The sequence below is a fragment of the Erythranthe guttata genome, chromosome 10, assembly GCF_056151865.1.
Source record: "Erythranthe guttata isolate IM_541 chromosome 10, IM_541, whole genome shotgun sequence".
NCBI lineage: Eukaryota > Viridiplantae > Streptophyta > Magnoliopsida > Lamiales > Phrymaceae > Erythranthe > Erythranthe guttata.
Window position 1 is genome coordinate 2,545,128 of NC_142542.1, and position 72,089 is coordinate 2,617,216.

General features: G+C 35.6%; 6 protein-coding genes across 6 annotated transcripts in view; 1 reads left to right on the forward strand and 5 right to left on the reverse strand.

The window, feature by feature from the left end:
• LOC105952855 (UDP-glycosyltransferase 73C4) overlaps positions 1 to 75 on the reverse strand; it is a 2,055-nt gene extending 1,980 nt beyond the window's left edge. The window contains exon 1 of the mRNA XM_012976435.2: positions 1 to 75. This exon is cut by the window's left edge and continues 1,980 nt beyond it. The gene's annotated coding sequence lies outside the window, so the exon portion shown is untranslated.
• Positions 76 to 10,444: 10,369 nt separating this feature from the next.
• LOC105952854 (UDP-glycosyltransferase 73C25) lies at positions 10,445 to 12,342 on the forward strand. Its single transcript, XM_012976434.2, has one exon. The coding sequence runs from the start codon at positions 10,619 to 10,621 to the stop codon at positions 12,083 to 12,085; it is 1,467 nt and encodes a 488-aa protein (XP_012831888.1). The 5' UTR covers positions 10,445 to 10,618; the 3' UTR covers positions 12,086 to 12,342.
• A 248-nt stretch (positions 12,343 to 12,590) lies between these two features.
• LOC105952853 (UDP-glycosyltransferase 73D1) lies at positions 12,591 to 14,332 on the reverse strand. The gene has a single exon (XM_012976433.2). The coding sequence runs from the start codon at positions 14,148 to 14,150 to the stop codon at positions 12,672 to 12,674; it is 1,479 nt and encodes a 492-aa protein (XP_012831887.1). The 5' UTR covers positions 14,151 to 14,332; the 3' UTR covers positions 12,591 to 12,671.
• Positions 14,333 to 26,901: 12,569 nt separating this feature from the next.
• On the reverse strand, positions 26,902 to 36,508 carry LOC105952852 (Acyl-CoA N-acyltransferase with RING/FYVE/PHD-type zinc finger domain-containing protein). Its single transcript, XM_012976432.2, has 21 exons — positions 35,353 to 36,508; positions 34,315 to 34,386; positions 33,983 to 34,187; positions 33,732 to 33,831; positions 32,915 to 33,010; positions 32,722 to 32,814; positions 32,447 to 32,590; positions 32,267 to 32,359; positions 32,081 to 32,162; positions 31,940 to 31,999; positions 31,810 to 31,862; positions 31,550 to 31,716; positions 30,665 to 30,878; positions 30,477 to 30,534; positions 30,348 to 30,404; positions 30,015 to 30,257; positions 29,106 to 29,170; positions 28,925 to 28,981; positions 28,750 to 28,843; positions 27,497 to 27,637; positions 26,902 to 27,416 (listed from the first exon to the last, which is right to left on the reverse strand). Exons 1-21 carry the CDS (start codon positions 36,043 to 36,045, stop codon positions 27,243 to 27,245), a joined length of 2,961 nt encoding a protein of 986 aa, XP_012831886.2. The 5' UTR covers positions 36,046 to 36,508; the 3' UTR covers positions 26,902 to 27,242.
• A 21,368-nt stretch (positions 36,509 to 57,876) lies between these two features.
• On the reverse strand, positions 57,877 to 63,142 carry LOC105952851 (uncharacterized). Its single transcript, XM_012976431.2, has 8 exons — positions 62,600 to 63,142; positions 62,016 to 62,213; positions 61,810 to 61,932; positions 61,684 to 61,721; positions 61,454 to 61,595; positions 58,567 to 61,350; positions 58,360 to 58,490; positions 57,877 to 58,249 (listed from the first exon to the last, which is right to left on the reverse strand). Exons 1-8 carry the CDS (start codon positions 62,687 to 62,689, stop codon positions 58,093 to 58,095), a joined length of 3,663 nt encoding a protein of 1,220 aa, XP_012831885.2. The 5' UTR covers positions 62,690 to 63,142; the 3' UTR covers positions 57,877 to 58,092.
• Positions 63,143 to 68,566: 5,424 nt separating this feature from the next.
• The window catches only part of LUT1 (Cytochrome P450 superfamily protein), a 4,523-nt gene continuing 1,000 nt past the window's right edge, over positions 68,567 to 72,089 (reverse strand). The window contains exons 2-9 of the mRNA XM_012976429.2: positions 70,932 to 71,228; positions 70,651 to 70,848; positions 70,434 to 70,535; positions 69,984 to 70,124; positions 69,779 to 69,886; positions 69,155 to 69,237; positions 68,910 to 69,072; positions 68,567 to 68,812 (exon numbers count right to left, since the gene is read on the reverse strand). Coding sequence (XP_012831883.2) covers positions 68,750 to 68,812; positions 68,910 to 69,072; positions 69,155 to 69,237; positions 69,779 to 69,886; positions 69,984 to 70,124; positions 70,434 to 70,535; positions 70,651 to 70,848; positions 70,932 to 71,228 — 1,155 coding nt within the window. The 3' untranslated portion in view covers positions 68,567 to 68,749. The remainder of the gene's footprint in view (positions 68,813 to 68,909; positions 69,073 to 69,154; positions 69,238 to 69,778; positions 69,887 to 69,983; positions 70,125 to 70,433; positions 70,536 to 70,650; positions 70,849 to 70,931; positions 71,229 to 72,089) is intronic.

Consider the following 72,089-nt stretch of genomic DNA (forward strand, 5'->3'; position numbering starts at 1 on the left):
CTGGAAGCCTAATTGTTGGCGTGGGAATCTTTTATGGAGAAATGACAATGATATATGATGTTGGGTAACATCTAGAACCCAGTGCCTATATGATATTTGGTTTATATATTTTTTTTAAAAGGTTTTTGTGAAGTTAATAGCACAGTTTGTAATTGGCATAAAAGCCATCATAATAAAATAATTAGCAAAGACTCCTTACATTTGGTTTTATATAGCACACCGTCACTTTTATCAGATTTAATTGTTAACATAAATGAAATGACAAGATTAACCTTAATTTAAAAACGCATTATAATGAAAACCCAATTAAAAAATGGGATTATTTTGTAGATCCCCTCATTTTCAAATTATATAGAACTAACTACCAAGTATATTACACTCTATGGAAAACCCCCCTCATTTCGAAAATATTTTGACATACCCCCCTGGGCTACCCTGAAGTTCCTATAATACCCTTCTAAAATAAGTTTTAAACCCTATCCACTCACGGTCTCTCTCTTCTTCTCCCAGATTCAAAATACCGCCTCCACAAACCTCCCACCGGCGAAATTGCTTCCCGGAGCCATAACTCTCTCTCCGGTGGTCGGAATTCGATGGTTTAACTACCGTTGGATTCCTCTCGTCGAGCTTCTTCTTTTGGTGGTGATTTCATTCAGTTTCGAGAGCTGATCTGTTTCAGCAATTTTTTTTCATTCGAGGACGGTGGTCTTGCCGGAGCTTTATTTTGTGTTCCACCCTCGAAATTTGACGGGTCACCCACTGTTGGTTTCCTCTTGTCGGGATCTATATTTTGATGGTAATTTCGTTTATTTTTATATTTTCAGATTTATTTCTATATTTTTTTGCATTTGTGGGCGCGCGGAACCGTGGGTGGTTATTAGCGGCATCTAGGGTTTTGGTAGGAGGCGAGGGGGTGAGGAGTCACTGTCTGTTTGATTTAAAATTTGTAGCATTTCCCAGCAATAACCTCTCTCTCTATCTCTCGATCTCTTAATGTTTGTTGATTTTTTAGTGTTTTGATGTTTTTCTTCAAATTTTGTTGATTTGCACTAAAGTAATTTCTTTTTGTTTTGATTTTGCAATTGCAGCTTAATGAAGGCCATTGATCCTTTCCTTGAAGGTGTCAAATATTTTTTTTGATGTTACATCTGATATGTTCAACAGACTGTATACAAAACTGTACATTACTATACATTACCATAGTAACATGTAGTTACATTTGCGTATATTTGTGTATTTTCGATTTGTATTTTATTGGTTCTGATGTGATTTATAATAAAAATATTGAAATTTGTAAATTTTTGTTGGGGTTTTATGAATTTATTTTGTATAAGTCAGTATTCGTGTGTGTATACAATTGATCGACTAAAAACATGGGGAAAAAAACGAACATAACTATGAATTACTATAGGTACTATAGTTACATGTAGTTATTTCCAATACTGTAAACATATTGTTTCGAAAATTAAAAAAAAATTAAAAAAAAATTATTTTTTTAATTTAAAAAAAAATTAAAAAATTAAAAAATTAAAAAATATATATATATATATATATATATATATATATTTAACAAACAGGTTTATATAAATAAAAAATAATAATAATAATAATAAATAATCAGCGAAAATGATAAATGCAGGACCATATATGCTGATGCAGTTTGGCCGAAAATTGTATATAAGGGTAGTATAGTATTTTCGCTTCTCCAGGGGTATGTCAAAGGATGATTTGGGTTTGGGTTTATCCCTAGTTTATTTGGTGGCTAGGGGAGTATGTAAATTAACCCCTTAAAAAATTCATGAAAAAAAAACAAGAAGAATAGAGAAGAGTCTTCTTGTCTTCCCCGTTGACCCACCTCCATCCCAAAATAATTCTTCTTCAACAATCAGTAAATTAGCCATTTTCACTGTTGCCCTTCTTCCTTCAATCTTCCATCACCATACCCAACTGCCATTACCTCCACTCGTCGCTGCCCCCGCCCCATACTCTGTCAATGTTAGCCGTCTACCACGTCACAATCCAAATATGTCGTCCCACGAAGTTCTGTCATAGTCGCATCTCAAATTGGCCTTATTCGTCGCCAGAAATCTATGCAACATGCTCGTGCCCCTTCTTCGTCGACGGATTGTGATGTAGTGGTGGTAATTGATTTGGTGGAACTATGGAATATGTAGCCGGTTGAAGTGGTGGGAGTTTCTCCGGAGAGATGGAACAGAGGAAAGGAGATGCTTAGGGGATGTTTGGTTATGTTTTTAATGGGATATTCTAGTTTTCAAAATTTCTGATGGAAAAAGTAGATGTATTGGTTTTTGTGTAGAAAATGGGAATATGTTTGGATGAAGTGGTATTTCTAGTTTTATGTAGGTGTAGAAATGAGAATATGTTTGCTTGTTGTGAATTTTCTCTATACGTGCAAAAGTAAAATATAATAATAATAATTTAGTATTATTATTATTATTATTATTATTATTATTATTATTATTATTATTATTATTATTATTATTATTATTATTATTATTATTATTATTATTATTATTATTATTATTATTATTATTATTATTATTATTATTATTATTATTATTATTATTATTATTATTATTATTATTATTATTATTATTATTATTATTATTATTATTATTATTATTATTATTATTATTATTATTATTATTATTATTATTATTATTATTATTATTATTATTATTATTATTATTATTATTATTATTATTATTATTATTATTATTATTATTATTATTATTATTATTATTATTATTATTATTATTATTATTATTATTATTATTATTATTATTATTATTATTATTATTATTATTATTATTATTATTATTATTATTATTATTATTATTATTATTATTATTATTATTATTATTATTATTATTATTATTATTATTATTATTATTATTATTATTATTATTATTATTATTATTATTATTATTATTATTATTATTATTATTATTATTATTATTATTATTATTATTATTATTATTATTATTATTATTATTATTATTATTATTATTATTATTATTATTATTATTATTATTATTATTATTATTATTATTATTATTGTTGTTATTATTATTATTATTATTATTATTGTTGTTGTTGTTATTATTATTCTTATTATTATTATCATTATTATTATTATTATTATTATTATTATTATTATTATTATTATTATTATTATTATTATTATTATTATTATTATTATTATTATTATTATTATTATTATTATTATCATCATTATTATTATTATTATTATTATTATTATTATTATTATTATTATTATTATTTTTATTATTATTATTATTTTTATTATTATTATTATTATTATTATTATTATTATTATTATTATTATTATTATTATTATTATTATTATTATTATTATTATTATTATTATTATTATTATTCTTGTTATTGTTATTACTAGCATTTTTTCCCCGAGCTATGCACGGGATATTATTTAAATAGTGACCAAAAAAAATAATCAGTTCAGTACATAATAAGAAAATATAGTACACTAATACTGTAAAATTTAATAATGTAGTATTATTCATATTTTATATAATATTAGTTTTTTTAAATGTTACTTATGAAGATTTATAATCCAAATAAATAGACTAAGATTTAACAAATCGAATTTCTAGCTTTATCTCTTAAGATTTGAGATATATTGATGAAAAATGGGAGATTAATAATTGTTGAAAATTATAGTTAAAAAATTAGTAGAGAAAAAATATTAAAAATAAATAATTGCATAAGTATCAATAAGAGCAACTCCAACCCATTGTTATCAAATGGGGTAATCAAATACTCATTTGATAACCAAGATTATACTTTGATATCTCTATACAACTAGTGAATTCCAACCACAAGCATCAAAAAACAATTATCAAACAAATTTATGATTATTTATATATTATTTAGTCTTTTAATCCATTTTAAATAACCATACAAACTGATTTTTCTGGTAAACTATCCCCAAAATCAATATTAATTAAGTTTTTATCTTTTCAAAACCGAAAAAAAAATTATTATATATACATAGTGATTTTTTTTTTTTTCCGAGGAACTTTTTTTGAAGCTCTAGAGAAGGAAAAAAAATCTGTTGAGATTTTTTTGAGATTTTTTTTCCAGTGGAAAGTTGTTGAAGACGTAGAGAATTTAATTTTATTCTGTTGAGATTTTTACGTAAAGAAAAGAAAACTCAATTCTGTTGGGGGTAATTTTGGTATATATGTAAAAAGGTTTTTCTTATTTGCAAATAAGTATGAATGAGCTGGAATAATTTTTTAACAAAAAATTTGAATGTCCATTTTTTAGTTAAGTGCCTCTGTCGTGACTTTTTTGCCATTTACCCTATAAATAATGTTGGTATAGTAAACTAGCTAAAAGATTTACTTTCATTCTAAATTTATTTCTTATATCATTTTATTTTACTATATGATTACTTGTGTTATTATGTAGGCAACCACGTCTATTTATAGACATTCAAGTGTGTTACTCGGATGGGGGTATTTTGTTTGTAGTTGATTTTGATAATTTATAGTTGATTTTAATACCGTGGTAGTTCTTTTCAGTTTTTTGTAGTTGATTTCGACAATTTTATAGTTGATTTTAATTTTTTTTATAATTGATTTCGTTAATTTGTTATTGATTTTTTTTTTTTTTTGATGGGATAAACGTGCTATTGAAAGCAACTATTTTTTTTAGTTGTTTTTATTAGTTTTTTTTTTCAAAAAGTAGCCATGTGAAATCTTGAACTGTAGAAAAACTTCTTGTATTAAAAAATATGACTCGAACCCTCTATGAATTTTAGTCAAAGGCACTTTCTCCAATAGGTCGAGTTCGTGTGTTTCACTCGCAGTTGGTGCTTTGAAAGGAAAATACATAAATACCGTTCAATCCATTTCATTAATAATTCAACTTTTAAATATAAATAGTTTAAACTTTAGGGACCCAATTGTAATATTTATAATTTCTTAAAAAACCCAAACCAAAACCCATGGCTGACAAACACTACTCACGTCGTCTTACAGCCATCTTCTTCGGCGGCTTCTTTCTCCGGCGCCATCACCACCACCTCCTCAGTTTCAATTTAGAAGTTCCAATTCAAAGTTAATTATATTCAAATTCTCAATCCTGAACCTAGGCTTTTAATTCACGATTGCTCAAAAGCCACCGTTGGAGATTGAAGTTGACCTTTGACGGCCATGGTTTCTTCGGTGAAGATGCTTGCACAAAACCACTGCGGGTGATTTCGGGGTCATGAGGTTGTGAGAAGGGTGGTTTGTGGACGAAGATGAAGAATGAAGAAGAGAAAATAAGTTTTAACAAAAATACGTCAGAAAATAGGGTGGTGGTCGGAGTTGTTGGGACCTTGGGATGTTTTGGTCGAGGTTGGAGGAAATCGAGAAGGACCAGTGCTCCGACAGTCGAGAAAGGGGCGGGCCGGTGGTAGTCCCGAGGAAGATGGTTTGGGTCCAGAAAAGAACCAAAGCCAGTGGCTTTGGCGGCAGATGTTGGGCCTATCTGGGAAGAAGATGAAGATCTTGAAGATGTTTTAGGGTTGGTGGTGGGGGTTGTCGACGAGGAAGATGATGAAGATCATGATGCTTCATTCTTTTTCTTAGTAACAAAAAACCCCGGGCTATTTCTGTCTTTTACCGCGTGTTTAAAGGGTAATTTGCAAATGAGTCGGCCATGTTATTTAAAAGTGCACATTACAAATAAGCTCATCATGGGATATTTATTTATTAAGGGATCTGGACAAAAAACTCTTTTACAAACAAATTCAGACATTACTTAGAGTTGTGTAAAAGACTAAAATACCCCTTCATATGTTTATATGCCCTAATTTTATCTTTAAATTCAATTTAACCTCAATTTGACCCCCAAATTTCACAAATTATTCGATTTTGACCCAAAAGTCAATTTTGAGTAGAATTTCGCACGTCACCGTCGTTAACTTTTGTTTCATCTTCAACAATTTTTTTACCCCATTTAAACAGTAATTGTTGTGATTGACTGTCATATTAACTATATTACAGTTTAACACAGTAATATGAATTATACTACAGTTTAACATAGTAATATTAATTATACTACAGTTTAACACAGTAATATTGCAATATTACTCTCTAGCATAATGATATTAACACAACAAAAATCACTATTATTGTGTAATAAAGTAATATTAATATGTTGGCCGTTCAACAAAGGAAAATATAATAAAAACCAAAAGAATTAATACTGATGTGATTGACAATAATATTAAAGTCATCCATAGTAATATTACTGTAACGACAGTAATATTACCGTCAACCACAATACTAGTATTGTGTTTATAGTAATATTACAAAGTAGACAATAATATTATTACGTTAATTGGTCAATAAATCAAACAAACCAAAATGGCCAAAAAGAAAATAATATTGATGTGGTTGATAGTAATATTGTTGTGTTTACAGTAATTTTACCATCAACGACAGTAATATAATTACGTTGTCTTGTCAACAAATCAAACAAAGCCAAAAAATAAATAATTACGAAAATGTACTGTCAATGACTGTACAATTACGTAAATGTAGTGTCAATGACAGTACAATTAATGTCAACGCCAATATAATTATTGTTAGTGACAGTACAATTACGGTCAACGTTCAGCGGCGGGCCTTAAAAAAAATCAACGCCGGAGACCGGCAACTGAAAAAACAGACAAAAAAAAAAGTTCAGAATAAGAAAAAGTCAAAACTGGATTTTTATGGTCTAAATTGATTAAGTTGAAAAAAGAAATTCTTAATTTTTTTTATTTTAATTAAATAAATACGAAAATATTAAATTATATAAAAAAAATGAAAATTGCATTAAAAGAATGATAGTGAATAGTGGGAGGGTAAATTTGGAAGAAATAAAAAATTAGATCTACCACAAATAAATGAAAATGGGTTGGACTCATTCTTATTAAAAAAAATAAGCTTGAGAGGGTTCTCACTTCTACCTTTTTTTTTTATGAAGAAAACGTAGAGCTTTTATTTAGGCACAAGCCAGACTATGCGGAAGGGAAAAACCTTCTCTACGTACAAACCGAACCAAGTTTAGTGGCAATGTCATGTGCCAATTGGTTCCCACTTCGCTTGATAAAATAAAAATTACAACGAACAAATCTCTTAGCAATCGATAAAACTTCTTCTAGGAAAGCACCAAACGACGACAAAAGAGGATCGCCGGAGTTTAACGCTTGAATAACCTGTGGCCTCCAATATGATCGAGGTCCACCCTTGAGTTTTGGCAATGTTGATGGCTTCAAGGGCTGCATGCGCCTCACAATCAACCGCTCTAGGATGTCCTGGATATCGACGGACCGCCCACCAACGACACTCCCCTTCTCTATCGCGCGCAACCATTGAAACTGAGTAAAAGCTCTCTCCTTGAGGAACCGCTGCATCAAAGTTGATCTTTATAAAACCGTCCGGAGGAGGATTCTATTGAGTCTGAAAATTTCCGCCTAGGGATGATAGCGGAGCGGGTACCCTCGAAAAAGTGCAATACAAAAACCATTACCATATAATATGGCTCAAACCATGACCACACCAAACTCATTTAAAAAGTTGATGGAAATACCAGAATCATTACCACAACTTTAGTGGTAGATGATTTATAAATTTGTAAAAAATATAGGTAAAAGAAGAGGAAAATAGTAGATTAAGAAATATATTTAATATGATGGTAAAATAAGATATTCTGAAGGTGGAAATAACACCTCTCTCAATTAATAAATGGGATGGAAATGATAAATTAATGATTACATTGACCATGGGCCGGGTCGGATCACCTCCGATCCATTTAATGGACAAGTCAGAATTTGGCTCTAAATAAATCATATCGAAATAAAGAGTATTTTTATGTGGTTCAAAATTGTGATAAGAGTGCAAGAGTCAAGACAGTAATCAGTGACAAGAAGCAAGAAGCAAGTTGCTTTAAGAGTAGTTACCATGGTCGGAACACCATTCACATTTCTTACAGTCGACACAGAATAGCTGCACAAACCCTTCGATTGTACTATAAAAAAAATTGGTGTAAAATACTATAAAAAAAATCGATGGTACAAAGTACAAAAGTGCTAGATTTATTTCGCCTTTGATCCATATAATGCTACAATGGACAAATCATAATTTTTCAGAAAAAAATTGGAAATTTTCGGAATTAAATCGGATCGGAAATCGGAAATTCCAAATTTATTTTATATAATTCCATTTCCAATCCAAAAAATTCGGAAAAATTCGGAAATCGGATTTTCGGAAGTCGGAATGAAAAAAGTTGTTCCCAAATCGGAACTTTTCGAATCGGAATCGGCGGAAATTGGAAAATCCGTTCCAACTTGCACCCCTAAATCATACTGAAAGAGCCTATTTAGTTTGAGTGTCTTGATATATAAGGTGGAATGGGATATATAATATTGTGATTAAAAGCATGATGACTTATATCAGTCATATTATTTAGTTTGTGATATTATGTCATGACTAATAAGCTTCTGATGAATACTACGCCGTTTTGTTTGGATGATATGAAATTATTAGTTGGGATTTGTAACAAGTTGTCGTAAATGCCCTTATATAAGGTTTGAGTGTCTTGATATATAAGGTGTGATAACATAATATTGTGATTAAAAGCATGATGACTTATATTAGTCATATTATTTGGTTTGTGATATTATGTCATGACTAATAATCTTTTGATGAATACTACGCCATTTTGTTTGGATGATATGAAGTTATTAGCGGGGATTTGTAACAAGTTGTCGTAAATGCCCTTAACTGACATTATTAAAGTATCCACTTCTTCTTTACATCTAAGCTTTCAAACCCCCCTTTCGAACCAAATCCCGTCGTAATCCTAAGTTGGTATTTTTTGAAATCGAATTTGCCGACTATTGAATTGAAGTGTTCAATTCTTTGGAGAATGAATAGTAGCAGCAGTAGTAGCTCAAGAAAGAGTACGAGAAACTATAAATACGGCGCATTCGACATACACGATCAACCATTTTTTTGCGATTGCGGCGTAAAGCTACTTCTCCAAACTTCATGGACGCGAAAATAGTTTCAAAACAAACACTGAAAAATGTCTTCAGCTGCAAATCTCATACGAGAGAATACACAACAGTTAGAAAAACCGATCCAAATTTCGTCGAACACATTTCAGCACAAATTTTACACATCAAGGTAAACTAACATTAAATCTGAAACAAAAAAATATAAAATATACAGATTGTACATACTCAATAATCCAAAATTGAGTACATAAGTGACTTCTAGAATTAATTCGAAATATATGGTGTTCTGCAAGAGGGTTTTAGTATGCAATTTCACCGGATTAGAAGGGATTAGGAAAGAGTATAATTAATTTAAACACGAAACATGAGAAAGAGGAAATTAATAACAGTTAATAAAATCGATTATACCAATTGTGAAAAATAACCTCTTCTTCCTCACAGACGATCTTTAATTACTTGGTAATGGTGTTGTTTTCCTAACAAAAGTAAATGATTAAGATTAAATGCGCATTTGTAAGATTGAGTTATAGATTTGTCGAATCTGAAAAGGGCGGAGAAGGACAGGACCTTACGTTCCAAAAACTTAGGGTTCATCGATGTTAAGGGTGGGGTGTTTTTCAGATGGAGAAAATTATTTATATGTAAGGATTATGTAATTAATTAAGTAGTTTGAGGTCAACAACGACATTGCAGAGACTTAGATGATGAAATTATTTGATGACAAATTATCAAGCCGAATTTGGCTTCACTGTCAATAATTCAAATGGGGAATGAAAACAGTGGGCCCACTTATCAACATTTGACCAAACTACCAAACAAAACAGCTTATTCGGAGTTATTGATTGTCCCATCAAGCTTAATAATGGAAACCAAATGGGATGTTTGGTTATGTCTCTATTGGTATTTTCTAGTTTTCAAAATTTCTGATAGAAAAAATAGATGTATTGGTTTTTGTGTGGAAAATGGAATATGTTTGGTTGTGGTGAGTTTTTTTACGAAAGTAAGTGAAAAATAGAATATAATGATTGATGATGGTGGTGGTGGTTATTATTATTTGCACCATTATTATTATTATAAGAGAGAGAAATGGGAGGAGAGAGAGTGTATATATTAATGAGAATAGATAAATGAGAGGAGAGAGAGTGTGAATATTAATAAAGAGATATGAATAAAAGGAAAGGAAAATGAGTTGGTAGAATAAAATACATAGGTTAGTAGTTTGTTTTAGTATGTTTGAAAATTGAAAAAAAATATAAATATTGTATTTTCAGTAGAAATTTGATAAAAAAAAATGGAATTTTCGGGATAAAATTACCAAACAAATATGATCTCGATTTTAAGGAATATAATGTTTGGAAATAAAAACAAACATCCCAAGAAAGCCCTCCCTATTTTTGTGTGGTTCATAATTGTGATAAAGAGTCAAGACAGTGAACAACGACAAGAAGCAAGTACAAGTTGCTTCAGTACCATGGTCGGAACACCATTCACATTTCTTACATTCGACCGTCTCTACACACAAACCCTTTGATCTCAAATCCATTTTTTTCGGCCATGGAATCCCAATCCCACCACCTTCACTTCGTCTTGTTCCCTCTCATGGCTCCAGGTCACATGATCCCCATGATCGACATCGCCAAACTCCTCGCACTCCGCGGCGTCATCGTTTCCATAATCACAACACCCCAGAACGCGATCCGGTTCGGCTCCACAATTGCCCGCGCTGTGAAATCCGGGCTGCTAATCCGAATCGTCGAAATCCGTTTCCCGGCGGTGGAAGCTGGGTTGCCGGAAGGATGCGAGAATCTCGACGCTCTCCCTTCACTGGGCATGGTCATCAACTTCTTTGCCGCGCTCAATTTGTTGCAGAAAGACGTAGGCAAGGTGTTCGACGAAATGACTCCTCGGCCGAGCTGCATAATCTCCGACATGGGCTTGCCTTGGACGACCCAAATCGCCGAAAAGTTTGGAATCCCGAGGATCGTGTTCCATGGAACCTGCTGCTTCTCCCTTCTCTGCTCGCACAACGTTCGGTCCTCGCAGATTCTTGATTCCGTTGAATCGGACACGGACTACTTTGAGGTTCCGAACCTGCCCGATCGGATCATGTTAAGGAAATCGTGGGTTGGTAATTCAATGGCCAAGAAATCGGCCGCCTTGAAAGAAACCACCGATCAGATATTAGCAGCGGAGAAGACGTCTTACGGTGTGGTGGTGAATAGCTTCGAGGATCTCGAACCGGAGTACGTGAAGGGGTACAGCAAGGCCAAAGGCGAAAAAGTATGGTGCATCGGCCCCGTTTCGCTCTGCAATAAAGATAGCCTCGATTTATCCGAAAGGGGCAACACTTCATCCATTAACGATCAAGATTGCTTGAAATGGCTCGACTCGCACGAGCCCAAATCCGTAATTTACGCGAGCCTCGGCTCGTTAGCTCGTCTCACAACAGAACAAAAAGCAGAGCTAGCGCTCGGTTTAGAGGCGTCGAACAGGCCTTTCGTATGGGCATTGGGTGGAGGCAAACTAGAAGCATTCGAGGAATGGATATCGGAAAACGGGTTCGAAGAAAGGACTAAAGACAGAGGGTTACTCGTCCACGGGTGGGCCCCGCAGGTGCTGATTCTCGCGCACCGGGCGGTGGGCGGATTCTTGACGCACTGCGGGTGGAATTCGACGCTCGAAGGGATATCGGCGGGTGTGCCGATGGTGACGTGGCCATTTTTCGCGGATCAGTTTTGCAACGAGAAATTGGTGGTTCAGTTGCTGAGAACTGGAGTGAGCATCGGAGTGGAAGTGCCGGTTAAGTGGGGAGAGGAGGAGAAGAGTGGCGTGGTGGTGACGAAGGATGATGTCACTAAAGCTTTGGATTTGGTGATGGATGACGGAGACGAAGGTGAAGAGAGGAGGAGAAGGGCGTGTGAGATTGGAGAAACGGCGAAGAAGGCAGTTGAAGAAGGTGGTTCTTCTTATTTGAACATAACGTTGTTGATTGAAGAAATCAAGGCAAAAATAATCAAGTGATGGAGAATGCAGTTTGTTGGTTGTAATGCTTTTTTTGTCTGGATATTTTTACTATGTTTTTATGTGGTGTGAAAATGTGTTTGTTTTTGTTAAGGGTGGAAATTGGAATGTAATTTCCGATTCCCGCCGATTCTGATCCGAAATTTTCTGATTTTGGAACAATATGTTACATTCCGAATTCCGACTTCCAATTTTTCCGAAATTATTTGGATCGGAATTGGAATATATATTAGATTATGATTTCCGATTCGATTAAAGCTCCGAAAATAATTGCAAATATTACAATTAAAATACCAATATTATTATGCATTTTATAGTTAAGGTGAGCAAAAATTAGAAAATTCCAAATTTTGCCGCTTCCGATCCGAAATTTTCCTATTTTGGAACAACCTTTTTCGTTCCAATTTCCGCTAGTGTTTCACTTGAGAAAAAAAATTGGAATTCTTCTGAAATGGCTAAATTCGGATTCAATCTACACCCCTAGTTTATATGCTTCATTATATCCGCCGTGCAAATTATTCTCATTTGTCAATTTCATAAACAAGAAATTTGCGTTAAACAACTACCATTTCAATACGCTAACATGTTACAATTGATCTCTACGCAACAAAGTTAGCTCCATAATATCCCGAATTAAAGCCGATATATTCAATCTCGCCGAACCACCATCCTCCATTTTACTCACCGCAACCGCCTTCAACCGCCTCGCGTCGATTCTCCTCCGCTCACCTTCCTCCCCGCCGCCCATCAACGCCGCCACAGCACTCGCAACCTGCCCCTTCACCACCGCCACCCCGACCCTCTCTTCCTCACCCCACCTCACCGGCAACTCCACCCCAACTCTCACCCCAATCCCCAGCACCTCCACAACAAGCTTCTCGTTCAAGAACTGCTCCGCAAACATCGGCCACGTCATCATCGGAATCCCCGAACAAACACCTTCTATCGTCGAATTCCAACCGCAGTGCGTCAGAAACCCACCTATCGCACCGTGCGACAGAATCAAAACCTGTGGGGCCCACCCTTTGATCAAGAGCCCCCTCCCTCTAACCCTATCCTCAAATCCCTCATCCAAAAGCCATTTCTCCATCTCATCGAATCTCTCCCCTCGTTTAATAACCCATACGAACGGACGCCCCGATTCTTCGAGCCCGAGCCCGATCTCGATCAACTGCGCCGGAATCAACCGGCACTGACTACCTAAACACGCGTAGACAACCGATTCCGGCTCCATCGAATCGAGCCATTCCAAACACGCCTTCTCGTCGATCGAGGCGCGGTTGCCTCTCTCGAACTTATCGGCCGATTCGCCGTTGCACAGCGACACGGGCCCGATGCACCACACTTTCTTGTCGACGGCGCGTACGTACTCTTCGACGCAGCCGCCTTCGAGCTCGGAGAAAGTGTTCATCACGACGCCGTAGGCGTTCGACTCCGCCACGTGCATTTGCTCCCTAACGTCGTCGAGATCGGGAAGCGCGAGAAACGAGCCCGGGAGGTGGGCTTTCGCTATCCTCACGGTGACCGGCATCCCCGGGATGACAAACGGCTCGTGATCTGACGTCACCGACACGTGCGGTTTGTGGAGATTCAGATTGTGGGAGCTCAGCAGGGAAAAACAGGACATCCCGTGGAAGACTAGCCTCGGGATGTTGAAATCGGCGGCGAGTTTGGATGTCCAGGAGAGGCACTTGTCGGAGATGATGCAGCTCGGCGGCGGGTTCTGCTCCAGGAGGTGTTGCTCGAGGGGGCGGTGGAGCTTGTCCAGGGCGGCGTAGAATTTTCTGAGGAGGTTTCTGGAAGGGACGCTGTCGAGATTCTCGCAGCCGGGGGGGAGGCCGACTTCGTGGCAGGGGAATGGGATCTCGATGAGGCGGATGTGGAGGCCGGCGGCGTGGGCGCGGTGGATGGTGGCGGAGAATCTGGCGGCGTTATGGGGGGTGGTGACTAGGGTGGTGACGACGCCGCCGCCGCCGTGTTGGGCGAGTAGCTTGGCCATGTCGATCATTGGTATCATGTGGCCTTGTGCTGGTAGTGGGATTAGCACGAAGTGTACTTTTTCCATTTTTATTTTTTTAATTTTTTTTATTTGGGATGATATTTGTTAAATGATTATTGAAATGGGATTTTTACAAAGTAGAAAATTTTGGGTTTGGTTTTGAAATGTTTAGAATATTGGGATGGGTCTTCTAAAGTGAGCTTGACTAGGTCTGAGTTGAATCGGAGTCAATTGAATTGATTTTGATGGAGTTTACTCACCGGCCCCGTCTTTCACGTTTATATTTTTTTCTTATTTTCTTAAATTTTTCTTTCCTTATCATTTCACATTTAGTATCCGTTTGGATCTAGCCTTATCAGATTCTACACGTGAAATACACCACTATCCACTAAGCACACAAATATACGGGTGAGTGTTATTATATGTCGATAAACGATGTAAAACTACATAATGCATTTCATCATGTGTAGGTTCTAAAAAACTTTGGATTTTGGATTTCAAAATCAATAAATGGAAAGTGTAATGGAAAATCTAAGGGGTCGGAATGCTTTTGTAGAATCTAAACTTGGTGAAATATACTTTGTATTTTTACATCTTTGATCTACACATAATAACACACACACCTCCATGTGTATGTGTTAGTTGACAGTTATTTTTGTAAATCTACAGTTAAAGCCACATAGTGTATTTCATCGGGTGTAGGATCTCATAAGCAGTCGGGAGCTGAAATAGGAAAAAAGATCAAAATCACAAAATATGTTTGGATTTTAAGAAAAATACTCATGATTTTTTTATTTACTTGCCGGTTACCACTTTCCAGTAAATCATGAACTAATATATATAATAAGGTAAATTACGGCAATCCTTTGAGGTAAATTCAATTTATAAAAAAAATCATGTTTGGGTAATTACAACCACCCCTCAACTATTATTTTTTTATATGTCCATCCTTGCGGTGTGAAATTTTGTAGAATCTTTTAGATTATGTGAAATATTCTCCAATTTGTAACCGTCTTACCTCATTCGAACTCCGCACTTTGAAATAAGATGATCATAAGATGTGTCTCTTGACTTGTAAATATTAAAATATGGTGCATCAGAAACTGTATTTTTGCACAAAACGAGTACAATTAGAGAACATTTCACGGAATCTAGAAAATTATGTTGAATTTGACACCAAAGAAGTGGACGTGTGAGAAGATTCATAGTTGAGAAGAGTGGTTGTAATTACTCATACAATAAGGGTTTTTTTTCATAATTTTGCCTTACCTCAGGGGTGGCCATAATTTGCCTTATAAATACAAATCAGTTATTGTTCGTATATTTTCTCAAATTGCAAATCGTAAGTTCGAAACGACCATTAAACCGCGAGTCTAAAGAAATAAATATGAACATATTGTGTAACGGAGAATTCACACAAATAATTAAAAAAATAAAATAAAAGGATAATCCCTTCTATTATATCAATTAATAATTATATAGCACAATTTGTCTCAATTATTCATTTTTCTGTCTTTTCATAACAACAATTTAATTCCTAAAAATTTGCTTCTAAATTCATAAAAATATGCTACCAAATCAAAAAAAAAATATTGAATTTTTTATTTTTTATTATTTTGGATTTATTTCGCATTTTTTTAATAAAAATATTTTTTTTAAACAAAAAATTGAAATTGTTTTCTCGACTTGTTTACTACGCCGAATATGACTATAGTTGAATATGACTATATGTGACTATATCAACTGTAGTCATATTTTTTTCTTTATATTGCAATTTTTTACATTTTCAATTTAAAAATTCCAATGATATAGTGTGGTACAGTCATGTTTACCAAATTATATAAAACAACGAAGATTGCCTATTGTTTACGAAAATAACTCAATCAACATCCACACAAAAAATCACAATTTGAATGTTGTTATTACTAGTCAACTTGAAACGAAAACATAGAACATATTTGAATATAACTACAGTCATATTCAACAATAGTCATAGTGAATATGACTACAATCATATTCAAACAATAGTCATATTCGAATATGGCTACAGTCATATTCAAACAATAGTCATATTCGAGTATGACTATAGTCATGTTACTGCTGCTAGTTCTGATCTGGAGAAAAAAAAATTAGTTCTGATCTGGAGAAAAAAAAATTCGAATATGACTATAGTCATGTTACAGCTGCTAGTTTAGATCTAAAGAAAAAAAAATCGAAAAATATACAAATAGAGATAGAAATATAACGAAAGAGAGGGAAGGGGACGAGTTGACGACAACGACATTGGCGGCGGTGAACGAACGAGAGAGTAAGAGAGGCGGCGCCGGTGGTGGTGGTGGATAGATCTGGAAAAAAACCTGAATATCGAACTTAATTTGCAATGTGATCGGATAAAATAAAGTTTTATTCTTATGTATGATAAAACGAGAAGCTTAGCTACCTCTTCTTTGGTTGTACAATGGAGTCCCTCACATTCCTTGTGAAAAAAACTTGTATTATTTTTGAATCGCATCTTCCTTCTTCGAATTCGTCAGAAGTGATTGGAACCACTCTTCCTCATCAACATATACTATGTTATTTGTGATTCGCGTAACAACAAGAAATTAATAAATCACTAATCGAGTGAATAATCAATAGTCATATTTGAACCAGACTATAATCACGTTACTGCTACTGCTTCAGATATGGGGAGAAAAAAAAATCAAAAATAAAGAAATGGAGGGAGGGGGAGGCGACGACAACGACGGTGAATGAAAGCGAGAGTGAGGGAGGTAGCTACGGTGGTGGTGGTGGACAGATCTGGAGGAAAAAAAACTGAGAAATCGAGAGAGATAATGAAACAGGGGAATCCTCATGTAGAAATCACGCATTCGACAAAGGGCGGCGACGAGGTGGGGAGGCACCGCCGCCACCACTTTTACCAAACGTCGATGTGGTGTTGGACGAGAGGGGAGACGATCTTGAGGGCTTCTTGCATTGGGTTTCGGTCGACCGGAGAGAGAGAGAATTGTATCACGTTAAAAACCTAACCACATAAGGGCACTTTAGTCGTATCATGTCTGGTCAGGAGGGTCTCACTAATTTAGATTGGAATTTGAATTTTGAAAAAAAGTCTTTTAAATTTAATTGGGTTTAATTCTTAATATTTTCTAAATGAGGGGTATTGCATATTACCCCTCAATTTAAATTTAGTTACTCTTTTTGTACCATAATATTTATTTTTCTGGAAAACTTTATTTCTTTCAAATCACTTATCACTTTAACGGTGAAACAATTCACGAGAAAATGATACTTTTAGGTTGTGTAAGATATAATTAAGCATTGAACACTAAATGATGAATACATGACTGAATCGTTAAGAGTGGTGTTTGGATACTGAATGCTGAATGTTTAAACTTGTTTGATAACTGAAACAGTTATTGTATCTGAATAATGTAATTTTACTGTATTAACCCTCATAATTATTGAACATAGTGTAATTTCAATAATATTCAAGTGAAAAAAATAACTATCTGCCTTTTAATTATTTATTATATTTATTTGTACGAGACTAAAAATTGTAAATCTAAATCGTATTATTTTAACAAATATATAAAACAAAAAAAGTCGAATATAATTTAAAACTTTTAGCAAAAAAGTCATAAAAGAAAAGGAAGGGTACAAAAATTATATTCCACAATACCAATTGTGGAAGAATATTTCATTATAGATTAATTTAATCAAACCAAATTTTACATTAATTATTTTGTGGACCCTTTGAAACATCTAGCAAGTCTCACACAGTTTCATTTATCTCTCTCATCTCATAGGTATTTCTTGTATTTTTAATTCCAAATAATATATTGTGAAGAAAAGACAAAAAAGGGATACATTTGTCTAAAATGTATTCAGATGTACCTCTGATCGAATAAGTCATAAATTTTGGATTGAATCAATAAGCTAGAGATAAATGTCTTTGTTTAGAAATTCACACCAAACAAACTTAATGGAGTAATGCTGATCGAATCAGTGATAAATGCCCATTAAGATATGATCAAACACTCCCTTGGTCAATTAATGAAAAGTCCATCTCATATTTCAATTTATTATATTCTATTATTTTTTACAAAATTGAAAATCAAAGGGCCGATCATTTGAACATTGACGAACAAGCGCTCGAAATGAAAGTGATTAGCTCTTCAAAGAATTTAAGATAAGTTTCATAACTACGTCGTGGACTTTTAGTCCTATAGACTGATTAAAATTTGTGGCCAATGAAATAGTGACATGTGTCAATTATATATTGATTAACAATCGTATATTATAAAATGGGTCTTTACAAATAAGTCCATCAATGGGTACTTATTCATAAAGAGATCCAGACAATAAACTCATTTACAAATAAGTCCACATATAGTCCATTTTTTGTAAAAGACTCATTTCTTTCTTTCTGTAACATCTTTTTTTTTTCTCGTTTAAACAGCAATATTGACAGTAATATTAACTATATTACTGTTAAACACAATAAAATTAACTATACTACAGATTAACACATTAATATTGCTATATTAATCTCTAGCACGGTAATATTAACACAACAAAACTCATTATTATTGTGTAATAGAGTAATATTACTACGTTGACCGTTCAACAAATGTAAACATAATAAAAAGCCAAAGGAATTAATATTACTGTGAGTGACAGTAATATTACTATAACAACAGTAATATTACCGTCAACCATAGTAATATTACAATAATATACCATATTATTATTACGTTACTCCTTGAATAACTCAAACAAACAAAAGAATCCAAACAAAATAATAATATTATTGATGTGGTTGACAACAATATTACTATAACAACAGTGATATTACCGTCAACCACAGTAATATTATTGTGTTTACAGTAATATTACAATAATAGACAGTAATACTTTTACGTTACTCCGTAAATAACTCAAACAAAACAAAAAACTCAAAAAAATAATAATATTGATGTTGTTGATAGTAATACTATTGTGTTTACATTTATTTTACTGTCAACGGCAGTAATATAATTATTTTGATTTGTCAACAAATCAAACAAAATAAAAAAAATAACAAAAAATAAAAAATAATAATATTACGTTAATTTACTGTCAACGGCAGAACAATTACATAAATGTATTGTCAACGGTAGTACAATTACGTTAATGTACTGTCATTGATAGTATAATTACGTTAATATACTGTCAGTGATAGCACAATTACGGTCAACGTTTAGCGGCGGACGTGAAAAAAAAAAAAAAAAAAAAAAAAAAAAAAAAAAAAAAGTCAACGCCGGAATTCGGCGGCAAAAAAATTATTTTTGAAAAAAAAAATCAAAATTGGATTTTTGTGGACAAAATTGATTAAATTTGGGTTACAATTAAGAATTTGGTATAAGGGATTGGGGGTAATTTTGCCATATACATGAATGTCTCCTTTATTTATAATATTAAAAGAATGGGCTTATTGGTGAAAAAGATGTAGCACATAAACCTAGAATAATAAAAATACTTGCTTGGTTAAGAACATATGCACAAAAACACCATTATAAAATTATGTCTTGGAAATTTATAATCGAAAGTGACATCATATCTTAACGCCACACTATCCATCTTAAAGGAATTATTTGAAGTGGACTGGATAGTTATACACTTGTTAATTAATTCACAAAATCAAATAATGTTTGTACAAAGTGGCCTAAATGGATATTCGAATTTAACCATACAAATGTTAATTGGTTATGTTTGGGGACTCTTCATTCTTGTTTGATAGATACTTGTACTTGTTTGATAGATACTTGTTCCTTTTAGTGTGATTTTCTTTACATGGTCAACAATTAATTAAGGGTGAATTTAATTTTCAACTCATTATTTAATTTTCATTTCAAATAAACTCACAAAAATATGAATTCTCAAAATAACTCTACATATTTATAGTTGAGATAAGCTCAATCCACCCCACCCCATCCCATTCCAACCGCCCAGGCCGGTCCGATCCGACCCGGTCATATATATATATATATATATATATATATATATATATATTAGAAGAAAAAAATAAAAAAAAAATCGGTGGTTCGTCGGAGCTCCAGTTAGTTAGCTGACTCAACATTAGTTGACATTTGACATTCCATTTTTTTTTCTTTTTTCTTTTAATTTTTTTCCAGTGGTGAGTCGTCGGAACTTCGGTTAGCTGACTCAACATTAGTTAACTTCAACATTGGTAGACATCTTTTTTTTTTTCTTCAGTGGCGGGACGTCGGATCTCAGGTTAATTAGCTCACTCAGTTAGTTAATTTCAATATAATTAACTTAAACATAAGTTAACTTCAACATTAGTGGATATTCAACTTTTTTTTTCTTCCTCCGATGGTACAAGCTAATCAGAAACCAATGTTATCAGAACCGGACCGGACATTAAACCGGCGAGGCATTCGGGTCATGGTTGGACCGGTTCAACCGGGGTCAACCCGGGTTTTTTACTTTTTTATTTATTCTATTTATTTTTTAATTTTATATACACATAATTACATCCAAATAAAAATTTAAAACATTAAACAACATATACAAAACTTCACTTCAATCCAAAAAACTACCCATAATAATAATGTATCTCATCAAAATCATCCTCATCACATAATTAAAATTTAAAATATAAAACTAAAACATATAAACTAGTCAATTTACTTAAAAACAAAATTTGATATATACGATATTAAATGGTGAAAAAACTACAAGTGTAAATAGAAATTTTAAATTCACATCTAAGCAAAATTTGTTTGAAGAATTGAAATCTAAACAAAATTATTATCACATGATTAAACAAAAGAATTTAAAAATTGCACGATTCATCTACACGAAAGAGGGTACCGGCAGGTTGTGGGGGCAGCGGTGGCTGGCGGCGGCCGGCGATGGCTGGTGGTTTGCGGCGGTGGCTGACGGCTGGAGGATTGGGCGGCGGCTGGGTGCGGGAAAGGCAGAATAGGTACAGACTTGTCAAACAAGTCTGTTCATGTTTAACGTATTGTTTAATTCAATTTTTTTTTTTATTTTTTTAAACCTACTAATTAAAACGACGTCGTTTTGATAAAATATTAAAAAAAAAATATATATAAAACGCAGCGTTTAGGAATCGAACCCGGGTCGGCGGCCGATTTGCAGGGTCCCGGGTTCCACCCGGTCAGACTGGGTTTCTGGTAGTTGACCCCGGTTTTGAATTTATGTGGGTTTGGGGGTTAGACCGGACCGGTTTTCCGGCGGGTCGCGGTCGAACCGGTCGGACCGGCCGGTCCGGTCCGGTTCTAATAACATTGTCAGAAACTTCGATGCCGTTGCCGGAAAGAATAAATAAAAAAATAAAAACAGAAGGACGTCAGCGAATGTCAGTGTTGAAGTCAGCTAATACATAATCAACTAGTCAGAGTTCCGACAACCCGCCATCAGAAAAAAAAAAAATGATATGTCAACATATTAGTTGGAGTTAACTAATGTTGAGTCAGATAACCGCAGCTCCGATGAAGAGCCGGTGGGAAAAAAAAAAAAGATGTCAACTAATATTAAAGTTAACTAATGCTGACACGGTTAACCATAGCTCCAACAACCAGCCGCTGGAAAAAAAATTAAAAAATAAAAAATAAAAACTAAAAGAAAAAAAATGGAATGTCAATTAATGTAGAAGTTAACTAATGTTGAGTCAACTGACCAGAGCTCCAATGACCCACCGCCGGAAAAAAAAAAAGGGTTCATTAAAAAAAGATAAAAGAAAAAAAAATGGAACTTCAACTAATGTTGAGTCAGCTAATTGGGCTCATGCCACCGCCGTAAAAAAGATGAAAAATTAAAAAAATTCAAAGCTTATTTTTTAAAAAAAATAAATATTTAAAAAGATAAAACAAACACTAATTAGGTTTGAAAGAGTAAGAGTATAAGCTAATTATTTGATTTATATCAAATGAAACGTACAACTGTTGGATAGGGATGGTCATGGGGCGGGATTTGGAAAACTTGCACCCGCCCCCGCTAGCAAAATTCCTACCCGCTCTGTACCTGATCCGGGTTTGATTTTGTTAAACCCGCCCCTGCCCTGTATAAAACTCACCTCGTACCCGCCCCGCCCCATATATATATATATATATATATATATATATATATATATATATATATATATATATATATATATATATATATATATATATATATATATATATATATATATATATATGTGTGTGTGTGTGTGTGTGTGTGTGTGTGTAATATTTATAATTTATTTAATTATAATATATTAAAATTAACAAAAAAATATATAAACGGATTGGATATGTTCAAAACCCGTACCCACTACGGGTGAAATTTTTAAAATTCGTTTCCGCCCCATTAGCAAACGGGGCGGGAATTACCCGGCAAATCCCAGGCGGGGCGGATACCTGGTGGGCAGGATTAAATTACCATTATTTAATATTATTACTAGTATTGAACGAAATTTCAACATACAAAAGAAATAAAGAAAAAAAAAAAAAAAAAAAAACCTTCGTATTTCTTTTATGGTTAAGTAATCTCCCTTATCAGTTTATGAGATGCTATGAGATGCTATACCAGGTGTAATACACCGAATAAAATAATGGGGCGAGTAAGGGTGCATATGTCTAAAACTCGTATCCACTATAGGTGAAATTTTTAAAACTCGTATCTGCCCCATTAGCAACTGGGGCGGGGATTATCCGATAAATCCTGCGCGGGGCGGATACCTGGTGGGGAGGATTAAATTACCATTATTTAATCTTAGTATTGAACGAAATTTCAACATAAAAAAGAAAATAGAAAATAAAAGGCTTTCGTATTTCTTTTAGGGTTAAGTAAACTATCTCCCTCAACGGTTTATGAGATGATAGACTAGGTGTAATCAAGGTTGTAAGAAGCGGTAATAAGCTTGGAGGTGGTCAGGCACCGACTTAAGATTAATTGGTGCGGCGGTTATTAATCGGTGATAAATCGGAAATAAATCGATTTTTTAAAATTAAAATAATATATTTCTAGATATTATTTATAAGGGGTTATTTTACATACCCCTAGCCACCAAATAAACTAGGGATAAACCCAAGCCCAAATCATCCTTTGACATACCTCCCTGGAGAAGCGAAAGTACTATACTACTCTTATGTGCAATTTTCGGCCAAACTGCATTCAGCATTTATGGTCCTGCATTTATCATTTTCGCTGATTTATTTATTATTATTTTCCTTTTTTTTTTTTATAAATCTGCTTGTTAAATATATATATATATATTTATTTTTTAAATTAAAAAAAAAATTATTTTATTTTTTTATTTTTTTTTAATTTTCAAAACAATATGTTTACAGTACTGAAAATAACTACATGTAACTATAGTACCTATAGTAATTCATAGTTATGTTCGTTTTTTCCCCATATTTTTAGTCGATCAATTGTATACACACACAAATACTGACTTATACAAAATAAATTCATAAAACCCCAACAAAAATTTACAAATTTAAATATTTTTATTATAAATCACATCAGAACCAATTAAATACAAATCGAAAATACATAAATATACGCATATGTAACTACATGTTACTATGGTAATGTATAGTAATGTATAGTAATGTATACAGTTTGTCAAACACTGCTTCACATGTGACTTCAACCAATTTTTTAACACCTTCAAGGAGAGGATCAATGGCTTTCATAAGCTGCAATTGCAAAATCAAAACAAAAAAAAATTACTTAGTTGCAAATCAACAAAATTTGATGAAACATCAAAACACTCAAAAATCAACAAACACTAAGAGATCGAGAGATAGAGAGAGAGGTTATTGCTGGGAAATGCTACAAATTTTATTTCAAACATATAGTGAATCCTCACCCCCCCTCGCCTCCTACCAAAACCCTAGGCGCCGCTACTAACCACCCACAGTTTCGCGCACCCACAAATGCAGAAAATTATAGAAATAAATTTGTAAATATAAAAATAAACAAAATTACCATCAAAATATAGAGCTCGACGAAAGGAATCCAACGGTGGGTAGCCCGTCGAATTTCGACTGATGGAACACAAAGAACTCCTCCGGCAAGACCACCGTCGTCGAATGAAAAAAAATTGCACAAACAGATCTGTTCTCCAAACTGAATGAAATCACCACCAAAAGAAAGAGCTCGACGAGAGGATTCCAACGGTAGTTAAACTATCGAATTCCGACCACCGGAGAGAGAGTTATGGCTCCGGGAAGCAATTTCACCGGTGGGAGGTTTGTGGAGGCGGGATTTTGAATCTGGGAGAAGAAGAGAGACCGAAATGTGAGTGTCTAGGGTTTAAAACTGATTTTAAAATGGTATTTTAGATACTTCAGAGGGGCCCAGGGGGGTATGTCAAAATATTTTCGAAATTAGGGGGGTTTCCCTTAGAGTGTAATCCACTTGGTAGTTAGTTCTATATAATTTGGGAATGGGGGGGTCTACAAAATAATCCCTATTTATAAATACTCAAAACATATATAAAAGATATTTCCATCATGTATATATCTTAATACTATAATAAAAGTTTAATAATAATAAGATTATCGTACATAAACATCCTATAAAACATAAATAAAAAGGCATTTTTTTTAATTTACATTTATTTTTGAACATTCTTGGCATACATCATTAGTTCTTTAATAATAACAGTTAACATAAACAAAAGCATAAACTCATTTTTTTTTAAATCCCAACTTTTATTTTGAATTAAAAAAAAAACGATTTTTGACCGATTTTTTGTAGATTTTTGCCACCGAGTTTGACCCGCCGTAAAGGTTTGACCGCCTCAAACTGCCTCGAACCGCCTCAAATAGTCTAAACCCGCCTCACATGCAAAAAACCCATTTTTCAAACCTTTAAACTAAAATCGTAATGGTTTGGAACCGCCTCAGCCTCGGAGACCGCGGCCGATTTTTAGAACACTAGGTGTAATACACCGAGTAATTTTAAGCCATAGATTTCTATAAGTAACCATCTACTAAGCACACATGCACATTGATGTTGCTATTATGTGTAGATCAACAGTTCAATATCATCCGGTGTATTTCACATAGTGTAACATCTACAAAACCATCCCTTAACTATTGGGTAGATAGGATTGATCCCCTAAAATATTAATTACAACATGTACTCCCTCGAATTCTTTAAATTTCTAATATGATTAACAATATTATCAAAAAGAATATATCATTACAAAAATTGTGAAAAGCACTACATCATAGATGTATTTTATACACAAGTTTAATGCATCATATACTTCTTTACATATAATTATGATTTTTTTTAATTTTTTTAATATTTTATTTTCTTTAAAATATAACTTATTGTTGTAAATAATATAGAAAAGTGGATCTTTCTTGCCCAACACTTTAAAGGTTGTAATCTTCATATTTCATTATACATTCTCAGCTTCTCACTACCCAATTATCCCCATAATTTGTACTGGTTGTAACTTCCTGGTGGTATTTGTTGTTTTTTTATTCTTTCTTTCTCTCTTTCTCTTGTTGTTTACATTGTAATCTACCATATTATTCCACAATCATCAAACCAAAGAGTTAGACACAGTTTACAACCCTTATTTTATTTTATTTTTATTTTATTTTAATATTGATTCATTATTCTTATATTTAGGATGTAGTGTGATATAGACTAATCGTCCATATAAGCTTTATCCGCACAAGTAAAGTGAATTACACATAAAAAGCGCAAAAAGGGCGGCCCAAAAACTAGAAAGTTCAGTCCAATTAAAAGAATGTACGAAACCCTACCAAGGAGAGAATGTCGTTCAGACCTTACGACATGAGCTAACACGAGGTAAGGTCACAAGATGATACGACAAGACCTCGGGTCGGTGTTTTAAACGAGCTAAGGCATGTATAACCTAAAAGCCATTAAATGTAGCAGACCCAAATCAGCTGAGAATTAAGTTAAAACCCTAATGAAGTTTGCATATCATAACACATAAATATAATAAATAGGGGGTTCACTCAAAAACTTTAACTTCTTGAATGTTTTTCCACAAAAATGCATATTATACATTTAAAATCCTCTTTCTGACTTTGATCGTCCGAGCTTTTACGCCGGGAAACCCCTCCGGGTGTAGCAGGCACAACGACCGACGAGAATTCCGGCAGAAGTAAAAGGCAGATGTAAGCAAGATAAGGCTAACATCATCATCCCGACGAACCGAATCCGACCATAGTGTTTCACGTTTTTTACTAAGGATATATGTATCTTTTTTATATTATAGTTAAAGATACTAGAAATCTTAAGTATTAGAGGGAGGCAAGTGTTATATTGGATAATTAATAGAATAAATATCTCATTCATTTCCAGAATTTTAAGATTTATATTAACACAAATTGTAGGAATAAGGTGGATATATCTTTCCTAGTATACATGGTTACAGGGGCACGCAAGTGCTGTAGGAGAACTTACCGTTTGCTATCTGGTTGTTTTATGAGAGGATGAGTTTCTGGAGTTGGTTCGATGAGTTGAAGACAACTCTTGCAAGAGATTCCTTCCTTCTTGATGCGAGCGTTTGCTGGAACCTTTGGGATAGGAGGAGCCAGCGGCTCGTTCATGCTTGAGGAGTATATTAAACATGAAGAAGTCGTTTGCAATTCCTATCTCACAACCTCTAGTGACGCTCACTTTCGGACCATCACTATTTCAAAACGGGAGCATCGAAAGATCCGTCACAACTGGAACCGTCTTCCGCATGGAGACGGTTGATCAAGGTAAAATAAAATATGGGGAAATCATACAGAGATCATCACATATAACATCGACCATCGTTATATTCACATCCATTATGTCTATACAAGATACAATTATACAACACCAGATGAAGTTAGTTTGCCCACAAATAGATAAAACATAAACGAATGTGTGCTGGAGGAAAGTAGCGCCTTCCGAAAGTTATTTACATGCGGCAGCAAATATCTTAGGGAAGAAAAATGAGACCTTAACTTGAAATCTTCAATAATTAACTACCGATGACAACTTCTCTCACAATTCAACCATTTCTCGGCAGGTGTTTTCCTATTCCAGTTTGCACCTTCTAATTCAGTCTCGAAGCTTCTAGAAATATCGTAAAAGAATAATAAATACGAATCAGTTTGGAAAAGCACCTTCTTCTTCTTCTTCTTCTTCTTCTTCTTCTTCTTCTTCTTCTTCTTCTTCTTCATCATCGTTATTAATAATTCGACATTTTGGAACTGCTTTTTCTAACATAGATGTTCCCTTGAAAGTCATCATTTGCCAACATATTTTTCTGTAATTCAAAAGCTGCAAAAGCACAAAGGAATGATTAGAGTTCTCTCAATGGCATGTCAAAATATGTTCAGTTGAAATTTTCTGGTTAATACCTGCTCCTGTGGTATCTTTTTAAATCCAAACTTCTCTGTCCAAATTGATTTTGCCTCATCAGTCGCTGGTAGAACTAAGCTTTTAATGTTTAGAAATGCAAGCAATTTCTCGATGCACGAGTGGAGTATTTGGAAGTATCCCTACAAAGATATTTCAGTTACATCAGAAAAAAGTGCTACAGCTAAATTCCAACAAAAAATCAAATCACAGCTCACAAAATTCCCTCCCTACTTCGAGCAAGTTTCTAAGGAAATGTCACACGACTATTCCCATATTATATTTAATAGTCTAAGTACTTGCGACATTGAAGTTGAGAAATAATAAAATTGTAAGCTGTTCATGTGCACCTGCTGAACTTTTCACCTCGTTAGCTTTTTAACATAGAATACAAAAAGCAACAAAAATACTGAGTACAGTCCTTGGCCATCTAAATCTAGTTTATGAGGGACCACTCACAAGTTTCACCAGTTCGAAAACTACAAGCTGCAAGGGAAAACAGCTTTTGCTCTCAACATTTAACTGTATATTTGAGATTTGCTGTCACTAACCCAAACCTCTAAGCTGCCATCAGATATGACACAAACACCAAAAGTATAAATATTCATCACTGATGCCTTTCTTCCAACTACGTATTGAGGTAAATATGCTTAAGAATATTTAAGAAGTCGACACATTTACACCCCTAGACCAGAGCTTGAAACACAGGGTAAGATAAATGAAAAAAAAAAAAAAAAAAAAAGGAAAACATGGATACATGGACAATAATCAAACTTTGTCCACGGCCGTTGAAATCAACAACTTAGATTTACATTTTTATGACTTCTCCTATTCTTATTATATAAAAATTGTTGGCAATAAGACAGTTCATGACTTCCTTACAAAAATTAAAATTCAACCTCAAAAATTTGAGGGGAAAGTTGTAAATATTGCGCATAAAGCTGTTCTATAAAAACATGCAAGCAATTCCACACAAAACTGTCGAAATTTTTCTTCCAAATCAACCAGAAAAGAACAATTAATTAACAGAAATCACTTCAAGCATCTTACGAAAAGTTGCATGGTCAAAACTTTAAATTTCATTGTTATTCTTCATATCTTCTCCAATTTTAAGAGGTAGCTGTGCACAGCACAGTTGGTCTTGCAGCAATTGCACGAATTCTTTCATTTACTTCCAACGAACTAAATGTGTTGAAGAATGAAAAGATACTAGGAAACATAACAAACAGTATCCAGGGCGTATGAAATGACTTACTTTGCCTTGATTACCAATTCGTGTTGCAGCCAATGGAAGTTCAGCAATTTCTTGTCCAAAAATCCGAAGGATACCGGCTGATACAACTGTTGAGCTGCAAGATTGACATATGAGCTTGAGCAAGAAGAATATATTATCAGTGTCCAGTAAAGTACGAGGGAGATATGGTTCTTACTTGACCGTCAAAATAGCACAATACATTCCACTAAAGTCTTGGCCCCTTATATTCCTCCTGATGTGATAGAGCAAGACAGATAGAGGGGAAGGAAAGCAAGAAAAATATTAAATGAGACATGATAGAATACCCTAGGCAAAAAACAAAGCCACTATAAAGGCAAAAAAGCAGTGCTGCATACCCATAGACCAAAGAGGGAATGAAGTCACGTCCAGTTTCTGAATCAACAATTGGATCAAAACAATCCTGGAACACAAGTTAATAAACAACTTCAAAGATCAAAACTTAACAGATGAAATAAATTTGCATCAGTAGAAATCCTGCAAATTTCCAAACATAAAACTAGAACATAGGAACAGTCATAAGAAGCGATAATACCAATTTAAATCAGCTAAAAATTGTGAAATAAAAAATTAGAGAAGACTGTATTTCTTTCAAACATGGATGACCATAATTAGTTTCAATACCGTTTGTAATTGTGTTAGAATAGAAAAGTAAAAAAATCTAGGATTCAATCAGACAGAATAGCGGCAAAAAGAAAACAGGGGGCAGGAGTCGGCAGTAAACTCAGATCTAGGAGGTTAAGATTAGGAATAGGATGCTGGGGTCGCCGTAAAAGAAAGGTGGTGGCAGCTGCAACTGAAGGTGGCAGATTAAATTTGGTATTTCGAAAATAGAGCTATCAAGGAAGAAAAATTGAACCGGCTCTCAATACCATGTTAGAATAGAAAAGTAGAAAAGGCTAGGAAAGACTTCTTCGCTAAAACAGACAGAAATCTCCAAAACAGACGAGAACTACCTAATAGAAAGAGAGTCTAATCTAAATATAAATTCCTAATCTAAAGAGAGTTAATTTTCATAAGCCACAATTTTATTAGCTTAGAGTTTTATTTCATGCCCAGATTAAAAATAGCAATCTATTTCATAGTTATGTCAGTAAATAATTTATGCTAAAAGCAATGGGCTACATATAACACTCTGCTTAAATTATTTGCAGGGTTGTGATATGGATCAGAGTCGATCTACATATTGGGGCAACAGGACTTATCAGAAAACAATGAACAACAAACTACATTGCAACAACTCTTACATGAAATATAGCAACAGCCTGTGAAAGCAATACTCTGGTTTCCCGAGATGTATTTTTCCCATTCAAAAGTCTCCACCGGACGTCAAAATTAGTATAAGCTGAATTCTTCTCTATTTCCTTCTTCTTTAAAATGTCCACAGTAGAATCAGGGAGCTCTTCTGCACCAGCATTCAGCAGATTCTGCAGAGTAGAATAAATCCACTTGCAGTCCGCAGAGCAGAACCATTTTCCCTTCGGAAGTTCCTGTGCATAGATGCATAGAATTACAAGGTGGACGAATGTGTATAAAATGCTAAGTCGGAGATAATAAATCCTTCTATTCAATGTGCTCACCTTTAAATCAGCCAACTTGCTTTTTTTTAAACAGCCCACATGATATTCCTTTTCACACTGAAAAATATGAATCCCATTGAGCATAATGTACAGCAAACTATGATATATTACAGAACACATGAGGAGTACCTGATCACACAATATAACAGTGCGTGGACCAAATCCAGATTTACTAAAATCATAGCCTCTGCAAATAAAAAAGAAGAAACGAAATCTATATATTAACAAACAACATTAGCTACATGTTAGTATCTAAATCTTTGTACACGTAAAATCAGATGAGGCACCAATAAGGTTCACTTGTATATATGTATTACCTGCATAGCACACATGCTATTACTTCCGCATCTTCCGGATTCTTTACATGGCGAATGCAACGATTTGTTATGTGCTCTACAGGATCAATACCAGACACTCTGCCGGCTGCAACAGCGTTAGCATTCGACTCAACGAATTTTTCCCTCTGGAACATGTTTTGGCAATATGTGCAATACCATTTACCACGAGGGATGCTCGACAGAGATGCACATTCTGCCATTAAGATAAAGATACAAACAAACATCATTTCTTATGGAGAATGACAAATTGTTAACCTCTAATATGTGAAGCATTGTAAAACAATCACTCCTCAACATACACAATTACATGATTGTGAAAAATATACGTGTACCAAAATTAAAAACTCAAGCAATATAGATGACATATATTATATCAAACAAAGCTACTAATCTAATCATATGAGCCATGGTCCCACACAGTATCTCAAAAGTTTAGGAAGAAAGGTCTTTGAAATCATACCAAAGAAAAGCACTAAGTTCAATAGATTCTTTTGTTACACAAAATAAAAAATTCAAAACGTATAAATTTATCTTTTTTTCAAATTCGAAAGGAATAGCTCAGAGACTAGTCTGCTGTAGTCCAAACCAAACAGCCCAGCAGACACCTCCTCTATAAGAAGTTATCCACCTAGATGAATTCAAGTATATAGCAGATATTATCCTCATATGAAATTAAATTCGAGAACTGTGGTGGATATAAAAGATGCTTTTTCTGCACATTTACTTTAACAAAGACAGGAAAGATTTGACAAATCAAACAGGTCAAGCTCCCTCAAAAATTTAAAGCACAACTGACAGGGGATAATTGGTCCACAAAGTACAGCAATCCTACCAGCACAAGGAAAAATAATAAAAAATACCGACCTTTGTGAAAGGCCCTTGGACAACCATCGCAAAGCACAAGTTTGCCACCATCTGCACAAATGATGCACAAGTCATCGTTGTCTTTTGAAGAATACTTGCGCCCTTTTGACAGAGAGATGGCAAATTCATGAAGAGATACTCCATTAGATGTGTAGATATACATATAACTGCAGAAAGAAAAAGGATATAATCAGAACTTAACTGCAAATGGAACAGGTGTTCAATTACATAATGTTAAAAGAAAAACAAAATAGACTGACGGTTTCCGGCGGGATGCCCAACCAGCATGAGCTTCAAACTGAGATGGACTAACCTGCTCACGGTAGGAAAAATTAATCAATACATCTTCTAAAAGATCAGGTATTTTGGATGCAAAATCAACATTATTACCAAAGTGCTACAGCAACGGCAAATTATTCCTGAGCCCATTTTATGGCCATCGCGCAATTTCTAGAAACAGATAATCAGATGATTACATTGCTGAAATAGGAAAAAAGAGAAATATCGGATTGAGTCTCTTTTATGAACTACCTTGCCATTAGAATAATAAGCAACTTCAGTGCCATCTGGTAATCCACCATTCTCAAAGACCAGTTTGTGCATCCTCTGATCTCTGAGTAGAAACGACAGAAAAAGACCATTTAGATTTTCTCATATTCCAGAGTGAATAACTAAAACAATGCACAGAACAAGTAATCAAACTGAATTTTAACAAACTTTTTAGTTATCTTCGATGAACTATTTGATTGAACCGAGACAGATGGAGATCCTTGTTTAAAGGACTTGGAGAGTGATATAGTATTTGACAACCTGAAACACCACAAATGAATAATTAGATAGAAATTAATGCTTGAATTCCAGGCTCAAAATTTAAGAGGAATAAGCATAAACACCAACTTCTTTAAAATCTTTCTTGTAGTCATGTCCTTCAGTGAGCCATACAAGGAAGTCCCACCATTTGATGTTAGATCAGAAGATGACTTAGAATAACTTAGCAAAGTACTTCCAGGCGACTTGATGACCGAAGCTGGCTCTGACAACCTTAGGATGCCAAACATAAACACGTCAGGAAAAAAGGAAGTTTTTACAAGGTAAACATAGCTACTTAGTTTAATGAAAATAATGGTAATCTAATCTGCTGATACAAAGTAAAGGAGAAAATGAAATATCACTTCTTTGTTATCTTTCTTTGGCTCTTCATTCTTGTTGCAACCTTCAAGGAGGCATTTCCAGGAGATTTTTTATAAGTCGTTGATTCTGAGTGCCTGGAAATTGGAAACAAATTGACACGCTTAATTTATTCTCTCTCAAGCAGTCACAAGAAAAATAATCTAGGAGCATGAGAAAGGCAAATAAGATACAGACTTTCTCTTTCTCCTGCCTTGACGACCTCTTTTTTGGGGAGTGTTATGCACTTCACCATTTTCCGAAATTCCCAAGCCTAATAGTGGCTTCAGAGGCCTGAAAGAGCCGAAAAAATGAAAGCTATCAGTAAAATAAAGAGGACTAGTACAAGTCCATACCCCTCACCTTTTTATTATTTAAAAAGAACTCAAGAATACTACGCTGAAAACTATTCAACATTAACATCAGGAAGCTATTTACAAAAACTCAGTTAGTATATTATAAACATATAGTTTTTGTTTAACTCGGGTGATGACTTCTAAAAGCTAAAGGAAATATGAGTAATATAGAGACACATTGCAGATTCTACACTCTAAACTAGTGGTATAATTAAACATTTGCATTTGCAGGCCTCCAAATTCTGTCAAAACTAAATGAAGGTTTTGGTAGGTACTTCATCTCACTTCATTACCACCTGGCTATATCTCTGATTCTCAGGTATCTGGTGATTGTTTAACTTACGACACAGCAAGCATCGACTTAAAGATGCATAAAATGTAGAGGAGAAAAGACAAAAGAAAACCTCAACTAGATTTGTGCTCTCAAAAACACATTCCATTTTGTGTCAAATGTATAAGAAGTTGCCTAGACGTGCAACAGTTTATCGAAAAAAGTTAAGAGTTAAAGAGTAGATCTCATCCCACCCAACCAATAAGAGTTGATACTTGTACAGAAATAATATCTTATTCTGCATCAAAATCGGAGTGTAGGACAATCATGCAAGAATCACAAAGTAGTTCCTAACCAATAACAGTTGATACTTGTACAGAAATAATACCTCGATTTCAAACATTCTGCGTCAACATCTGAATTCAGGACAACCATGCAAGAATCACAAAGTAGTTCCACCTTTGCAGCCGATGTTGCAAGAAATGATCCTATAAACCAAAAAACACCCAACTGTCTTTTTAGATATGATTAAAACAACATAGAAGAGGATTGTAGATAATAAACAAGATAAATATACACATGTATATCACATAATATTCAAAGAAAATGATTAAATAGGATTATACACGAATTGCTCACCCTCGCAATTCCGACATATGACAGATTCCTTCACAGGCATAGGGCCAATAAAGTTCTGTATTGTTTCTTCTAATGATTTTACTGAAGATTTCCGGCATTCTTTGACCACGTCCAAAAGGCTCTTTCCATTCTCTAAGCATATATATTGTGATGCGCGTCTATATGATTTGCAGGCGTGAATCTCAAATTGACACGGTGGAACTACCTATAGAATTAAATTATCACCAGTCATGGAGTCAAGTGCTAGGTGCATGATATAGAAGACAACAAAACGAGAACATTTAGATTTGTTCAATAAACAAGAAAAAAGAAAACCCAGGATGAGTACTGACCTGAGCTCCCTTGCACAAAATGCAAGAACAGAGGATTCCAGCATCTGTTATGGTTCCACGTAGTGGGAATCCCTAGATGATGTAATTATCAGTTGAGAGCCATGAAAAGAAATCATAAATAAAAATTCATATACAAGAAGACAAATATGCGATTAAAATAGTTTATAATCAGTAATATTAAGATAAGAGTATTTACTATAAAAATTAGGAGAAAGATATCTTAATCTGGACTCTATACAAGAATTTCAATGAGACCCCTGCTTCTATGAAATCTATTTACGTGATATGTTCATTTCCCCTTTCTCAACGGATGAAAAACTTGTGGAACTAGGCATCAAGCATTACTGTTCGGATTCCAAACAAAAATGCTAGTTATATGCTCAATATGTTATAAATCACTGCATTCCATTCCATAGCCATTGAATTAGCTTAATGGCAGGTGCACTATTCAATTCCTGATAAATCTGAAATTACAGCCAGAGCATGAAAAAAATTTCCAGGCAAATATATTAATCTACAATAGCTACTGTTTTATGTTTTCTTAGATTTTGAGCGAGAAAAACATGAGTATTCTTGTGAGTAGCTCACTGAGCACTACTCTACTTATTTGGAAAGTGGGATGAGATTCTTTCCTTATTTCAGGAAGAGGATGAAAGGAAAAAGAGTCTATAGAGCCTTCCCTGACATCCTCTCCCTGCACCTCTCATCTCCCCGTTACAGAGATGAAACACTAATAAATTACTTTTTTAAATATGAATGGTACCAAAAATTGCACTAACTGCCCATTTTTCTTCCTACAATGATGCAGGTATAAGATATATAAACGGAAAAAACTTCGGCATGCAGAAAACAAATTAAAGTTCAATAAAGATACCAGTAATATCGATTAAATTTTATTTATAATGAAAACAACAATATCAATCTAACAATATCAATCATGGTAGTATAGTAATAACAAGCATAAGAACAGGTAAATAAAACCAATAATAACCACAACAAAATAATGCAAAAATAAATAAATTAGAATTGTAAGCATACCCTCTTTCCCCCATTGTAGAAAACGGGATATCCTTCCAGCAACCCTGTCTCGAAAAGCTCCCTGACAGTTGTCGGCCGCCCTTTAATGAGAATTTTTTTGGACATCTTCATCTCCATCTTCCTTGTATCCGGACTGCCCAACACAGTCAATTCTTCACTTGACAATGCATCTGCCTCCAAAACCACCGTTTCCCTTAAATTCCCCAAATTCCCATTCTCCAGTCCAAAATCTTCGTCCTTCGACTTGAGGACAGAACGCGTAAACCTCCGAGCCGTCGGCTCCTCCTTCACTTCAATTTCCATCATCTCTCCCTCGCTCTCCGCTCCGCTAACACCTAAAGTCCCTAATTGACCTCCGGCTCCACTCATATTTACCTTACTACCACCACCGCCACTAACTACAACTCCACCATTCGAACTCTCAGCCTCACCAGCCTTGACTGAAACTCCCGCATCACCCTGGAGTTTAGCGAAATACTCAATTGCACTCAAGCTTCTACTCTTCAACCGCTTACTCCTCGTATAAACCGCAAAACCGTTCGCCTCGCTCGGTCTAACCCTAGGCACATAGCAGTGATCCGTCGATTCCGAAATGCTCGAATCACGGCGCGCCGGATCACCGGATCCGGAATCCGGCCCGGACTCCTTCAACTGGCCCGAAGAGTCGATTTCGAGCTCCAATTCGGGCTTCATTGCCGCTCCTTCGTCTCCTTCCTCGAGCTCTTCGGATTTACTGCGAAAACAGCAGCGGAGAACGCAAGAGAGGGAATTCTACTCACGGATCTGCGCTGAGAAATTGAATTCAGTTGCATGCATAAAAGGAAGATGAAGGGTTTTGAATTTGGATTTTGGTTTTTTTGGTACAGAAACCCTATAGAGAGTGGAAAGAGAAGAAGAGGAAAAACATGGCAGTGAAATAAGATTGTGAGAGTATCTTTTTGGCTGAACAATAAAATAATTAATTAATTAATTAATAAATAAATAAAGATGAGAATTTAGGGTGAGATGAAATGAATTCACACTGGACAGTTTACTTCACTGCGCTCAGTCTCTACTGCTTTTCGGGTCCGTCTTCCCACTCCAGGTTGCTTCCTACAAAGACTATTCCTGCGGTGCTCTACAATTTCAACGTAAGTTGCTTTGAGTTCAGGTTGACACTGTGCTTGCCCCTCTCACTTTTACATGTTTGGTGTCACTTTCATCGAAATTATCAAAAAGATAAAAGGCTTAATTCCACTTCGTACCCTTTCGATATAATTTATTAGCACTTTGCACCCCAAAAGTATTAATACCACTTTTGCACCCTTGAGAGGTAGACATGGCCATGGCAAATGAATCTAATATATAAAAGAAAAAAAAACGTTATGGCAACTTAAGAAATTCTAATGGTATATGTTTTTTTTTTGCAGTCATTTCTTTTTCTAAGTATTTCACATCAAATTTCGACTAGCACAGTCCTGATCTACAACACTATATTTTTATCATAATTATTATTATTATTATTATCTCCTATTATCCAGTCCATTTTCTCTAATTCTTCTTTGTTTTATTTTATTTAATGATCAATTTCATATTATGACAATTAAGTTTATATATTTTTTTTTTCGAAATGAGTTTGTATTATTAAATTTGTATAAACATTAATGTTGTTACCGATATCACTAATAAATTTTATTATAAGTGTTATTGTCATGTATTAAACTAATCATTATTTTCACTTTTAAAATGATATCTTGTGCATCGCACGGGGGCAAAAATGCAAGCTAATATATAATTTTATGATACATTTACGGCCAAGACCTAATAACTAAAACCAAACAACCCATTTGTACGATGTTCTTCCTGTCTTCTAGACATGTTTTATTTTATGGCTTATTTGAGATACCCAAAGGTCTTATTAAACTAGTGAAAAACGCACTAATCATCCTTTGAGATACTGAAATCTTTGTGCAGACACTTTTAAAAATTTGCAGACATTTTTTTTTTTACCATTTTTACCAAACCAAATACCTAAGTTTACCCAAACTCTCAAGTTCTTGGAACATTCTCATATTTCGACCGAGACGACAACAGGTCGGAGGTAATTTTTACGTTTTTATGATTGTTTCGTTTACATGAATTATGAATATGGAAAAAATAATTAAAAATAGGCAAATGTAGAGCTCGCGTGTTTCTACATGAACTCAGCCCTGAGTTCGTGTAAAACCACGCGAGCGCTTGAGTTTGTATGTTTTTTTTATTTAAAACTTAATTTATCAAATTTTTGCTATAAAAAAATGAAATTCACGTGTTCGGGTGATTCCAGGACAACTCTGTATACTGAGTTCGCGTAAAATCAGCAAACTCGATAGAACGAGTTCGCCTAGAATCACACGAGCAAATGCGCTTTTAACTTTTAATTTTTCTTTTAGGATTTTGCAGATTTAGGGTTGTTCGTGTAAAAGTAGGCGAAGAGGTGAACAGAGTTCGCATGACCACGTGAGCTCGGTACACATTTGTTCGCCTACACATTTGTTTCTTGCAACACTATTTTTTTTGATTGGTTAAATTATAGATAGTAAGGGGTAGAGGAAAACATTTAAATGAGTCATGTTGCCGAAAAAAGGCAAGAATTTAATGAAGACTTTGGGTGGGAAGTCCAACGTTCCGGATGACCCGAATCGCATAAAAAATTGGGGAGTTCTTGCATTCAAAAGAAGAAGGAAAGTGATGGCAAAAGAAGAAGCGAGAGCCATAGAAGAAACAATCAGAGCGAGAGAATAAGCTATTGCAGTTGGAGCAGTGCCTTCTCTACCTATTGCCGATGATCTTCAAGTCGGTTATGTTCATATTCCGTGCTCGTGAGGTTCCGGCAAACAGAGAAATTGTGCTCGTGTGGTTTCACGCGAGCAAAATGTTTATGTTCGTGTGGTTCCACACGAACTCTAAGAAAAAGATCTGACTTGTGTTTATTTATCGAATAATTAACGGAAAAAAAGTCAAATACAATAACAAAGTTAAAAAATCCAAACACAATAGCAAAGTTCAAAAACCAAATACAATAACAAAGTTCAAGACATAAATACAGTAACAAATACGATTACAAAGATGCAAACACCAAATCTACTTATGTCTATTTAATTTGTTAATGTTGTTCACAAACCTAGCCTATCTATGTAAGACTCGTGTTAGGGCAGTAAATTGGGAGTTGTAAAATACATCCACCGAGGATGGTGGTGATGTATAGAATAGTAAACATGTACTCGAAGGATTACGAAATGATTGTTATGTAATGAAATAGGGATAATATTTGATAACGCGGGATTCATTACGAGAGCAGATATGTAAAATTACCCAACCTGTGAATATTAGCACCAGAGCGTTGTATTTCGTAGCAATTGTCAATCCCATATCTGTCGACATTCATTTGGTCTGTGAAGCCGATCCGCTTACATGACTGCATGTCAAAATATGATCATCGATTCTATTCCGACCCTCTTCATCTCCATCGAACATATCAGCGTATAAACGTTAATGCTCGCAAAACTCAGCAAGTGCACGTAACGTACAAGTAATAAAATGGACAATTAAGGCCGGATATCGATCCCACATAGAATATTAAATTATTTAATTCTAGACACTAAATTCTAGCAATTGTTATCAAGCCAACCCTACACAGTCGAAAAAGGATTAATAAACTAAAAAGCAAGCAAAACAAGAAATCAATTTAAAACGAAGATTAAATCAGAGAAAGCAAGCCTAGAATTTTATTCTTCTCCCTATGTGATTATTACTCCCCCAATTCCTTCAATTATGCAAGTAATTAACCCGGATTATTAACCTGAGATGATAAATTAGTCATAACCCGCTTCCGCGTGTATTACGATTCTAATACTCTAGATTCAATTATTGTATTCATACGCAATTAATTCTAGAACAGAGCATTAAGCGCAAATCTCAATAATGGCTACCTAAGAGATTAACTATATTCCTATGTTAATACCACAAAGGCTCACCACAATTCTAATTATTAACCCGATCTTCCAATTCATGCGATTAACAATAACATAAAAGCACATAAAGTGGCAAGTTTCATGAACTTAATAAAACAAGTAGAAGAAATAATCCGGAATTAAAACTTGCATAAAATCATAGAATTGGGTTCATAAATCCCACATATGGTTCAAAATAAAATCCTAGAAATAAAGACTTAGCTACTCGTAGTTATTGTGATAAAGAAAATAAAATAAATAAATTAAATAAGAAAAACTATGCTTGAATCTTCGTCGATCTTCTTTGCTCTTGAATTTGCGTAAAAAGATCGATCCCCAATTGTGTGCTTGGCTTGGTCTTATATAGGGTGGAAAAATTGGAGAATAATGCAGTTTCCTTGTGTAATTAAAATCCCTTTACTGCGCATTTTCGTAATCTCGGACGTCCGTCTGAGATTTTGTACTAAAACTTGGACGGCCGTCTCAAAAGCAGAGATTGACTCTGTTTCTCAGACGGCCGTCTGAGATTTAATATTTTCTCTTCCAACAACATTGCAACAACATCTCTGATGAAATACAAGTTAATGTCAATATGTTTTGACATCTCGTCGAAAGTGGGATTTTTCATGAGATGCGGTGCACTTTGATTATCACAGTGTACTCTCACATCAATCTCTTATATAATTCTGACACTAACCCTCTTAACCAAAGGCCGTCTTTCAAATCTTCTGTAGCTGCCATGTATTCAGCTTTTGTACGTAGTTGGTAGGGCTACTACATTTTGCAAAGAAACCTTCCATCTTATTGGCCTTTCATTTAGTGTAAAAATGTAATATTTTATCCACTTAACGATATACATGTATCCAACATAATCTAAGTGAACATATCCTTCCAATCTACTAGCATTTTCAACACATTTTATGTAACTAATCCAAGATCAGTAGAGCCTATACTATATCTCATTATCCGCTTTAGTGTTTGCTAGTAGGATTCAACATGATTTGCCATAAACCTGCTGACAACACTTAAGTCATAAACCAAATATGACCTTGTGCACACCATTGAGTACATGATGCTTACAATAGCACTGACATAAAGAGTTTCTTGAATAAACTTTACATCTTCATCATCACTTTGAGGTTTATCTTTAAAGCTTAACTTGAAATGAGCTCCATGTTAGAGTAGGTGACCAACAAGCCAACTTATGACTGTGGCTTTTCATATTTATAATTGTAATAAACAAACATTTTTTCGTATTAATGATAAAACACCTTGGCATTCTATATCTTTGTCCCTTTATCACAAGCATAGATATAGTCCTTACAGTTATTACAAGTACGAGTAATTGATCGTAAGGATTGTGAGATATTTACTTTAGTATTATAACTGTTAAATGTGTTCCTAGTCGAAGGGTTATGCCACTAATGAGGATATCGGCATTTCCCATTAAGAGACTAGCACTTAGTGTATGTGTACTGCATCTCATCAACAAACGGTATTGTGATATCGGCATGCATAAGTGGGTGCTCGTAAGTTGACGAGTTCACTGAACTCCCTCACCCTAGAAATCTCTAAGTGGTTTTCAATAATCGAGTAGGGATATCTATGGTGTAGTTGTACACCATTAGTCCTTATGACCTAGACATCACCGTGACTTCACTAGAGGACCAACTGTATCGTGACCTGTCCCTGAGTTCCACCGAGGACCGCCCCAAGGGCCAGTGTTCGCGCAGTCCGAAATCTAGTGGGAGGTCTGTGCATAGTAGTCGGGGATTCGATCGCTAGAATAGTCTTGGATGTCTTGTGTGTTCTCATAGTTTGTAATCTCTAAGTCTCTGGCCAGAGCTGACTAAGTGATGATTAGAGAATTCGATTCTCTAAGTCATGCACGTACCGATTACAACACTTAGAACGATCGCACAATCATTGAACTACTAAGGAGGTCTCGATGAACCAATGTCTCTAGTTCAATCGGGACATATGAATCGAAGGGATCGTACTGTACGCTAACTATATCAAAAGGTTTTTGCAGACACTTTATTTGGATCTAGGGAATCATGACGCGTAGTTGCTAGACGTCAATCTTGATTCGTTGGGTGATTAAGGTGAAACGAGTTTCATCTTAATCGTAACTCTAAGGGACGAGTTTTGACCACAAAGGGTTGTGGACCCACGTCTAGCTTACACCTGAACCATCGAGGGTCACACTGCTCGTGCACATGACATCTTTGAATGAACGATCAGAGATAAAAAAAAAATTTATCTTTGCATGATTGGAAGTCAATATGATTAGGTCCAACATTCGTAATTTGGAATTACGAATGAGAATAAGAAAAGGAAAAGAATAAGCGAACATCTTAGTGGACTTTCTAAATCGGGAAGTTTCCAAATTTAGAAAGTGCACTGAATTAGGGTTTCCACTTTTTGAAAGTTGGAAATCGAGTATTGGCACTCGTAATGATGAGGATATTATAATGATTCCGAAAATGTAATCGTTGAAATTTTTCGATCATTGAATTGAGAGAAACGAGCGAATAAAGAACTAGCAAACTTAAGTTGTTGGGCCCGGTGCAACTTAAGCCCGTTAGGGCTTTTATGCAAGACACGATAAATACTTAATTTATAGGTCTTGCACAAAAAAAAAAACACAACTCACACACGAAACCCTAGCCACTCTTTCTCTCTCTCTCTCTCTCTCTCTCTCTCTCTCTCTCTCTCTCTCTCTCTCTCTCTCTCTCTCTCTCTCTCTCTCTCTCTCTCTCTCTCTCTCTCTCCCTCTCTCTCTCTCTCTCTCTCTCTCCCTCTCTCTCTCTCTCTCTCTCTCTCTCTCTCTCTCTCTCTCTGCCATACTAGCTCACGGCCACCGCCGTCACCGCCGTTCCACCGCCGGAAATCGGCCTCACTTGGTCGATTAATCTTGGTAGTTTTTTTTCCTTTTATTCTTTCCGTTTATTCTAACTACTGCGTGTCTAGTGCCACATTTTAGTAGATCAAAGTTTACGAGGTGAAATCCGAGAGGAGGAAAATCGAAGAATCGAAGAATCGAAGACTCGAGGAGCAGCCTCGAGCCAACGACGCACGCGCTCCCACGCGCCGCCCGAAGACAGCGCGTGATCCTCACGCGCCGCTGCTGCTTAAGCCGTAGCCGCCGCCGCTTCGCCGTTGCTGCCCCGGATTGCACGGATTGGTTTCCGTGGCAATCTTGCTTCCTTTCGTACGCCAATCTCACGCTTCAAGAGGTAATTCTCGAATTCGGTATTCGTTCGAAATTAATTTAATTAGATTAAATTATGCATGATCGCTTCGTAATATGTTTTATGAATTTGTATGTTTTATATGATTACATGAATTTCATGATTTACTGCGAGCACGTTAATTGATTTAATGCGAGCATGCTAATTGATTTAATGTCGATTATATAATTCGCATGTATGTTGTTTTTAATTTCGCTGGAAGCGCAAAGGTACGCCATTAATTATTTATAATTATCGGGCATGTGATTATGTGTTTTAAATTCGTTTAATTCGCATAAAATTTTTGTTTTTCGCTGCTTACACGTGTCCGATTCCAACACTCCAAGCGGTATGTTAAGTGTGTTTACATTAGTAAATTCTTTACGTACTCCTCATGAGTACATTCTTTACGTACTCCTCACAAGTACATTGTTTACGTACTCCTCATGAGTACATTCTTTGTAGTTTAGATTGTTTAATATATAATTTTTATGTTTCTAGACTTGGTTGTAAGAATGATCAAGATAGTGATTCATTCATAAGAAAGAAGTTCTTTACGTACCCCTCACGAGTACATTCTTTGAAATCTAGAATTTTTAGTATTTATCTTTTTGTTTCTAGATTTGAATGTAAGAATGATCATGTTAATGATTCATTCATAAGGAAGAAGTTTTCGTACATCTTCCCTTTGTATTCTTGTAATATTGTTTTAATATAATTTTTCCGTCCTGTAAAGGGCAAGTTCACAAGTTTTACTTGTGAACATTTTTAGATCTGAGTATCGTCTTTATATTTCCGCTGCATGTTTACTTAAGTGTCATAACACTTAAGATAACATCTCTGTATTAAACGAATTCGGGACCATAAATTCTTTCAGCCTATTATAAAAAAATACAGTATCGTAAGCAACTCATGAAAGAGAGATTAGTAGGGATTGTGGATTTGCTCAAGGGCTCGTTATTTGTTGTACCATCAGTTCCATACATTTTCTTCGCATATAGTAAACCACAAGCCTATAAAAAAAATGCAGTACTTGAAGCAACTCGAAGAGATGTTAGTGGGGGATTGTGGATTCACTCAAAGGCTCGCTATTTATAGATTCCTGCACCGTTAGACACATAAAACCAGAGTCAAAATCCTCGTTAAAGCTTCCCATGAAAATTGGTGAAATCGAAGAAGAAATGAGAAAAACTATATAACCCCTCAAATGAAATAAAGACCTTCTATTTATAGTATCAGCAAAGTTTATTGAAGAAGTGTAACACCCCGTAATTTATGCTTATGAGTTTTCTTTAAGAGTTCATTGTGCTTAATAATGAGATTTGGGGCTAATGTGTTATTATGAGATAGTATTGGGGCATAAGCATAAATAATAATAATATAATTGAAAACTTGGCAATCAAGTTTATGAAATAGGCGGATAACTGAGAAAGTCTTCGTCATCTTCATCCGATTAATAACATCTTCCAACTTCACTTCTCCAACTTCACTTCTGCTATAAATTACCCATTCCCATCGATAGAATCTGTTAATATATATATATATATGTTGGCCGAAAACCTACACGCAAGTGCACGTATCGTACAAGTAATATAGTGGACAATTAAGTCCGGATATCGAACCCACAGGGAATATTTAATTAATTAATCCTAGACGCTAAATTCTACCAATTATTATCAAGCCCACCCTACACAGTCGAAAGATGAATAATAAACTAAATTAACGAAGCAAATTAAAAAGACAAAGCAAGAAAGCAATTAAAAACGAAGATTTAATCAAGATAAGCAAGCCTAGGATTTTATTCTTCCCCCTATGTGATTATTATTCCCCCAATTCCTTCAATTATGCAAGCTATTAACCCGGATTATTAACCTGAGATGCCAAAATAATCATAACCCGCTTCCGCGTGTATTACGATTCTAATACTCTAGATTCAATTACTATATTCCTATGCAATTAATTCTAGAACACAGCATTAAGCACAAATCTCAATAATGGATACCTAAGAGATTAACTATATTCCTATGTTAATACCACAAAGGCTCTTCTACCACAGTTCTAATTATTAACCCGATCTTCCGATTCATGCGATTAACAATAACATAAAAGCACATAAGTTGATCAAGTTCATGCACTTAATAAAACAAGTAGAAGAAATAATCCGGAATTAAAACTTGCATAAAATCATAGAAAAGGGTTCATAAATCCCACATAGGGTTCCAAATAAAATCCTAGAAACAAGTAATTTAGCTACTCATGATTAAAGGAAAAACGCAAATAAAATAAATCATAGACGATAAATCTATGCTTGGAGTCTTCGAATTCTTCGTCTTCGTTATTGCTTTGTTGCTCTTGAAATTGCGTAAAAAGATGGATCCCTAATTGTGTGCTTGGCTTGGTCTTATATAGGGTGAAAAACTTGGGGAAGAAGGCAGTTTCCTTGTACAATTAAGATTCCCTCACTGCGCCAACTCGCCCATCCGGACGGCCGTGTGAGATTTATGCCTAAAATCCGCACGGCCGCGCGGTCTATTCTCCAGAATTCTGCTTTTTTCACTTTTGGCCCATATTTTCTCCAAAATTGCAGTTTTGACCCCATACTTTTCCAATTCTTCAATTTGTACCTAAAATACAATAAATCAACTTTTTAAGCACCAATTATCGTTAAAACACACCAAAAGCTCAAATAAAAAGATACGATAAAGTGTAAAAATATACACTTAACAATATACTTTGTATATTGATAATTGTAGGTGTAATTTTACTTTCATGTTATATAGAAGTTGTTATTATTAAATAGCACTTCTTGATTAGTTAAAAACACGTTTTTACATATTGGATATAAATATCCAATCCCTTCACATTGTAACGGTAACTTTCACAATTCTGTTAGATGAATGAAGTCTTCTTCTTCTCCCCATCTTCTTCTTCTTTCTCCATGCTTGTAATCAGTAGATTTACATGGTATCAGATTAGTAATTTGATTTTTCGCTTCCGCACATTCTTCAATTGATCAGATCGTGGTCAATTTCTTCAATTGTTTCCAAATTCGACATTTTACGAGTTCTGATTTCTCACATCCATGGCGGCAAATCGACGAGTTGATGATGTTTCCAGTCCGTTCTATTTGCATCCGTCCGATGGTCCTGGGTTAGTTCTCGTTTCGCAGCTACTCTCTGAAGATAACTTTGCCTCTTGGAGTAGAGCGATGCAGATTTCGCTTACGGTGAAGAACAAGTTAGGGTTCATCAATGGTACGATCACTGAACCGAGTCGAGACGACGCTGTTCTTCACAATGCCTGGGTACGAAATAATAGCATTGTTATTTCGTGGATTTTGAATGCTGTGTCAAAAGATATTCAGGCCAGTATTATGTACTCTGATTCTGCTCACGAGATGTGGAAGGATCTCAATACCAGATTTTCACAAACAAATGGTCCGCGTATTTTCCAATTACGTCGGGAATTGTCTAATCTGACTCAAGATACACAATCAGTTAATGTGTATTTTACGAAATTGAAGGCTATTTGGGATGAATTATCCAATTTTCGACCCTCTTGCACATGTGGAGCTTGCACTTGTGGTGGTGTTCAGAAGCTTAATGAACATTACAATTTAGAACATGTAATGGCTTTCCTCATGGGGTTAAATGAGTCTCTTACTTCCACCCGTGGCCAAATTCTTCTCATGGATCCATTGCCGCCTATAAACAAGGTTTTTGCTCTTGTTTCTCAAGAAGAGAGGCAGAGGTCTATTCATCCTTCCCATAATGAAGTGCAGAATTCCTTAGCCTTTTCAATTCGTGGTGATCAATCAGTTCAACGGTCTGTTCACAATCAAGTTTACACATCTGCACCTAAAAGAAATGAAAGAGGATTTTGCACTCATTGCAACATATATGGGCATACGGTTGATAAATGTTACAAGCTACATGGATATCCCCCTGGTTATAAAGCAAAGCCAAGATACTCTTCTTTGCCTCAAAGCAGATTTTCTGTTAATCAGATTTCTGCCATGGAGTCTCCACTTGATCATGCAACTTCAGGGAGTACTTCTCAACCACCTTTTGTTTCTTCTGATCCTGTTTTGGCTAACATGTCTGCTGCTCAATGTCAGCAATTGATGGCATATTTTTCTAACCAAATGGCTGCCAAGAAACAGGTTCCTACTCAGCAATCTCATGGGGGTGAGGCTGAAGCTGCACATATTTCTTGTGTGTCAGGTATTTGTTTAGCAGCTTCTCTCCATGCATCTTTTCAGCCTCATTATTGGATAATTGATTCTGGGGCTTCTAGACATATATGTAATGATAAAACTTTATTTTCTTCTCTTCATAAAGTCAATTTTGCTAGAGTTATTTTGCCAGATTGTTCTCTGGTTGTTGTTGAGTATATGGGAGATGTGTGTTTATCAGATGATCTGATTTTGAAAAATGTTTTTTATGTTCCTTCTTTTAAGTTCAACTTAATATCTGTCAGTGCTTTGCTTGACAATTTACCTCACACTGTTATTTTTGATTCTACTTCCTTTCTTATTCAGGACAAGTTCTTGAAGAAGATTGGCAAGGGTAGCAAAATTGATGGTTTATATGTTCTTCAGCCTCACAAAGTTTTTACTGATATTTTTTGTAATAAAGTTTCTGCCACTGTTTGGCACAATAGACTTGGGCATATCCCTCAGTTGAAGTTAGATATTCTGTCTACTAAATTTTCTTTAGCCATGGATAAGCCTAAGAGCAATTCTTGTTGTTACATTTGTCCTATGGCTAAACAAAAACGTTTGAAATTTCCTATTAGTTCTACTGTTTCTTCTCATATGTTTGATCTTATTCACTGTGATATTTGGGGGCCTTACAGAGTTGAGTCTCACAATGGTTACAAATATTTTGTTACTCTTGTTGATGATTATTCTAGGTTTACTTGGATTCATTTGCTGAAGTCTAAATCTGATGTTTTGACTGTTATTCCTGCTTTCTTTCATATGGTTAAAACTCAGTTTAACTGTAATATTAAGATGTTTAGGTCTGATAATGCTCATGAGTTACAATTCACTCAGTTTTTCTCTCAGTTAGGTGTTCTTCATCAGTTTTCTTGTGTTTACACACCTCAACAGAATGCTGTAGTGGAGAGAAAACACCAGCACATTCTTAATGTTGCAAGATCTTTATTGTTTCAGTCTCATATGCCTATCACTTTTTGGAATGAGTGTATTTCTACTGCAGTTTTCTTGATAAATAGAACTCCTGCAGCTAAGCTAAATAATCTTTCTCCTTTTGAATTGTTGTACCCTGGTAAGTTGTTTGATTATAATTCTCTCAAGGTTTTTGGGTGTTTGGTTTTTGCTTCTTCACTGCCAGCCCAGAGGTCAAAGTTTCAGCCTAGAGCCAAGCCTTGTGTGTTCTTGGGCTATCCAGTTGGCATCAAAGGTTATAAGTTGTATGATTTACAGTCCCATCAAGTAATTATTTCTAGGGATGTTGTTTTTCATGAACACATTTTTCCTTTTGGTGATCAAGATATGAAATTTTGATAAGTATTCAGCTGCAGATTATTCTGTTCCACCATCTGTTGTTCCTATTTCTACTGAGTCTGATGTTATTACTGATTATCCTTCTAGTTCTGTTCCTCCACAGGTTACTGCTGGTTCAGTTCCAGCACCTCCTCAGACTAGGAAGTCTTCCAGAAACACTAAGGCTCCTGCCTATTTAGCTGACTTTCAGTGCAACTCTATTATTGGTTCCACTTCTCTTTATCCTATTTCTAAACAGGTTGCTTACCATAAGCTGTCTGCAGGTCATTTTGATTATGTCATGAATGTTTCAGCTGATACTGAGCCTTCCACTTATAAACAAGCTGTGAAGAATCCTTTATGGGTTCAAGCCATGGATGCTGAGCTTCAAGCCTTGGAAGATAATCATACTTGGACCATAGAGCCTTTGCCAGCACATAAACACACTGTAAGTTGTAAGTGGGTGTATAAGATTAAAAGAAAGCAAGATGGCTCAGTAGACAGATATAAGGCCAGGTTGGTTGCTAGAGGCTTCACTCAACAAGAAGGGGTAGATTTTATTGATACTTTTTCCCCTGTTGCCAAGTTAGTCACAGTAAAGATTCTTTTGGCTTTAGCTGCTATTCATAATTGGGAGCTTCATCAATTAGATGTTAACAATGCTTTTTTGAATGGTGATCTTAAGGAAGAAGTTTTTATGGATATTCCTCCAGGATATAAGCATTCCTCTACTGCTTCTGTTTTGTCTAATTCTAGATTAGTTTGCAAATTGCACAAGTCCTTGTATGGTTTGAAACAGGCTTCAAGACAGTGGAATCAAAAGTTCACTGAGGCAGTAACTTCAATTGGTTTTTCTCAGTCTCCTTCTGATCATTCTTTATTCACTAGAGGTTCATCTTCTCAGTTTATTGCCTTAATTGTCTATGTGGATGATATGATTATTGCAGGGCCTTCTCCAACAGAGATACAACAGGTTAAAAGTCAGCTGCACTCCTTTTTCAAGCTTAAGGATTTGGGAAAGCTCAAATTTTTTCTTGGTATTGAGATAGCTAGGAATTCAACTGGGATTGTTCTTTCTCAGAGGCAATATGTTCTCAAATTGTTAGATGATGCTGGTTATTTGGGCTGTAAGCCAGCTTTGCTGCCCATGGATCCCAAGGCTAACCTCAATAATGAAGAAGGGGCTCTCCTTGAGGATGGTTCTGAGTATAGAAGGTTGATTGGTAGGCTGCTTTATCTCACCATTACTAGGCCAGATATTACTTATGCTGTGCATAAGCTCAGCCAATATGTTTCCAAGCCTAGAGTGCCTCATCTTCATGCCATTCATCATATCCTTAGATATCTCAAGTCTTCTCCTGGTAAGGGCATTTTCTATTCTTCCAAATCTTCTCTCACTGTTAAAGCTTTTTCAGATGCAGATTGGGGCTCATGTCCAGATACTAGGAAGTCCACCACAGGGTTTTGTATCTTCATTGGGGATTCCCTCATTTCTTGGAAAGCAAAGAAACAAGCTACTGTTTCCAAAAGTTCTGCAGAAGCTGAGTACAGGGCTCTCTCTATGACTTCCAGTGAGATCATCTGGATTATTCAGATTCTTCAAGACTTCAACATGCCTATTCAGTCTTCTCTCTTGTTCTGTGACAATCTTGCTGCTGTGCATATTGCCTCCAATCCCACATTTCATGAGAGGACCAAGCACATCGAAATTGACTGTCATTTTGTGAGACAAAGAGTTGTGTCTGGACTTCTCAAACTCATGCCCGTTTCCAGTAAAGACCAATTAGCCAATTTGTTCACTAAGGCTCTTCCTTCTCCGGGTTTCAATCATCTTCTAGCCAAGATGGAAGTTAAGGATGTCTACTCTCCATCTTGAGGGGGGGGTGTTAATATATATATATATACTTTGTATATTGATAATTGTAGGTGTAATTTTACTTTCATGTTATATAGAAGTTGTTATTATTAAATAGCACTTCTTGATTAGTTAAAAACACGTTTTTACATATTGGATATAAATATCCAATCCCTTCACATTGTAACGGTAACTTTCACAATTCTGTTAGATGAATGAAGTCTTCTTCTTCTCCCCATCTTCTTCTTCTTTCTCCATGCTTGTAATCAGTAGATTTACAGAATCATCATCAACAAATCACATAGAATTCGAAGAAAAATCAAGAGATTAATCGAAGGAATAATTTGAGAGAAAAATCATGAATATTGGAGATAATCTAGGGTTCAACCAACAGATCGAGGGAAAGATGTTGACTTGACGATCTTCCTGGCGGGTTTCAGCGATCGGGATATATCATTGGAAAGCCCTCGACGTAAGCTCAACCCCTTTTTCAGGTTGACAATACATTCGAGGTAACGATCTGAATTTGAGGATTGTGACACAGTGACTCGAAAAAATCTAGAAATTTCATGCCAAGTTGCGATTCGGGTGTGTGGACTACGACGTGGATCCTCGTCCAAAACTCACCGGAAAAACCCCATGTCACGATCCATGAGGCGTTTCACGACGACATGGCGTATACATGGTTCAACTTCAAAACCTATTTTTGACCCATTTTCAGTCCAAATAGGTAAATACAAAATGATTCACTAAAATAAGAGATAAATAATTGCTTGAGTAGATTGGCAAACCATTATCAAATAATTGAAAATTAGTAAATCAAATAATTGAAAATTAGTAAAAATATTATGAATGTGTAGTGTGTACTATAAATTAAAGTATAGATGACATAGTGGATGTATGGTGCTGAAAGAATGACGTGCCAAAATATTGGTCACATCTAAAATAATTTTATATATAATAATTAGCAATTTATCTGTTTGGTGTAATGTAAATAATGTAATGGAGGATCAAAGATGCTCAAAATTATGGAATATATATATATAGTTGCAACTTTTAACATAAAATTAAACCGGAAACGCATACAGTTGAACAGCTGATCAAGGGGACTGTAATTTGTTTATTCCAAGACAAAAAACCCTCTCCAATAATAATTAGAAGGTACATTAATTATTAATATGCACTTAATTAGAAATAATAAAAAAAAAAAAAAAAAAAAAAGCATAATCTGCCCAGCCCTTGAGATTAATGTATGATGGTTTTGAAGTGAAAATGCCAAAGGATAGAAGTTGCCCTATCTTATAACAACAAGCGCCGCCGCCGCCACGTGTCGTTAAGTTATGCACGGATCAACATCCATGCAGTTAAGCAAGCTTACCGGCGGCACCACCTTTCCGCCACGATCCACTGCCACCACAGCCGCCGCCACAGTCTGTGCCATCTCCGCCATTGGTGAATTAAAAAAAGAGCCGACGGTAATATTTATTTATTAATTAATAAGAGGGTTTTGAATGAAGAAAGCTTAATTGATATAGGTATATGTTATAAGGAAAAAAATTGGTGATGAGAGCAATAATAAAAAGATGAGGTGACTAAGTAGGAATTCGTAATCACCTTTTGGTTAAAGTTAAAGCATCTTCCAACGGATATGCCTTTGGCATCTTTCACTATTCCACATGCTTATAATTATATCAAATTCTCTCATTTAATTATTTTTAGAGCAAAGTTTTGAAAATTGCTTAAATTTCTCCAAATGTCATTATGAATCAAATATAAGCACAGCCAATTTATAAGTAGACGTCGTAATTTTAAGCTTATTTTGGTGTATCTTAAATATGGTTAAAAATTTATTCTAGATAAAAATAATAACGACGACATTTACATTTTTAAGCCCCAAAAAAAATTGTAGAGCTACTTTTGAGAGTATAACTTAAAACAATTTATATTGAACAATAAATGTGAGAATTGAATTTGCAAAAACTGAAAAACATGTTTTGAGCAGTACACCTATATAGTTGCATATGATTTGTAAGCTATTATACGGGAGTATAGATTTATCCAGTACACTTATATAGTTGCATATGGATTATATATTGATGATGCTAAAAATAGATCATCTCAAGTAGTTGAGCTGGGAGAGCAAAGTGGATCACTGCTCACGTGCTAGATGGCCCTGAGATACCTGCGAAGAGAGAACACGTGAACTAGGCCGGGGGTTGATCCGGCGGAAACCCCTCCGACGCTCAAGTTAGACGTGGGGATAGTAGAAAAAATTGAGAGAATATGACTCCTAGTATTCTTTAGATAATAGGGCCTCCCTTTAGCAAAATGAATTATATCGTTACTTATACCTTAGATGAGATCGTTGGACCCAAACCTTATCTGAAGGTGATTGGGCCTCGGTGATATTGGCCTTCAATATTGGGCTCGTGGCCCAGTAGGTAAATAAATTGTAAGTCCATTGGGTTGGCTCAATTAGGCATATCATTAAGCCCCCCACTCTCGAGTCGATGTGGGGTCCATGTCGAAATGGGTGACAGATCGTGTCGAGAGTAAAAATTGTAGTAGTCGCTCGTTGGCGTGATGGTGTGCGAAAACGCGTTGGAGCGTGTGTCGGAGGGGAGTAAAGGCGCGTTGGCGCGTAGCGCGACCAAAATGTCGCCATGTAAGTTACTTGAGTCGTCGGTGTTGTTATCTCCTCGTGGGAGTTGTTTATTTATTGACGTTGTCAATGGTTTGATGCGTTGCTTGTATGTGTTTACATATAGCCTTGTGCGTGATGTACTTGATGAGTGGATCAGGCTCTCAAGATTTTTTTTATGGGGATCGTGCCCCTTGTTAGACCTCGTGGGTCGTAAGTATGTTTGGACCGTGGCCACGTTTTAATAAACGTTCCGTCGAAAACAAGTAGAGAAATTTGAGTAATCAAGCTGGCCAGGCTATATAGATTCTCATAATATCTCTAAGTGTTTCTAAGGTTGGATTTGTAGTGCCGAGCGAGTTGGCTCCTCGTGGGAGTTGTCTCGCTGCGGGTTGTAGTGCCGAGTGAGTTGGCTCCTCGTGGGAGTTGCCTCGCAACGGGTTGTAGGATCGAGCGAGTTGGCTCCTCGTGGGAGTTGTCTCGCTGCGGATTCGTAGTACCGAGGGAGTTGGCTCCTCGTGGGAGTTGGCTCGCAACGGGTTCTAAGATCGAGCGAGTTGGCTCCTCGTGGGAGTTGTCTCGCAAGCCCCCACTTTCGATTCGATGTGGGAGGCTAGACGAAAAGGACACCGGATCGTGTCGAGGGTATGCTTGTGTTGTAGTGTTCCGTTATTGTTGGCGGCGTGGTGTGTAAAAATAATTTTTATTTACCCCTTGGAGAGTGCACGCGATTAGGTGAGGCGCGTTGGATAGCGTGCGCAATTTGGTGGAGCGCGTTGAAATTCTCGCGCGATTTGGTGAAGCGAGTCAAAATCTACGCGCAATTTGGTGGGAAGTATATAGAGTTGCGGCGCGCGCGCTCCAGGAGAGTAGCGCGCATTGGAGAACGCGCGCACATGGGACCGCGCGTTGACATGTAATCGGCGGGAGAGAGAGTGATGTGATGGTGAGCAGCCATCACGTGCTGCTCTCTTTATTTAAGTCTTTTTTCTTTTTTTTTTTTTTTTTTTTTTTTTTGTTTAAATGATGTGACGGGTGAGAGGAGAGAGAGAGAGAGGGGGAAAGGGGTAGGGGCTAGGGTAGGCAGGTGGGCGGGGGTACCCCGCGCGATGCAGGTGTGGGTGGGGTGGGTACCCCGCGCGACGCGCGGGTGGGTGGGTGGGTGGGGGGTGGGTAGGGTGGGCTGATTCGCGCGTCGGGGCGCGTTATTGGCCCTTTTTCGCCCGTTTTCGCGGAGCGTCTACTTGTTTCTTCTCCGGATCATAATTTGGCATCGAATAATGGAATTACCAATATTATTGATGATGTTGGTACTAGTAAGAGACGTCTTAGATCCCAATTTGTAGATTTTATGAGTGATAGTGAAGAATCAGATGGATCCGAGAGTGATGTAAATTCGGATGGAGATATGGGATGTGAACCCGATAGGGGTTGAAAAGTAAGGGTGATATTCAACCATTGGGATGAGATGCCCAATCTGTGGTAGGATAACCCCCAACTTAGGATGAGACGATCACGTACCCTTGGGATGAGATGCCCAACCTTGGGGTGGGATAACCCCCAACTTAGGATGAGACGATCACGTACCCTTGGGATGAGATGCCCAACCTTGGAGTGGGATAACCCCAACTTAGGATGAGGCGATCACGAACCCTTGGGATGAGATGCCCAACCTTGGGGTGGGATAACCCCCAACTTAGGATGAGGCGATCACGTACCCTTGGGATGAGATGCCTAACCTTGGGTTGGGATAACCCTCAACTTAGAATGAGGCGATCACGTACCCTTGGGATGAGATGCCTAACCTTGGGGTGAGATAACCCCCAACTTATGATGAGGCGATCACGTACCCTTGGTGAACGAAATATTTTGGGGGCATTGTAAACCCCCAGGGAGTCGATAACCCTTGGCGAGCGAAATGTTTATGGGGAACGGTAAACCCCTAGGGAATCGATAACCCTTGGCGAACGAAATATTTTGGGGGCAGAGGTAAGCCCCCAGGGAGTCGATAACCCTTGGCGAACGAAATATTTTGGGGGCAGATGTAAGCCCCAGGGAGTCTATAACCCATGCTAGCATTGAAGGGCCTCATCGGTTGTCTGAACCGATCGAGGGGCGCGGGAAGAAGTGAATCCTGTTGAGGATCTGGTGGGACATCCGAGGAAGGTCTCGTGGTGGATCCCGAGCACGAGGAGGAGGAAGTGGCAAGCCAGAGCCTCCACGAGGTGGGAGGTCGTCAGCAGTGTCACACTTCCCCTGGGCAAATGTCTCAAGGCCATCGTGCGCGCTACGTGATTATGTCTGCCTTCCCACAGACGGCGCCAAAATGATGATGCTAAAAATAGATCATCTCAAGTAGTTGAGCTGGGAGAGCAAAGTGGATCACTGCTCACGTGCTAGATGGCCCTGAGATACCTGCGAAGAGAGAACACGTGAACTAGGCCGGGGGTTGATCCGGCGGAAACCCCTCCGACGCTCAAGTTAGACGTGGGGATAGTAGAAAAAATTGAGAGAATATGACTCCTAGTATTCTTTAGATAATAGGGCCTCCCTTTAGCAAAATGAATTATATCGTTACTTATACCTTAGATGAGATCGTTGGACCCAAACCTTATCTGAAGGTGATTGGGCCTCGGTGATATTGGCCTTCAATATTGGGCTCGTGGCCCAGTAGGTAAATAAATTGTAAGTCCATTGGGTTGGCTCAATTAGGCATATCATATATATATATATTTATATATATATATATATATATATATATATATATATATATATATATATATATATATATATATATATATATATATATATATATATAAAAGTTCCCTTAAAACAATTTTATATAATTTTATAATAAGAAAATGATTTTAAACTTTTGCCTTTTATTTTGTGAAGCCGTACAATTTTTGTTTAAGTAGTGTAGAGTGTAGTACAAAGAGGTGATATATGATTGTACATAAAGCAAAATCTAGTTGGAAATAGAAGAATTATTAACAAGTATCGTCATCACATAATTATGGGCATGACTCATTATCGATTATTAATAGTTTTCTATAATACAACAATTTTTGTACAGAAGAATATTCCTATTTCAAAATGGTAGCTTCAATTTAGATTTTAGACTAATGGGTTTTGTACTATATGATGGTTCTTTTGCTTTATATAATTAATAGAATTCATATAGAAATAAAAATTATTATTCCTTTCTTCTTTATTTACTACTTAAACCCTTAATTAATCAAGAAACACTATTCCAAAATTCATTTTTTTTTAATAACGAAAGAACTCTTAGTCAATCGTATAAGTGCACTCAATAAATCTACAATCTTGTATAATACTTTGAAAACCATACGAGATATGTAAACTACACTAGCGATCGTTGACAAGGGGATTCGAACGTTGGTCAATTAACACAAGTTCACTTGCTCCAACCGCTAGGTCATTCCTAGCGGGACTCCAAAATTCATACTTGAGATTAGGGGTGGTAGACGAGCTGAGTCGGCTCGTCAACTCGACGAGTTGGCTCGACAAAAGCTCGAACTGTAGCTCAAGTTTTTCTATCTCGATCCCAATTATAGTTGTTTGACAGCTCGCGAGCGACTCGCGAGCTTCTTATTTTTTATATATATTATATTATTATTATTATTATTATTATTATTATTATTATTATTATTATTATTATTATTATTATTATTATTATTATTATTATTATTATTATTATTATTATTATTATTATTATTATTATTATTATTGTTATTATTATATTATTTAAAGTTCGAGTCGAGCTCGAGCTCACGAAAGCCCATGCGAGCCGAAGCCTGCCAAAATAGGTGAGTTCGGCTCGTTCATGCCCCTACTTGAGAAATAAGGGGTCTTGGGATGTCTCTTGGTAACAAAACTTATTTGAACAAAATGACAAGTCTAACTAAACATTTGCTTCACATCTTTTATAAAGTTCATTCCAAAAATGCCCCTCCACTCACAAATTTGAAATATTCATTAAGTAAATTACAAACTGCATTTATCATTTTATTTATTATGCATTTAATATTTTCATATTTCCATCTAATATTTTTTTTCTTCAAAATATCCGCTTGTCTTCATTTTTTTCTTTATTCATTTTAGCATTTTATACACTATTATAAAAATATATTTATTCTTTTCTTTTTTTTCTACATAATATTGAGAATTACAAAAATAAAATAAAAAATGACATGTTATTTTTTTATTTTCTTTATTTCAATTTACATATTTTTCAATTTTTCTGTAGTAGACTATGGTATTTTACGACGTACTGTAGTATAATATAGTGTAGTGGTGTACTAGGGTATACTACGATTTAATATAGTATACTAATGTGTACTATGCTTTACTACCAAACTCTAACCACCAAAAACTCCTAGCCGTCGCAAACCCTAGCAGCCAACGCAGCCGCCGCCAGCCCTAGCAACCCATGCTTGCAGCTGCCGCGACTGTAGTCACCTACCAACTTTGGGAAACCCTAGATCTGGCATTTGAACAACCCAAATCAAACAAAAAAAATTCAAAACACAAGAAAATTAGATCCAATTGATTAGTCAAAATATATTTTCCATAATATCTCAACCATGAATCACAGCCCCCGCCCGCACAACCCCCACCATGCCTCCACCCGCCGCCGCCGCCGCCTCCACCAAACTCTCTCCATCCACCACTGGAATTTGCAGATCTATTGCTCTCCGCCACCATAGCCCACCGACCATAGCCACCGCCATAGCCGCTGTCACCAGCCCAACCATTACTGAGCGGCGAGAGAGATGTGGAGAGATAAAGATTGAGAGGAAGAAAGAACAAGAGGGAGAGAACGAGAGAGAAGCAGAGAGAAAATAACATAAGAGAAATATATCTAATAAGTTGGAGTAACGTAAATATATATATTATATTTAGGGTATAAGGGCAACCTAGGAATTAAAAAATTAAATGATGCGGCTCATATATTATTTGAAAGTTGGAATTTAATTAAAAGATCAAATTTAAGATTGTCAGTAGTTCTAATTAGGTTTGATTTAAGCTAAATACACAAAAAGCTACTTTTTAAAATTACAAACACTTTGGATATATGTATTCTACAACACTACTAATTAATAACACCCCTTTGCAAAAAATAATAATATCATGGAAATATATTCATCATTCAAAATTTTAACTTGGCATTTTTTTTAATGAATAAGTTAAATCTCACAAGTGATCAGAACACACTAATTAAACTCAACCTTCATATAGAAGTATCATGGAGGCATATTATTATTTCATTAACTAATAAACAAAAGAACAAGTACAAAAAATTGCAATGGCCTTTTTCTCCTTTTTTATTTTATTATTATTATTGTTATTATTATTATTTTCTTTTGCTATTTCAGCCATAGCTTATCATTAGTCCTACCATACCAAGAAATGTTAATCATGAAAAAAAAAATCAACTATTAGTTACTACACATATGTTGCTAGTTGAGGTTAATAACGTCTTTCGAGCGAAAAGATGTACGGCGATTTCACGCGAACCATCTCTTTCCACTTCTCGCTGCTTTAAGCTGCATTACAAGATCTTCACGCTGCGTCTCCACTTCTGCGTATTTTAGGCTCATTTCTAGGTAGCGCTCTCTTAGCTCCCTTAGCTCCGTCTCAAATGACGACTTTGTCCTTTCGTACCTTTAAAACATTTTTAAATAAAAAAAAAACATTTCATACTTTTGACGAAAAAGTGTAGTAGCGTGAAATGACGAATATAGCCATAATAAAATAAAACATTTAATACTCACCTTCCATGCAGAACTCTGTTATTTGCATCCGATCCCTCAGCAACTTCGTTTTCAAACAGCTGTTGTTTAGTCGTAGGATCCACACTGATAGCAAGAGGACTTTCGCCGTCAAAATCACCGTTGTACCCTCCCTGAAATATATTTATTTTAAATAAATCATGGCAAAACGTAAAAGCTACAACGAAAGACAAGAATGAAAAATAATACCTCTTCATGCATATTATTGTTATTAATATTTCTCTCCTCCATCAACTTTATATTTTCTTCAAGAGATTGAGCTTTCTTTAAGCATTCGTCTCTCTCCTCTTCGAGTCTATACATCTTCTTCTGAAACTCCACATTCGATTTCTTCATTTCAGTTAGTTCGTTTTCAAGATCCGTTTTTCGAACGCACAGAATCTCTTTCTCACTCAACTCCTTCTCCATCTGCAGAAGCTTTTCTTCCAGGGCTAATTTAGTCCTTTTACATTCCTCAAACTCAGACACTTTTTCTTTGAACAAATTATTCTCCGCCTTAACTTCTTCGTAATCTCCACTAATCGTCTTCAACGCATGCTCAAACTTACCCTTATCAACCCTACAATCTTCAAGCTCACTTTTCAAAGTCGATATTTCGTCACGAAGAATCGATAAACTCTGAAGCTGGACTTTCAAATTACTCGTTTCTTTAATAAGTTGCTGCCTTTCGTAGTCGGAAATCGTGAGCTTCAACTCAAGATCATTCAGTTCACTCTTCAGTTTCTCGTCGCTTCTCTTATAACCGGCCAACGAACTCAAAGCTCTTTCAAGGCTTCGTTTGGAGTCAACAAGCTGACCTGTCAATTCTTGAATTGCCAGCTCAGATTCCCGCATGGCTGCTTCGAGCTTACTATCGTACGATTCGGCTTTCAACTTCACTTCTTCAAGTGAAGCTCGCAGCTCGTCTCTCTCAGCTATCAAACGGGAAATTTCACCGGAAGCTTCCAAAGAAATTCTTTCCCTTTCTTTACGAGCTTCCGATAGTAATTGTTTACTGAGGCTCTCGAACTCCGTCGACTTCTCCAAATACATCTGATGCAAACTCTCCTCGAGAGCAAGTTTCTCTTTCTGACAGCTGTTTTCTTTAACGAGCGCGTCCAACTGTGATTTCAGACCGTTTTCTCTCACCTCGAAATCGTCTACCATTGAAGCGAGACGACCCTCTAGCAATTCGACCTTTAAAGAGCAATCGGACAAACTTTTATTCGATTCGTTTAATCGAGCCACCAAAGCCGAACAATTCTCACGCAGTTCTTGATTTTCCGTCTCCACTTCTGAATTTGAATTCCGAAGTTTCATCTCTTGTTTAAGATACTCGCACTCCTCTTGAGCTAATAGCCACTGTTTCTGCATATCGTCGAATTTTCGTTCGAGATCAAATGTGAGAGACTCGTTTTCGTCCTTCAGTTGTTTTATGCGTTCGTGCAACCGCGTATTTTCTTCATGCAAACCCGATAAACTGTTTTCCAATTCCCGTCTTTTATTTTCCACCGTTTCTAAGTCCCTCTCGAGATTTTCATTAGCAGATACATGCGAACCGACAGCGCCACGAAGGGCAGTGAGATCATTCTGAAGATTCTCCAAAGATTCCAACGAGATATTCTTCTCCCTCAAAGCGAGTTCGATATTCTGCTCCAAACGGATCTTCTCCCGCGAAAGAAAGTCAACCTCCTGTACCTTCGCCACCAAATTAGCCTCTAAAACATCAATCTCCAATCTTTTTCCCTCCAATTCCTTCATTAAATTCGCACACGTCTCGTCTCTTTCGGCCTTCGATTTTTCAAGTTCTTCGAGAATTTTCTCCGACTCAGCCAGCTTCATTTCCAAGATCTTATTCAACTCGGAATAATTTTCCGAAACATTCTGCTCCTCCTCCACTTTCTTCTTAAGCTCCTCCTCCAAGTGGCAAATCTGAAATTTACGATCGCTCACTTCGGAATCGTCGCTCGGACAACAAACATTCGTCGCATGCTCGCTCGACATCGAATCGAACGACGCACATTTCCTCATATCCATCTTATTCGATTCCTTAAGCTTGAACAAAAGTTCGAGATTCTCGTCAGTGAGCTCCGTACAGTCCTTTTCCAGCTCCCGAATTTTCTCTCTCAACAATTCAATTTCTCTCACATCATTTTCATTACTATTATCATCCAACGCCTCGAAATGTTCGCCTTTACCGTAACCCGACAGCGTTGCTTCCAAGCTCGCTATCTCATCGGTTTTATCCCTTAAAGATTCTTCAAGCAAACGAACATCACCTTCCAATTTACTGTTATCCATTGATATTTTAGCCACGGAACTTTCTAGATTCTCGATTTCGATCCTCTGTTTTTCTATTGTCTCTTCGAGCTCTTGAAGAACGGAAACGAGTTCGATATTCGATTCTTGGCTTTGCTTGAGCTGCTGGTCTAAATTATGGTTCAAATCCTGTTGATATTTTATCTCATTTTCCAGCACCTTTTGGATCTGAACGAGACCTTCCGATTGGCCGACGGAATCCTCTTTTATTACCCGATTTTGCAACTCTAATTTCAATTTCGCCACTTCTTTATTAAGGCCGTCTTTTTCTGCATGTTCAGCTGAGAGCTCCACTACCAACTCTTTCTCCTTTTTCGACAAATCGGAGAATTCCTTTTTCGATATATCCAAATCGATCATTAGCTTCCGAGCGTTTCTCTCCCACATCTTGGCTTCTGCTCGGAGTTGAGCGATGGTATCTTCCGCTGCTTCTAGAAGGTTCTTCGAAGAACCGAGATAGTTTGTAGCGGAAAATCTGTTCACTGCTTGCTCGCTTTGAAAATCGTGTCTCGAATAAAGCTTGGAATTCGAGGATGACTCGTTCGACGGAGAAACGTTTTCGAAATCGGGCGCATTATATTCGTAAACTTCACTCTTCAAAGCATTCTTTCTCGATAACTTTTTCACAGAGTCGAAGCTCTGAGATGCACCGGATGATTCCGATTGGCTCCCTTCCTGCACACGAAAATCAAGAGATTTCGTATTTGTATATATACGTGTATGTATGTATGTATGAGGAGAGTCGAAATATAGTATATGAGTATGTTCGATTATTAACCTCGCTATCTAATTTAATCGGATGTGAGGTAGTGCCAAAGTCTTCACTCGGAGGCCTAACATTACTGCTACGTGGATTATCTAAATCCATTTGCCGATCATTTTCAACAGATTTTGGTGTGCTATTTTTCGATTCTTCGTCCCTGGATAAAAAAATCAAGAAATGTCAGCTGAATTATCGAAAACCCAGAGGGCAAAAAATGGAATTTATAGAAAAAAAGATATACCAACCCGATTTTCGATCTTGGAGTTGAGCATTGAATTTTGACCTGAAAACCATATCGAACATGCACATTCGAGTCATCACCATACAATAGTGAAAAATACCTAAAATATAAAAAAAAAAATAAACATTACCTGCAAAATTGTTCCGTAACTACATTTCTTTAGCGGTTGCGAAAATGTGGTGGCTACTCGTGCACTTGTGTACTGCGACATATCGACTACTACTTCTCCGAGGGGGCTCGATCTCGTCGACCCCTAAAATTACGCGGTTCAACAACAAAACGGAAAAAAAAAAATTAATCGAAAACTATAAATTGCGAAAATGATAATCGTCATACGGTAGAAACGAGAAGCTTGAAGAGGCATTCGTCGTAGGCGTTGGATGAAGCGTCTCTGGTCATGTAGATGGATTCGGATAGAGCCTCTGTCCATTGACAGCTGCCGTTTTTGACAAGAGCTTTACCCAATTTCGCCATTGTTTTCCCTGTCTCTGCACACACTATAGATACATACAGTCTGTCCCATCCCTTCGGTACCTGCAAGCAAATATACATACATAGCCAAATCATTCCAAATATTCCAAATTTTTTTTCAAGTTATTCCAGGACTAGTTCTTGATCCCAAATAGAATTGCGAAAAATCAAAGCGATTTCTCGATCCAAGAATCTTGATTAAAATCCCAAATCTTGAAGAAATACACTATTGATCACACACACACAAAAAAAAAAAAGAAATATATTAATTAACATATCTTGATTGAAAAGCCCAAATCAATCATAACTTAAAATGAATTTTTTCAGTACTATATACAAAACCCAGAAAAATCATATATATCAATGATTTGTGTTCAAGATTTGGAGTTGTACTTGGATTACCCAATAACTGATCAATGTGGAAATAAATGGCAATTTAAAAAAATTACCTGAAGGGCTTGAAAATTGGAGAATTTGAAATCAACCCTCTGCCTCTGCTTTGGTAGTTTGTTAGTTGATGGCCTGTGCAGTTTGAACATTCTCTCTCTGTGTGTGTGTTTTGTGCGTGTTTCTTGATTACAGTGCAGAAGAATTAAGTGGGCTTCACATATCTTCTAAAAGTGACCACTATTTTATTATTCCTCTCTCTCTCTCTCTCTCTTTACATTGTATAAATGACACAAACAAGGCAAGCCAGTACATAGAGAGAGAGAGTCTAGAGAGAGAGAGATGGCGTTAGGCGTTAGCTAGCTAGTCATAGTTTGGCGATTCTTATGTGTATATATATATATATATATGTAAGCATTGTTTCTTGTGTACGCAACTGCCAATTTAACCAACTAGAATTACACAGAAAAGAATTTTTCTTACAAAAAGTAAAAAAAAAAAAAAAGAGTTCGTAGCTCTTTTGTTTTTATTTTTTTTTCTTATTGAAGGATAAAATAATTTCTTGTTATCGAATTAAAGAATACTGACAGGAAAAAGTTGTTTCTAGTTGTAGGTGGTGGTTAAGAGTACTGAAAACAGCAAATTCAGCTTTAAAGTCGTTTGCGCCACGAACGCGTTTTTCTGGTACTATTTATTTTGACTATCAACTTTCAATTGATAAAAGATCTTCTCCTTTAATGTTTTATTAAAGAAGAAAAAGAAATAAAAGATCATGTGTAGGGATTGGAAATTCGGAATGGAATTTTTGAACCCGCAAATTTTGATTCGAAAAATATCCATTGGAACCATTTTTCATTCCGATTTCCAAAGTTCCTATTTTTCTAAATTTATTTGGAACGAAATCGGAATGGTATATCAAATTACCGAAAATTCCAATTTTCGATCCAATTTTAGTTCCGAATGTTTCTATGGTTTTTCGAAATACATAATATTTTATGATGTATTTTGTAATTCTATAATATAAATTATGTTATATTTTATATGAAAAATATAAATATCGAAGGATCAACTAAATTAAAACCTTATAAAAGATTAATTAGTATCAGAAACTTTATCTAGCATTTTTCCTTATAAGAAAATCTATATTTTAATTTGTTGTTCAGATATGAGTTTTTATTTATTACGTTTTGTCGAACTCTCATTCAGATTTCCTTGCATTTTCCTGCAAAAGTTCGGAAAAAAGAAAAATATTGTAAAAATTTCCATTATATTCAAATTTGGAACATGAGACTATAAACTAATGTAATTTCCCAAGTTCCTATTTCGAGGCATTCTAAAATCATAATGATTTTTTGCATTATGATATTTTGGGAAAGGAAATAGAAACCCATTTTTAACTTTCGAAAAAGGAAAAATTAGAGAAAATCCCCCATTTAGGAAATATAGATAATAAAACACCATTTTCAAAAAATAATTACAGAAAACCCCTTAGCTAATATTCCACCCATGTGATATTTTCATAATTGCAAAACTACCCTTAATTGCCTATTATACTCTTTCAAAACCCTAATCTTATTTTTAATTTTTTATTCCGCCGCTTTTACGTTTCCAGTCTCTTCTTTGTTTTCTCTCCTTCGTTTTTTTTTTCTCTGTTTTCTCCGGCAATCTTCTCCCCGCCGCTGCCGCCGCCGGAAGATGGAGAAATAAAGAAGAGGAAGCACTCGTCGTCGGCGTGTGGAGGAGAAACACTCTTCTTTCTCAACATTGTGTTCTACCCCGTCGGTGTGTGGAGGAAGAAGAAGAGGAAGCACTCGTCGTCGGAGGAGAATCAACGAAAATTGTTGATGAAGGTATTTGTTTTTGTGGACATTGAAATGCTAATATGTGTTTTTTTGTATGAATTATTTATTTTATTCTTGTTAAGGATTGGTTGAATTGTGTGGTGCGACGGTGTGGTGATAATGGGGGGGGGGGGGGGGGGGGAGGGGGGGGAATTTATGGTTTTTTGGTGGATCGGGCAGAGGACGACGCATGTAGAGAAATTCACGCAGACTGGAATCTTAATCGACTATGTACATGTTCAATAGTCAATTAAGCTAATCGACTATGCTCTGGTAGTCAATTAAGGTGGATCGACTCCAATTTTTTTTTTTTTTTGGATTTTTGTTTATTGATTCCAATTGTATAGATCATTTATAATTTTTGTATATTCTTTGTGTTGTAATATATAGTTGATTTTACATTTTTTCGCATTTGTAATTTGTTATTTTTAGTAGCAAATTCTTATCGACTATGCTTCACATCATAGTTGATTAATATGCTTCTTCGTCAAAAAAAAAAAAAGTTGATTAATATGCTTCATCCGATAATTTCAACATTGCACATGTTATGCATAATGTTATGTACTATTAACGTCGATTATTTAAACATACAAATAATATCTACAGGTGATATAGTCACATATATTCATATTCAACTATAGTCCTATTCGGCGCAGTAAACCTGTCGAGAGAAAAAAATCAATTTTTTGTTTAAAAAAGATTAAAAATAAATATTTTTATTAAAAAAATATTAAAAATAAAAAAATGAAAAAAAATAAAAAATGATAAAATTCTAAATAATATCCGACATAATAAAAAATAAAAAATAAACAATTCAATTATTTTTTGATTTGGTAGCAGATTTTTAGGAATTAGGAAAAAGAAAAAAAAAATGAATAATTGGGACAAAATATGCTAATTGATATAAGGGTAGTATTGGGAATAATATTCTAAGGGATTATCACGAAAAAGATTTAAGGGTTGGACATATCATCATTTATTAGCGATACGAGGACTTATCGCTAATGACCTCAAAAGATAAAAGATGATCCCAAATTGACGGATAAAAGTCAATTTGGAAATGAGCCCTTGGAAGAAACAAAAGAAGGAAAATTTGAAGAAGTCCCCACAAGCAAAAGAAATTTCAAATTGAGCCCTAAAAAAAATACGGAAAAAAATAAAGAAATCATGGAATACTTCAAGTCTCGCCTCACAATTTGACATGCTCTTCGCCGAGACTAGAAGTGGGGGCATTTGTAGACATCGAAATTTTGAGATAAATCACCGATTAATAATCCAATAAATCGACTATTAAATTGTGTCTTAAATTAAAGTCCATAACATATTTGGACTTTAAAATGTCTGGTCCATGTTGCAAGCCCGAGAAACCCTAATCCTAGCTTGTGCCTAAAAAACAAGGCAATGTTTGGAAGCGTTTTTGATCTTATTTTGATTTCATTTTGAGGAAATATGTTTTGGGGAAATAATTTGAGAATGAAAGTAATGTTTGTTTGTATTTTGGAAGGAGACAAAATACACTGTAGCAGTCAAATCATGTTTAAAGGTGTTAGAAAAAAGTATTTTTGAAGAAAAAAAATTGAAAGATGAAGTGATGTTTATTTGTTTTTTAGTGAAGACATTTTTTACTGTAACAGTCAAATCATTTTACTGTAGCAATCACATCATGTCTGAAGGAGAGAGAAACTTTTGAAATTGTTTTGAGAAAATGATTTGAAAAGTGTAATAAATCCCATTTTGTTTTGGGGAAACAATGAAAACAAAACAAAAATGCTTCCAAACATAGCCCAAGTCTTTGGTATATCTAAAAATCAGACTAAAAAAGACACATATCGAGCTCTCAAGCTCACGTCTCGAGCCTCTGCCTCGAATTCATAACATATTTGAATTCGAGGTGTTCGTGATAGGAAATCATTCGTTCGATTCAAAAACAAGCTTTTAAGCTCTTGAATCAAATCTAGAATAAGATAGAAGAATCAGGGGAATTCACCGAGATTGTAATCTGTTTTTGTTTGATAATAAATTTATTTGTTTCCTATATTTTATTATATTTTGCGGATGGAAAAATTTGTGGTTAACACATGGGTTGAACATGTGGTGACAATACTAGCTAATAACAGTTTATTCATTCTATAATTGTAGATTTGGTCGTATATATCAAGTTACGTTTCTATCAACTGAAAGCTAAATGTGTAAGATTGGTGGATTAATTCAATTGCATTCTTCGAGTTGGTTGTGATATTTTGGCGTTGATTATGTTTACAATGTTGTCAAATTACATTTATGTACGATTCTTTATACTAAAAAATGTGATACGAATTTGTTAATATTTTGGTTGTATTCAGATCTACATACTTAGACTTTTTTTTTTTTAATTTGCTGATTTTTTATATTAATGCATTTTGATCTTATAATAATCCCCGTGAGGTACTAGTTATGCTGTAAGAATGAATTTTTATAACTAATAGTATAATTAATTAGTTGGACCAGAGAATTAATCTTTATAACTAATAGTATAATTAATTAGTTGGACAGATTTTGATTTTCTAAGATTATGTATTTTGCATCAATAATGTGGTGTTTAAAGTCAAATGATAAAATTGAGATCTAGATCTTTCGAGGTACTAACTAAATAACTAAATTGTGAAACAATTTGGAGATAACTCAATGCTACATTATTCAAAAGATAATTTAATATATTTGAAATGCTAAATCCCGTTTCATGTTTACCAGTAATGTTTCAATCTTTTTTCTTTTTGTAATTTTTTTGTTAATTTGTCATAGCTTTTTTGCCATCGTGTTCTCGCATCGTCGACATCAACGTAAAGGGGATTTTTCCCGATTTGGACAATTTTGCCATTTTACTTAGAAAATTTATAAAATTGTTGAACGGGGAGATTCGTGACTTGGAATGACGTGACCCGTGAGTCAACTTATGGTGGCGGAGCGCGACTTCCTGCGGAGCGGGTTGACTCAGAAATGCGATGTCTGAAACGCCAACTTATTGCGATAGAGCGCTCATAGAACGCAAGCTTTAAAACCCGGACACCTGGAGAGTGTGGCTCCCAAGGCGTGATACAATTTTTATCTTAAGAGACTCATGCGAGCGTTTTGGATCTGGTCGACCTATACGCTACCAATTCGCAAAAGGGCTGATTCCGAGGTGGGCGTTTGCCCGCAAAGTCAAGATTTGTCTCACTTTAGTTCAAACATTTTCTTTTTTTCCCTTTTCAACTTTTGACTTAAACGTAATCTTTTTTTTTTTTTGTTAATTGAGATTTATGAGTATATACTTAATGCTTTATACTTTTTGGTGGAGCAATATCCATTGATTTGATTGCATAGTGGAAAATGTGTCTTTCGCCAAGAATAAGTTGTGCTTTATCTTTTAAGGTGGAACGGTACTATATTGTCTAGTGGGTAGTTCGTCTTCCATCAAGAATAAGTTGTGTAATGCGTCGCTCGTCGTTGAATATTCCTTTAGGGGCCAAATCCGAGGAAAGACTTCGATGAGGCCATCGGTGATTGATATCTCTTCGAGAGGCCAATTTTGATGAAAAGCTTTGTTGAGGACGGTGGGCATCCATACGAGGGACCCGATCTGATGGTTAATTGAAGGGTTTCTCTCAGACAGAGTCGGCTCTTGGTATTGGAAATTGAAGGGTTTCTCTTAGATAGAGTCGGCTCTTGGTATTGGAGTACCGTATTTAGCGTCGATGAATTGAGCCACAACCTCTGCCGCAGCCATGGTTGCCATTTCATCCATCATGGCTTTCCGGACCCATGAGAATAGAGAATGAATGTTGTTGCTATGTGTCTAAGGTAACGTCGGAGTGGCCCAATGATTGCACTCCAACGCAATGGCCCAATGATTGCACTCCAACGCAGAAGTTAGAAATCAGTTGCTTGTTGAGTATAAGCAACGAACCCTTTAGCTTGCAAAATATAACATGATTTTTATGTAAATGATAGAACATATTTATAGGTGTTGTTTAATGTTGTTTTCCTGTAGAAAACCGATCTGGGACAATGTTATTTCATTTTTAATTTCATAGAGTTTTAGGAAAAATCCTAATTTAGAGTGTCAGATTAGAGAAGATCATTTAATACTAATTTTCTTTCTTTATATTAAAGTCGGATGTTATTTATTATATATTTTTTTTTTATCTTAACCGACGCGGAGGGAGCAAATGAGAAAATGAATAACTTGAATACACTAAATCATTTCACAACTCACTCAACAAATAGTGATTTTCGAGTCCGAGACGACCCCGCAAACGCTAAAAATATGCGTGCAGTCACCAAAAAACTACAATAAAATAGGCACAACTTATGCATTTAACCGTAAAATATATGGATACAAATGTAATGTACCTAAGGAACTGCTGCAGCAGAAGTGTATGCAGTTTGCCTTTGGCTCAGTTTCATGTATAATCCCTGCAAGAAAAAACGATACATTATTTGTTGTCCTCGTACTAGGTTGTTCCATAAGATCCTCATCGCGTTACGAGAAAAAAAAAATCGAAGAAATTACATTTGCTGTGTGAATAGTGGCACCAGTTGTCATGCCGATGTTTTGATCCGGAACCAAATCAAAGTTCAAATGCTGTAGAAATACTGCAAGCGCTACAATCGCTTCGAGCAAAGCAAATTGATCTCCCACACATTTGCGCGGGCCTCCACTAAACGGGATAAATCTGCAATTCAATATTATTTAAATTAGCTACAACTTTATTAAGGCCTCCGATAGAAAACTAGTGATGTTTGTATATAGCTAACCTAAAATCGGTATTCGTTTCATTAGGAACCGCTCCTTCTAAGTCGAATCTTTCCGGAACAAATTCATCTGCTCTGTCCCATACCTTGACAAAACAAAACCAGAGAATTTAATCACCGAATATTTTTAATATTTTTAGGGTAAATTACAACCACCCCTGAGGTATGGTCAAATTACGAAAAAACCCCTCTTGTTTGGGTAATTACATGTACCCCTCAACTATGAATCTTCTTACATCTCCACCCTTATGGTGTCAAATTCAACATAATCATCTAGATGTCGTAGAATATTCTCCAGTTTGAACTCGTTTTGTGCAAAAATACTGTTTCTGATGCACCACAATCTGATATATACAAGCCAAAAAACACATCTTATGATCATCTAGCTTCAAAATGTGGAGCTCGAATAGGATAAAACAGATCCAAAATTGAGAATATTCCATATAATCTTGAAGATTTCACTAAATTTGAAACCGCAAGGGTGGACGTGTTAGAAGATTTATAGTTAAGGGGTGATTGCAATTACCCAAACAGGAGGGGAGTTTTTGTAATTTGACCATACCTCAGGGGATGGTTGTAATTTACCCATATTTTTAATTAATATCCCGTCTCTAAGGAAACGAATACCTGTGCAGAGTGATGAACATTGTAGACTGAGATCATGACATCTTGACCAGGGTTGACCTTGTAGTCACCCGGTAGTACGTCAGCAACTTGAGCTCTTCTCAAGAGGACCTAATGGAATTTACACTCGAGTGAATTGATTGATTATCGGATAAAGAACAAGGGCATTTTTGTCATTTGACGGATATCTTAAAGTTGAAGTTATTACAGGCGGATGAGGATATAGACGCATCGATTCCATTATGCAACGTGTCAAGAACTTGAGATTCTTTATGTCCTCGTATGTAGGAAGCCTACCCTGCAAAACACTGTCCACTTCTTCTTGTGCTCGTCTCAAAGACGACGGGTCCTGCAAATATATACAATATGAGTTTATTGCATTCAGTACCCCTGTGTTTAGTCTAATTGTTAAAAAACTCCCCAGTGTTAATAATATTAGTATAAACCATCCGATAATCCAATTTTATTATCGATCCGATTTAGGGGCATTAATGCAATAAACTCCAATCATTATATTCCTTTCCCATTTTACCCTCCGAATTTGCTGCTTCGTGATATGGTACTCAAGCAAACGAATAAATCACACTTTCTGAAACATTATTCAATTGCGTGAAAATATCGAAAACCGAAAGTGATGAAGGAGAATGGCAAATTATACCTTACTAAGCAAATAAGCCGTCCAAGTTAAAACCGAACCCGTAGTTTCATGACCAGCAACTAACATCGACAAAAGATCATCCCTTAGCTGCGTACTCGAAACCTAAAAACAAAAACAAAAAAAATGTTTATCAATCCGTTTGTTTAAGTAAAAACAAAAAAATGTGACGAATTGAGTTTTATAGAAAAATAACGTGACGAATAATCAATTTTAATACCTCATCTCTGCTAGCAAGCAAGAAACGAAGAATACTGGGATCAGCATCATTCACATACTCCTCCTCGTTTATCCTCTCACCTTCTCCTTCGACAATCTCTTTGCACTTTGCTATTAGCTCTTCCACAGTTTCTCGTATTAAAGAAACCGCCTTCTCAGCCTTAATTTGCCTCGGTACTACTTTACACAGAGCATTAATCTGACAAACGAGAAAAAAATACAAGCAAGTAATGAAATGTTCTTATCGTTAAAAATAAGTTATGAGTTCAAAGAATAACCTGCCTTCCAATACGGCAATAAATCAGTGGAACGAAGCTCTGCTTCTTTCAGTGCAGTATAAACTGCATCGATTACGGGACTATTGGCAGTGAGGGAGTCGAAATCGTAGTTGAATAAAGCTAGTCCGATAACATCGAGAGTTAGCTGAGAGAATTTATCCTCCATATTTACAGCAGAGCCATTGAGTGAATCTGGCTTGAGTTTCTCCACGAGACGCTCGGCGCATCTGCAAAAGACCCGGTCAACCATTATGGACAAGTACTTCTTGTGAAGCGATGGACCCACCGCCCTGCGCCTTGCCTATATATTAATAACCATACTTTCTTTTAAACTCAAAACAGTGGCAAACCTGTAATAACCATAAATTTTTTAACCTAAAAACCAGGTGATTCCTTGATGAAACAATACACTGATACATAAGATTTTAGAATTATATAACAGTGCACTGTAATTCAGTTCCATTTTGAATTATTTTAAGGGTAAATTACGGCCACCCTTAAGGTAAGGTCAAATTACGAAAAAATCGCTCATATTTGAGTAATTACAACCACCCTTAAGGTAAGGTCAAATGACGAAAAAGTCTCTCATATTTGAGTAATTACAACCACCCTTCAACTATGAATCTTCTTACGTATCCACTCTAGCGGCATCAAATTTAGTGAAATCTTCTAGATTATGTGGAATATTCTCTAACTTGTACCCGATTTACCCCATTCGAACTCCACATTTTGAAATGATCATAAGATGTGTCTAGCTTGTAAATATCAGATTGTAGTGCATCAGAAATTGAATTAACGAATATAAACTAGAGAACATTTCACGGAATCTAGGACTTTGTTTGTTACCAGTTTTGAAATTGTTTTCAGTCTTTCCCCAAAATAAAATCATCCTTCTAAAATATTTTCAAAACCTTCCCTAAAAAAAACTCAAATGATTCTCTCTCTAACAAACATGATTTGACAGCTACGGTAAAATATGCTACGGTAAAATATGTATTTACTAAAATACAAACTAAAATCACTTTTTATCTTTCAAATTCTTCTTACAAAATACATTTTCCCAACACCTTTCAGACATGATTTGACTGGCTACTCTACAAATTGTCTCTTCTCAAAACACAAACAAACTTTATTTTATTTTTAAATTCTTCTTCGAAGAGAT

What these genes read in the sequence shown, in the direction of transcription:
- LOC105952854 (XM_012976434.2), top strand. Translation starts at nt 10,619, where the DNA reads ATGGAATCCCAATCCCACCACCTTCACTTCGTCTTGTTCCCTCTCATG.
- LOC105952853 (XM_012976433.2), bottom strand. Translation starts at nt 14,150, where the DNA reads ATGGAAAAAGTACACTTCGTGCTAATCCCACTACCAGCACAAGGCCAC.
- LOC105952852 (XM_012976432.2), bottom strand. Translation starts at nt 36,045, where the DNA reads ATGAAGCCCGAATTGGAGCTCGAAATCGACTCTTCGGGCCAGTTGAAG. An exon ending in CATATGTCGGAATTGCGAGG is followed by an intron (nt 33,832 to 33,982) that starts GTGAGCAATTCG and finishes TTTGGTTTATAG; the next exon opens with GATCATTTCTTGCAACATCG. An exon ending in CAAAGAAAGATAACAAAGAA is followed by an intron (nt 32,591 to 32,721) that starts GTGATATTTCAT and finishes TGGCATCCTAAG; the next exon opens with GTTGTCAGAGCCAGCTTCGG.
- LOC105952851 (XM_012976431.2), bottom strand. Translation starts at nt 62,689, where the DNA reads ATGTTCAAACTGCACAGGCCATCAACTAACAAACTACCAAAGCAGAGG. An exon ending in CCAATTTTCAAGCCCTTCAG is followed by an intron (nt 62,214 to 62,599) that starts GTAATTTTTTTA and finishes ATTTGCTTGCAG; the next exon opens with GTACCGAAGGGATGGGACAG. An exon ending in ACTCCAAGATCGAAAATCGG is followed by an intron (nt 61,596 to 61,683) that starts GTTGGTATATCT and finishes TTTTTTATCCAG; the next exon opens with GGACGAAGAATCGAAAAATA.